Source organism: Dipteris shenzhenensis, chromosome 24, assembly GCF_047967505.1.
Source record: "Dipteris shenzhenensis isolate YYH24624 ecotype China chromosome 24, Dip_SZ_1.0, whole genome shotgun sequence".
NCBI classification, from domain to species: Eukaryota; Viridiplantae; Streptophyta; class Polypodiopsida; order Gleicheniales; family Dipteridaceae; genus Dipteris; species Dipteris shenzhenensis.
This window is the reverse complement of record NC_141619.1, coordinates 15,602,943-15,675,031: the sequence shown is the minus strand read 5'-3', so window position 1 is coordinate 15,675,031 and position 72,089 is coordinate 15,602,943. Positions and strand designations below refer to the sequence as shown.

The following is a 72,089-nucleotide window of genomic DNA, read 5'->3' as shown; positions in this document are numbered from 1 at the left end:
TTCCATTTTTGCCTTAGTGTCATGCTCATCCGTAAAAAAACACTCTACTAGGTGTGTTATCCGATCAAGTACTTATGCAATGGGAATACCACTTTGCATGTAAGTCGATTCCACGTAGTTGAAGATGTGTGCAAAGTATTGTGCCCATCAGATATGCTTTGCATTGTCAATCAAGCATAAAACACCGCTTTTGCCTTAGTGTCATGCACAACCATATAAAAGCACGGCCCTAGGTGTGTTATTCAAACAAGTACTTATCGGATGGGGGCTCCACTTTGCACACAAGTCCGTTTCAACTACGATGAGGTGCATGCAAAGTATTGTCACCATTGAATATGCTTTGCATGGTCGATCATGCATTATACAATGTTTTTTCCCTAGTGATATGCACATCCGCAAAAAAACACGCCCTTAGGTGTGTTATCTAACCAAGTACTTATCGGATGGGTGTGCCTCTTTGAGAACATTTCAATACCACCTAGGTTGAGGCATAGGAGAAGTGTTGTGCCCATCGGATATCCTTTGCATGGCCGATCGAGCATTAAATACTATTTTTGCTCTAGTGTCATGCACATCCATAAAAAAACACACTGCTAGGTATGTTATCCAATCAAGCACTTATGGGATGGGAGTGCCACTTTGCATGTAAGTCAAATCCACCTAGTTGAAGGTGTGTGAAAAGTATTGTGCCATCGGATATGCTTTGCATTGTTGATCAAGCATAAAACACCGTTTTTGCCTTAGTGTCATGCACAACCATGAAAAAACACGGTCCTAGGTGTGTTAATCAAACAAGTACTTATCGGATGGGGGCTCCACTTTGCACGCAAGTCCGTTTCAACTAGGTTGAGATGGGTGCAAAGTATTGTCACCAGTGGATATGCTCTGCATGGTCAATTACACATTATACAACGTTTTTCCGGTAGTGATATGCACATCGGCAAAAAAACACGCCCTTAGGTATGTTATCTGACCAAGTACTTATCGGATGGGTGTGCCTCTTTGAGAACATTTCAATACCACCTAGGTTAAGGCATAGGAAAAGTATTATGCCCATGGGATATGCTTTGCATGGTTGATCGAGCATTAAATACCATTTTTGCCTTAGTGTCATGCACATCCGTAAAAAAACATGCTGCTAGGTGTGTTATCCGATCAAGTACTTATGCGATGGGAATGCCACTTTGCATGTAATTCAATTCCACCTAGTTGAATGTGTGTGCAAAGTATTGTGCCCATCGGATATGTTTTACATTGTGGATCAAGCATGGATATGCTTTGCATCATGGATCAAGCATAAAACACTGTTTTTGCCTTAGTGTAATGCACAACCATAAAAAAACACGGTCCTAGGTGTGTTATTCAAACAAGTACTTATCAGATGGGGGCTCCACTTTCCACGCAAGTATCTTTCAACTAGATTGAGGTGCGTGCAAAGTATTGTGACCATCGGATATGCTTTGCATGGCCGATCATGCATTATACATCGTTTTTCCCCTAGTGATATTCACATCTGAAAAAAACCCGCCCTTAGGTGTGTTATCTAACCAAGTACTTATCGAATGGGTGTGCCTCTTTGAGAACATTTCAATACCACCTAGGTTGAGGCATAGGAAAAACATCCATAAAAAAACATGCTGCTAGGTGTGTTATCCGATCAAGTACTTATGCGATGGGAATGCCACTTTGCATGTAAGTCAATTCCACATAGTTAAAGGTGTGTGCAAAGTATTGTGCCCATCGGATATGCTTTGCATTGTGGATCAAGCATAAAACACCGTTTTTGCCTTAGTGTCATGCACACTCATATAAAAACACAGCCCTAGGTGTGTTATTCAAACAAGTACTTATCGGATGGGGACTCCACTTTGCATGCAAGTTTGTTTCAACTACCTTGAGGTGCGTGCAAAGTATTGTCACCATCAGATATGCTTAGCATGGTCGATCACGCATTATACACCGTTTTTCCCCTAGTGATATGCACATCCGCAAAAAAACATGCCCTTAGGTGTGTTATCTGACCAAGTACTTATCGGATGGGTGTGCCTCTTTGAGAACATTTCAATACCACCTAGGTTGCAACATAGGAAAAGTGTTGTGCCCATCAAATATCCTTTGCATGGTCGATCGAGCATTAAATACTATTTTTGCTCTAGTGTCATGCACATTCGTAAAAAAACACGCTGCTAGGTATGTTATCCAATCAAGCACTTATGGGATGGGCATGCCACTTTGCTTGTAAGTCAATTACACCTATTTGAAGGTGTGTGAAAATTATTGTGCCCATCGGATATGCTTTGCATTGTCGATCAAGCATAAAACACCGTTTTTGCCTTAGTGTCATGCACAACCATGAAAAAACACGGTCCTAGGTGTCTTAATTAAACAAGTACTTATCGGATGGGGGATCCACTTTGTATGCAAGTCCTTTTCAACTACTTTGAGGTGCGTGCAAAGTATTGTCACCATCAGATATGCTTTGCATGGCCGATCACGCATTATACATTGTTTTTCCCCTAGTCATATGCACATCCGTAAAAAAACATGCCCTTAAGTGTGTTATCTGACCAAGTACTTATCGGATGGGTGTGCCTCTTTTAGAACATTTCAATACCACCTAGGTTGAGGTGCAAGAAAAGTGTTGTGCCCATCGGATATCCTTTGCATGGTCAATCGAGCATTAAATACTATTTTTGCTCTAGCGTCATGCACATCCGAAAAAAACACACTGCTAGGTATGTTATCTGATCAAGCACTTATGGGATGGGCATGCCAATTTGCATGTAAGTCAATTCCACCTAGTTGAAGGTGTGTGCAAAGTATTGTGCCCATCGAATATGCTTTACATTGTCAATCAAGCATAAAACACCGTTTTTTCCTTAGTATCAAGCACAACCATAAAAAAACACGGTCCTAGGTGTGTTAATCAAACAAGTACTTATCGGATGGGGGCTCCAGTTTGCATGCAAGTCCGTTTCAACTAGGTTGAGATGCGTGCAAAGTATTGTCACCATCGGATATGCTCTGCATGGTCGATTACACATTATACAATGTTTTTCTGGTAGTGATGCACTTCCGCAAAAAAACACACCCTTAGTATGTTATCTGACCAAGTACTTATCGGATGGGCGTGTCTCTTTGAGAACATTTCAATACCACCTAGGTTAAGGCATAGGAAAAGTATTATGACCATCGGATATGCTTTGCATGGTCGATCGAGGATTAAATACCATTTTTGCCTTAGTGTCATGCACATCCATAAAAAAACATGCTGCTAGGTGTGTTATCCGATCAAGTACTTGTGCGATGGGAATGCCACTTTGCATGTAATTAAATTCCACCTAGTTGAAGGAGTGTGCAAAGTATTGTGCCCATTGAATATGCTTTGCATTGTGGATCAAGCATAAAACACCGTTTTTGCCTTAGTGTCATGCACAACCATATAAAAACACGGTCCTAGGTGTGTTATTCAAACAAGTACTTTGCATGTAAGTCAATTCCACCTAGTTGAAGGTGTGTGCAAAGTGGCTGGAATAGGCTTCAAGGGCCCAGGAATCGGATGGGCGTGCCACTTTGCATGTAAGTCAATTCCACCTAGTTGAAGGTGTGTGCAAAGTATTGTGCCATCAGCAGATATGCTTTGCATTGTTGATCAAGCATAAAACACCGTTTTTGCCTTAGTGTCATGCACAACCATGAAAAAACACGATCCTAGGTGTGTTAATCAAACAAACTTGTACTTATCGGATCGGGGCTCCAGTTTCCACACAAGTCCATTTCAACTAGTTTGAGATGTATGCAAAGTATTGTCACCATCGGATATGCTCTGCATGGTCGATTATGCATTATACAACGTTTTTCCCATAGTGATATGCACATCCGCAAAAAAACACGCCCTTAGGTATGTTATCTGACCAAGTACTTATCGGATGGGTGTGCCTCTTTGAGAACATTTCAATACCACCTAGGTTAAGGCGTAGGAAAAGTATTGTGCCCATCGGATATGCTTTGCATGGTCGATCAAGCATTAAATACCATTTTTGCCTTAGGTCATGCACATCCGTAAAAAAACATGTTGCTTGGTGTATTATCTAATCAAGTACTTATGCGATGGGAATGCCACTTTGCATGTAAGTGAATTCCACCTAGTTGAAGGTGTGTGCAAAGTATTATGCCCATTGGATATGCTTTGCATTGTCAATCAAGCATAAAACTCCGTTTTTGCCTTAGTGTCATGCACAACCATATAAAACCATGGCCCTAGGTGTGTTATTCAAAAGAGTACTTATCGGATGGGGGTTCCACTTTGCACGCAAGCACCTTTCAACTACTTTGAGGTGCGTGTAAAGTATTGTCACCATCGGATATGCTTTGCATGGTCGATCACGCATTATACAGCATTTTTCTCCTAGTGATATGCACATCCGCAAAAAAACATGCCCTTAGGTCTGTTATCTAACCAAGTACTTATCGGATGGGTGTGCCTCTTTGGATATCCTTTGCATGGTCGATCAAGCATTAAATACTATTTTTGCTCTAGTATCATGCACATCTGTAAAAAAACACACTGTCACGTGGCACATACCAAATCAGTTGGAGACCAAATCTTGCATGGATGTACGTCTAGGGTAGCCTAAGAGCCGTGTGAAGTTTCATCCCCAACAGGTTTAGGGTTTAGGGTTTAGGGTTTCTAAGGATTTTTTAGGGTTTAAGGTTTAGGGTTTTTAAGGGTTTAGGGTTTAGGGTTTAGTCATGCTAGTAGGGATTGTAAAAATGTACGCATTATACCTTCCACATGGCGCATACCAAATCAGTTGGAGACCAAATCTTGCATGGATGTACATGTAGGGTAGCCTAAGAACCGTGTGAAGTTTCATCCCCAATAGGGTTTAGGGTTTTTTAGGGTTTACAGTTTAGGGTTTAGGGTTTTTTAGGATTTAGGGTTTAGGGTTTGGTCGTGCTAGTAGGGATTTGTAAAAATCTACACATTATACCTTCCACGTGGCGCATACCAAATCAGTTGGAGACCAAATCTTACATGGATGTACGTCTAGGGTAGCCTAAGAGCCGTGCAAAGTTTAATCCCCAACAGATAATTCCACATGCGTATTTGGTTAGTACGTGCGCCATTTTTCATACGCAATCACTAGTAGGGAGTGCTTGAAAAAATGTACACATTATACCTTCCACGTGGCACATACCAAATCAGTTGGAGACCAAATCTTGCATGGATGTACGTCTAGGGTAGCCTAAGAGAAATGCGAAGTTTCATCCCCAACAAGGTTCAGGGTTTAGGGTTTAGGGTTTAGTCGTGCTAGTAGGGATTGTAAAAATGTACGCATTATACCTTCCACATGGTGCATACCAAATTAGTTGGAGACCAAATCTTGCATGGATGTACGTCTACGGTAGCCTAAGAACCGTGCGAAGTTTCATCCCCAACAGGGTTTAGGGTTTAGGGTTTTTAGGGTTTAGGGTTTAGGGTTTCTTAGGGTTTAGGGTTTAGGGTTTAATCATGCTAGTAGGGATTTGTAAAAATCTACGCATTACACCTTCCACGTGGCGCATAACAAATCAGTTGAAGACCAAATCTTGCGTGGATGTAAGTTTAGGGTAGCCTAAGAGCCGTGCAAAGTTTAATTCCCAACAAATAAGTCCACACGCATATTTCGTTAGTACGTGCGCCATTTTTCATACATAGTCATGCTAGTAGGGATTGTAAAAATGTACGCATTATATCTTCCATGTGGCACATACCAAATCGGTTGGAGACCAAATCTTGCGTGGATGTATGTCTAGGGTAGCCTAAGAGTCGTGCAAAGTTTAATCCCCAACAGATAAGTCCACATGCGTATTTTGTTAGTACATGCGCCATTTTTCATACGTAGTGGTGCTAGTAGGGATTGTAAAAATGTACGCATTATATGTTCCATGTGGTGCATACCAAATCAGTTGGAGACCAAATCTTGCGTGGATGTACATCTAGCATAGCCTAAGAGCCGTGCAAAGTTTAATCCCCAACAGATAAGTCCACATGCATATTTCATTAGTACGTGCACCATTTTTCATACGTAGTCGTGCTAGTAGGGATTGTAAAAATGTACGCATTATACCTTCCACGTGGTGCATACCAAATCAATTGGAGACCAAATCTTGCGTGGATGTACGTCTAGGATAGTCTAAGAGCCGTGCAAAGTCTAATCCCCAACAGATAAGTCCACATGCGTATTTCATTAGTACGTGCGCCATTTTTCATACGTAGTCGTGCTAGTAGGGATTGAAAAAATGTACGGATTATACCTTCCACGTGGCACATACCAAATCAGTTGGAGACCAAATCTTGCGTGGATGTATGTCTAGGGTGGCCTAAGAGCCATGCGAAGTTTCATCCCCAATAGATAAGTCCATCTACATATTTTGTTAGTACGTGCACCATTTTTCATACGTAGTCGTGCTAGTAGGGATTGTAAAAATGTATGCATTATACCTTCCACATGGCACATACCAAATCAGTTGGAGACCAAATCTTGTGTGGATGTACGTCTAGGGTAGCCTAAGAGCCGTGCAAAGTTTAATCCCAAACAGATAAGTCCACATGCATATTTCGTTAGTACGTGCACCATTTTTCATATGTAGTCGTGCTAGTAGGGATTGTAAAAATGTACGCATTATACCTTCCACATGGCGCATACAAATCAATTGGAGACCAAATCTTGCGTGGATGTACGTCTAGGGAGCCTAAGAGCCGTGCAAAGTTTAATCCCCAATAGATAAGTCCACATGCGTATTTTGTTAGTACGTGTGCCATTTTTCATACGTAGTCGTGCTAGTAGGAATTGTAAAAATGTACGCATTATACCTTCCATGTGGCACATACCAAATCGGTTGGAGACCAAATCTTGCATGGATGTACGTCTAGGGTAGCCTAAGAGCCGTGCAAAGTTTAATCCCCAACAGATAAGTCCACATGCATATTTTGTTAGTACGTGCGCCATTTTTCATACGTAGTCATGCTAGTAGGGATTGTAAAAATGTACACATTATACCTTCCACGTGGCGCATACCAAATCAGTTGGAGACCAAATCTTGCGTGGATGTATGTTTAGGGTGGCCTAAGAGTCGTACGAAGTTTCATCCCCAACAGATAAGTCCACACGCGTATTTCCTTAGTACGTGCGCCATTTTTCATACGTAGTCATGCTAGTAGGGATTGTAAAAATGTACACATTATACCTTCCACGTGGCTCATACCAAATCAGTTGGAGACCAAATCTTGCGTGGATGTATGTCTAGGGTGGCCTAAGAGCCATGCGAAGTTTCATCCCCAATAGATAAGTCCATCTACATATTTCGTTAGTACGTGCACCATTTTTCATACGTAGTCGTGCTAGTAGAGATTGTAAAAATGTATGCATTATACCTTCCACATGGCACATACCAAATCAGTTGGAGACCAAATCTTGCGTGGATGTACGTCTAGGGTAGCCTAAGAGCCGTGCAAAGTTTAATCCCAAACAGATAAGTCCACATGCATATTTCGTTAGTACGTGCACCATTTTTCATATGTAGTCGTGCTAGTAGGGATTGTAAAAATGTACGCATTATACCTTCCACATGGCGCATACAAATCAATTGGAGACCAAATCTTGCGTGGATGTACGTCTAGGGAGCCTAAGAGCCGTGCAAAGTTTAATCCCCAATAGATAAGTCCACATGCGTATTTTGTTAGTACGTGTGCCATTTTTCATACGTAGTCGTGCTAGTAGGAATTGTAAAAATGTACACATTATACCTTCCATGTGGCACATACCAAATCGGTTGGAGACCAAATCTTGCGTGGATGTACGTATAGGGTAGCCTAAGAGCCGTGCAAAGTTTAATCCCCAATACATAAGTCTACACGCATATTTTGTTAGTATGTGCGCCATTTTTCATACGTAGTGCTAGTAGGGATTGTAAAAATGTATGCATTATATCTTCCATGTGGCACATACCAAATCAGTTGGAGACTAAATCTTGTGTGGATGTACATCTAGGGTAGCCTAAGAGCCATGCAAAGTTTAATCCCCAACAGATAAGTCCACATGCGTATTTCGTAAGTACATGCGCCATTTTTCATACGTAGTCATGCTAGTAGGGATTGTAAAAATGTATGCATTATACCTTCCACTTGGTGCATACCAAATCAGTTGGAGACCAAATCTTGTGTGGATGTATGTATAGGGTGGCCTAAGAGTCGTGTGAAGTTTCATCCCCAATAGATAAGTCCACACGCGTATTTCGTTAGTACGTGCGCCATAGCGTTGCCACAGTTGTGCTAGTAGGGATTGTAAAAATGTATGCATTATACCTTCCACGTGGCGCATACCAAATCAGTTGGAGACCAAATCTTGTGTAGATGTATGTCTAGGGTGGCCTAAGAGTCGTGCGAAGTTTCATCCCCAACAGATAAGTCCACATGCATATTTCGTTAGTACTTGTACCATTTTTCATATGTAGTCATGCTAGTAGGGAGCAGCAGATAAGTCCACATGCGTATTTCGTTAGTACGTGCACGAATTTTCTTAGTCACGTTTTTAAAATGTCCTAAAGCACAAAACACAATTACAACATTACTACTAATAAACAATTTTTTGTTTTACAAACACAACAATTCCCATTGAGAAGACAATGGACATAGTGTATAAAATAGAATCTAATACAATGATGTGTGAACGTGTATACAACCATCATAGTGAAATACAAAATATGAGTCCATGAAAATTACAATGGTATGGTCACACAGTGAGCCTATACATATCGAATACAAAAATGTGTAATCAACTAGTGATACCCAATAAAAATCAATCTGATCAACTGATGATCCCAAAAAATATGATATGTAATGTGCTACTCCTCAGGATCAGCTCTCATGCCAACAGTTCTCCAATAGTTGCAAGTATGCTCTCATGATCCGCCACTGCAAGGCGCCATCGTGGAGTGGACGTCGCCTTACGAGTGCTAACACGACTCAAAGTAATCTTGATCGCAACAACAAGATGAGAATACATGTATGCCTTCTGATCTGCCATGTACTCTTGGAGCTCAAAATAGCGACCATGCCTCTGTATCAAAAGAATGTATGATTGGAAGAGCTTCATTCTACCTTTCATACAAACGGGTGGTGATGCATTGATAGGTCATACCAATCCACACTATTGTTTTTTTTTAAAAGATGAAAAACCCGTAATGCAATGGCAACAGTATTCTCATGATACAAAATGGGAACCTGAAGAACCTTATAGTCTCTTAACTTCAATTCCCAGTAAGGAAAGGTATCCAACATGGGCTCCTATACAAGAATTCAATGAGAGGTCTAACTGTGAAATAGAAGGACTAAAAGCATTTATTACATATGAAGAGGAAATGCTCCATAGATATCCTGATTCGAAGCCTACTTGGAGAGAACACACTACCACTATAATTAACAAGATACGAAAATTAATAAAGGACCTTCAGAGAATGCGAGGCTCAAAGGATGTCAAGGAAGAATGCAATATATTTTGGCCAAATGTTCATAACGATTTGCGCCCTACTCCAGTCTTTGAAAATGAATTTGTATCATTACTCCCATGTCCATATTGTGGACTGAAGAAGAGAGAGTTTATGCTACAAGTAGATATAGAGGTTGATTGTTTTGTTGTGGTTCGGCCATCGGATGATGAATATGAGAATGTGAAGTTTTGGGTTGCAAAAGTAGTTGACGTGCAAAGAGATGATCAAGGGAGAGCTACAATATTTACAGCGGTATGGTATGAGCCAAAGGGCAGGAAGGAGAATATGGATAACAACACATTGTATACTAATTGTATTATGAAGGAGTGCATCCCAAATGATGAAGCGGTCTCACAAGTTTCGACAGAGACAATCATAGTGTCTTGGCATTCAAGGGTAAAGAAATCAAAGAAGCGCATGGGATATGAGGTAGATGGAAAAATAAAAATACCACAGCAAAGTATTTTGCATATACATGAATTTTTAAGGATGCTCGCCATGGAGGAAGTAGAAGGAGACAGCGCAAATGAAGAATGTCCATGATTAAAGCTTTGTATTGAAGTCCATTGAAGGATTTTATTTGGGTACTAGGCAAGAAGCCAATTGACAATTATAATCAGAGTCATCACCTCCTATGTCAAATGAGAGTCAAAATATGCACTAGATGTCACCCAAGGGTCAAGGCTTGGCAAGACAATAGGGAGTTAATGCAGATGGCACCTGGCAAGGGACTGTCACATTGAGCAATAAGACAATGGGGAGTCAATGCACCCAAGGGGCAAGGCTTGGCAAGACAAGTGGGAGTTAATGTAGATGGCACCTGGCAAGGGACTGTCACATTGAGCAATAAGACAATGGGGAGTCAAATTATGCAGATGGCATGAATTGAGGCTCTTTAAGAGCAACAATTTAAATTGTAAACATATGTTCAATCTATATCATTTTATACGAAGACTCCAGCTGAGAGCAACATCTCTCAATGTAAACATATAATGATAGCTATAATTGCTATTATAATTCTTTAGTTCAATACAAAACTTGGGTCTTATGGCATCATGTCTTTTTTCTATTTATTAAAAGTTTTAAAAATTTTGTGCATATTGCGAGTGACAATGTTATTTACATGAAATATATAAGTCTCCTTTCATGGATTTAGAAATTTATCACGTCAAGGAAAAATATTAAAAATAATTAAATTAACAAATAACTTAGGTATAGCTAGAATTTCTAAAATAGGATTATTTCAAATTCTCGCATGTTAGTGCAAAAGTATAGATTGAAAAAACAAGATTTTTATGTGAATATAATAGTGCCACAAAGTGAACTTTTGATTTGAGAAGAATATTTTTAGAAAGTAAAATTTTGATTTGGGAAGGATATTTTCACAAAGTAAACTTTTCATTTGGGAAGGATTTTTGGGCTTCGTCCAAAAACAACAGAAAAAGTCCAAAATTAATGAAATAGGTGTTAGCTTGATGGGTTGAGCTAGAGATGTAGTTGGTCTGGGTGGTGGAGCTGGAGCTGTATTGGGTCAGTGTGATAGATTTGGTGAGGTTGGATAGCACTAGCCTATAGGGAGGAAGATGAAACTCGAAATGGAGATGACAATTTTGATGGATTAAGTCTAGTGGCTTGGTCTAAAAATAGGTGCAATCAATCACTACATAACTCACTAGTACCTTGAAGACCATTTTTGGCATGTGTGGCTAACAAGTGTGACTTGCATAGATATATATGCCATCTCCTCTTATCTTAAATTTTCTCCATCCATTCAATAGTTTTGATCTTCATCTTCTCCTACACCATAGCCTCATCTTCATTAGGACAACACTTTAGCCTTGGCTTGTCTCCCACCATCATCCTCGCCTACATACTTTTGTGAAAAATCCATGGAGAGAAAGGATATAGGTACTTAAATACACTACAATCTTGATCTACCTCTCCGAGTGTTCTCTTTATCTATCCAATTCCACTGCATCAGATCTTAGGCATTTGATTCATCCGATTGCCTGACTTAAGACCATTTTCTTTAAGATTTACTTGAATTTGTATGGACCTGAAGTTTTATATGGAACTTGGAGATTAATACTTTATGGCTAAGGGGTTTTTTTGAAAATGTGATTTGAGTATATATAACTGAGGAACACCCGATATCATGTTTATGGGCAAAATATGTTGCACCTACTCCCATGCATTTGATTGATCCAATGTTTGGGTACATAGTAGTATTTACATAAACAAAATTACTTGCTAGAAAACACGATTTTAGTGTATCTAGTTAGAAAAACCCTCGAATCACATTTATGTGCAAACTTTGAAAGAGGAGGATCTTACCATTCAAGTGATGTAGGTGATGTAGCAAGACCATTGACCTGTCAGCTTATGCTATTAGGGAGGAGGAATCTCCTGGTGAGAATTGCTTTTTAAGTGCTTCTCTTTCATTTAGCTACATATGTAGGACTCAAATTTAATTTTGTATGATGCAATCAAGAGAAGAAATCCCAATGAGAAGGGTTCAGACAAAGGTGGATAGGCAATTGCTAATGGAAACGAGAAGGAGGAAAATAAAGTCATCCCAACTATAGCTCTTCGAATTTTTATAAAATCGTGAATGTCAAATGCAGTGCCACAAATACCATGAGATGTTCAATAAGGAGATGGATTTGCAGTGTCTTTTGGCATAGATGCAATCCTTCGGAAGAATTTTCCATCTGTTTTGAGCAAGCCAAAATGTATGAAGATGTGGATGAGACAATCTTCCAGGAAACACAAGCACGAATGAACCTCACACCAAGCTTGGGTATCAGTCAGAGCTCCAAGGAAAAGGAGGAGATGGGTATCTCCTCGTTTAATGATGATGTGCTCGAGAAAGATGAGAATATTAAGGTAAAGCACCTACCTCTCTTGAATTTGGAGTTTAGATATGCAATTTAATGGTCCGTTTTAATCTGAGTGTGTTTCACGTATGGCAATTGCTTGTTGAAGATGACACATTCGTCCTAAGGGCAGCTGGAAGTAGAATTCCTGGGCTGGGTAAACTATCAAGCTTTCTCATTATATTAAAGACCTATCTACTGCAAAGATATTGATTTTTAGCAAATTGCTTAGCAATGATGGAGTTGCTATTACTTATTTTTTCAAGTGTTTGTCAAAAGTTTTGGGTGGTCATCCTATACCTAGCAAACAAATAAGATCATTCTAATAGAGAAGCGGTCTACTTTAAATATTTTTGGGTGTTATGCTGCAAAGCAAGGCTCAAGATCTGGTTACTTTTTGACATATACTGCCTGGGCACTAACTTGTGGTGTAAAGGATCTCCTCTCCTTGGAGGGTTATGGAATGAGAGTGCTCTCAACGGAAGCAAGAACGAAAGAGGGAGAGAGAGCGAGAGAGAGAGACAGAGAGCCACACAAGTTTTTGGTGGGTGCAGAACCACCCTAATCTTCTTTTTCATTCATTTATATATGTGTTTGAGTATTGTACATAACTAGGGTTAAGGCACAGTGACCTTTAACCCCACAACCTCCCACTTAAAGGACAATGTGCCTTTAAGGGAGAACAACCTGGCACATGTGCATATGCCTCACACCCAAATATACGCAAATGAGAGTAAGAGGGTTTCTTGCCACTCCATGCCTCTTCAGGAATACCACCATCCAAACTCTTACTAGGTGATCTATTGATCACATGCACTGCAGTCTTCATTGCCTCAGCCCAAAAACCACCAGAAAGACTTGCATTGGAAAGCATGCATTGCAACCTTTCTTGAATGGTACGGTTCATCTTTTCTGCAACTGGATTTTGCTCTGGAGTACGAGGGGATGTGAGCTCCCTCTTCATCCCACGTGTATCACAGAAATGCTGAAAGTCATGAGAGAGATACTCTCCACCATTGTCAGTCCGTAGGCATTTAAGCATTCTACCTGACTGATTCTCAACCAAGGCCAGCCATTTCTGAAATACCTAGAACACATCACTCTTCCGAGCTATAGCATAAGCCCACACTTTCCTAGTTGCATCATCAATGAATGTCACATAGTATTCAGCCCCGCCTAATGACCGTGTAGGCATGGGACCACATACGTCTGAATGCACCAAATCAAGCATTTCAAACTCTTTCTTTCCCCTTCTTTTATGGGCTGATTTAGTCTGCTTCCCATAGAGACAATGCTCACAAAATTCAAAATCAGAGAAACTCAAATGCGGTACATAACCCAAACGGCATAAGAGTTTCATTCCATTCTGGCTCATGTGCCCCAACCTGCAATGCCACAAAGAAGTGCTTGGCTGCTCGGTTATTGCAACAACATGATCAAATACCCCTGATACATGTAAGGGATACAAAGTCCCACACTTGGCACCCCTGGCCAAAAGCATAGAGCCCTTTTGAATTTTCCAACTTTGAAAGCCAAAAGTGGTGTGAAAACCAGCATCATCTAGCTGACCCACTGAAATAAGACTCTTGGTCAGCTTAGGCACATGTCTCACATGTTTCAAAACAAATGCAGACCCATTTGCAAAAGAAAACTTTATGTCACCTGCTCCCACTATGTCACATGCATAGTCATTTCCAAGATGCACACAACCTGTCTTTCCACTGCCATAAGTGGAGAACCATTCCCTATGGGGAGTAACATGGAATGAAGCACCAGAATCCAAAATCCAATCCTGGGAATATGCATCATCTGAAGTGGTAAGCAACTCTGCAGATAAACTAGACATGAAGAGAACATCATTGTCACTATCACGTGTGACTGCATTGATCTCCTCGATCTTCACTTTTCCTTTGTCCTCCCTTGGACTCTCTTCCTTTTGATTTGCACCCCAATTTGCATTCTTTTTCTTATCCTTTTGCTCTCTTTTCAGCTTGTAGCAATCCTTTTTCATATGGCCCTTCTTGCCACAATGATAACACTCAATGTTCCGTGCCGTGGATTTGCTACGAGACTTCCCTCTTTCTTGGGACTTCCCCCTGAACTGTGATCTGCCCCTTTGCACATTTAAGGCTGCATCCTGCTTGTTGCCATCCATAGACTTCCGTCTAATCTCCTCGGCCAACAAGCTACCCACAACATCATCAAACTTCAGTACTCCACCAGGTGCAGAGTTACTGACAGCTGTACGGAAGGTATCCCATGAGGATGGCAATGAACATAAGAGAAATATTGCCTTAGTCTCCGCATCAAAATTCATTTTCTGAGCCTGAAGCTGGCTGAAAATAATATTGAATTCATTCAAGTGAGAAGCAATGGAGACCCCTTCCTTCATCTGCAGCTCAAACAACCTCTTCATGAGGTAAACTTTATTAGAGGCAGTTTCCTTCTCATAAGTGGCACACAGTTTCTTCCACAAATCTTCCGTAGTCTGCTCATTTTACTACTGTGAAATAAACTGACTCTGCAAGATGAAGTCTAATAGTAGACTTTGCTAATGCATCCAACTCATTCCAATCATCCTCAGACATATTTGCAGGCTTAGCTTCAATCCCTGCCAAGGGTTTAATCTGCTTCTTTTGAATAAGCACATCCCTTATCTATTCTTTCCACAAAGAAAAGTTTGTCCCATCAAACTTTTTAATGCTGAAAAACTCCTTTTCAGGCATGGAAGAGGATGCCATGATGCAAATAAAGCAAAATCCCAAATGCTAGTGCCTGCAAGAGAGAATCACACCAAATCTCGATCGAGGTATTGCAGACCGAAGCAAAACCTCTGTATTTTCACTCGAGCGGGTGTCACACTCACCCGAAAGTGGTTTGGAAGTGAACACCCTTAGCTTGATACCTCCCCAGTTGGGTATCAGTACATAGATATCAATGGATGGACAGATTACATGTCATCACGAAGATTGAAGCTTTATCATTAGAGGGCATTTTCTTTCATTGTAAAGCTTTATTGGGGCTAATCGCAATCTGTGTCTTAATGAAGCAGTAACAGATGATGATGTGGGATATATCTAGGGTCAAAGGACGTGGTTTGTGAATGCCAAAGATGTGGAAGCTGCAACTATATTTACTAATAGCTGAAACCTTGATATATCCTATGCACTGCAAATATACGAGGCTTTGAGAGATGGAAAGAAACCTATGGCAAGCAACGTGGTCCTGTGTCCAATAATGTTTTGTCTAATCAAAAATAGCTTTTTGGTTCAAATTACATTTACAGGTCCTACACATTTTGAGGAAACCTTCAATCGATTCTTTAAAGACACTCTTAAAAATATTCCACATGAACAAGGCCAAGAGGCACAAGGTGAGAATATGTTAAAGGAAGCAAAGAAGGAATTCCTCCTTAATTGCAGATTCCAGCCCATTGATGGTCAACATTGGGATTATGCTTGTCATCAGATTGCCAAAGAAGCAAAGGAGGTCAAAAGACTCACTTCAGAACAATTTGAAAAGATAACTTCATTCCATTGTTATGATGTAACCATCTGTATATTCAAGCATGAGATCAAGTATTTGATTGAGTCTGAAAGACTTAATCATTATGTCCATGGAAAGCGTAAGATATCCTCAACATCAGAGGTCTTACAGAAGGCAAGGGTTGTATGGATAACATTTGGTTCTCCAAATCCTGATTTGAAGAGAAAGGTCACAAAAGCAAATGCGGACACACTCACAAACTTCTATACTTCTTTGAGTGCAATTGTGCCTAGGGGAACTCAAGAGCGAGAAGAAAATATGACAAGCCTCAAGGTGGTGAGAGACAGATATGCTGACTACACTTCCATCATTTTTCGTCCTGTTAAAGTGTTCAATGAGATGCTTGAAGCATGCATTGCATGTTAGTGTGGAGAGTTGACTTATGAAGCTGCTTTGTTTGTCTCCAGAAAGTCAAAGGTAATGGATAAGAAGGAGTTGACGGCAAGGATGTGGAGGCCTATAAAGTACTTACCTGACAAGTATGCATCCATGGCAGCACAGAAACTTTTAAAGAATGAATGGTTTTTTGGAAAGAAAGACAAAGACCACTGCTTGGAAGAATGCATCAATGTACAGGTGAGGCATGATGTAGTGCATAGTGCCATTAAGTATTTGCTGTCAGAGAAACAAATCCCACTTAGTCATTTTAACATTGACTATAATGTGGTCAAGCATATAGCTTCTTTGTCAACACCCAAGGTAAAGCTATGGGCAAACAGGTGGATTAAAAAGGATGAAGATGGGTCAGAAATAGTAACCTCTTACATGAGAAAAGAAATCCCACAACAGGTAGTTGCATATATCGAAAGATTAATCAGCGAGATAAGGATACCGACAGATATGCACCAAAGCTTTCAATTCAATGTAGAGGTTATGTTAGAGTCTGGAAAGCTTGTGAATTTCAGGGGAGTTTTAGAAGATGACTTCATCAAGAATGAGTCAGCATGGGATAAGCCATAACTATTCTTCATCAATGAAGTTTCTAGCGATGATATCCATAACTTCATTGATAGAATAGTATATACCACCATTAGCAAAGTGGCAATTTGTAACATTGTCATTTTTGTTGATAAACAAGGCAAAGAAGCCATGCAGGTTACTCTAGAGCGAGCATATTCATCAGATTTGAAGATCTATAGTGGTGTTTATACAGCAAAGAGAGGCAAGAGAGAATGTGGCATAGCGATTTAATCTCTTGAATCATTCTTCTTGTGTATGTGGAGTCCCAACCCTGATCACTCCTTACAAAAGAACATAAGAGGGAATTCAAATAATTTGAGATTGATGCTAGAAGAGCAAGATATTCCCAGGTCCATACATTATCAAAAAAACAACTATGGAAGTCTGGCAAAAAGTGGGAGTCTCTTGCTTACCATGGTGGAGAATTTGCTACCGGTAGGTTGGGAGGTCACCTTGTGTAGGATGGGATATTTATTTGAGGATCTCCTCAGAAAAGGAAACTCCACAAATATTATTAAAAACAAGCATTTCATGGCCTATTTTCAGCTTCAAGCAGATCTAACCATAGGCTATGAGAAAGAGGTAGAGCACAAGGAGGCTGATGACATGGATGATGACCTTGAAGATCATAATGTCCCAGTTGATGATGATGAAAAGATGGACTTACATGACCCATTCAGAGAGAGGTTGGTGGATGAAGAGAAAGATGATGATGCCTTCTTTGATAATTATGGCTCGCAGGGTTATGTAAAAAGGCTACTATGACAATACTTAGCGGTATGAACTCTCAACTAAATATAATTTTTTAAATAAGATTGAAATTTAAAGATAATGAATCTAATCTCTCATATTTGTTTACATGCAATAGAGGGAGAAGAAATGGATGAAGTCAATATGGAGGCACTCCCTTCTACTTTAGCAATGCAACCACCTCTAAATTTGGTTGAAGAATCCCATGAGCACAAGAGCTTTAAAGATACCATGGAAAAGCAGAATGACCGCAAACATAGAATACAAGCTATGACAGAGACCCATTTTGCAAATTTAGCTGCATTGGATAAAATTGAAAGCTCATTTGAAGTTAGGATCGTTTTGAAACGAGAACCTCAGTATTTGAGCTTTGGTAGAGAGGAGGTTTCAATCCTCTCCAATTCTTTAAAAGAGGTTAATGACAATGTTATCCTGGCCATTCTCAAGTAACGTTTGTTTATTTGTTGCTACTTCAATGAGCTAACATTTGTTTATTTGTTTATAGTGTAGTTATATCTCAGTTTCCTAGTGCAAAATGCAGAATCAATTCTATGAGCTAACGTTTGTTTATTTCTTGGTGCAGTGTAGCTATTTCTCAGCTTCCTAGTGCAGTGCAAAATCATGTCTACATGCTCGATGCTCTCCTTTCTGCTATTCTTAGCTCTCCTCAAAAGACTATAGAAGATGTTTGTACCTGGTTAAGCCCTGTGAATTTAGATGGGGTGCGAGTCATCTTTATGCCTTATCATGAGGAGTAAGTATCAACTCCAACCTTATTTTTACTATTTCTTTGGCAAGTTTGTGTAAAACAATAATCATTTTTGATATGGTCGTGTAGCTCACATTGGAGTCTGATCGCTTGGGACCTTGAAGTCAATCGTTTGTGGTTTGTGAATTCAATGGAAGGCTATTATGCCAATTCCCCAAGGTAATTATTCTCTTAATATTTTTGTTACTTTCTTATTTTGTATCTTATGATCATGACATATTAATATATTTCATATGTCATGATGGACAGTGCTGCATATCAGCTAGTATCTAATGTCAGAACAACCAAGGAGCAACAAGACCAAGTAGAATTCAAACGACATCTACCAGTGGAGCAAAAAGATGGGCACAGCTGTGGGTGGAGAGTTGCCTACAACTGCATGTTGTTTCTTAAAGAGATTTTTGATTTAGAGTTACCAGTAAAAATGGAATCATATATAGAAGCCGATCTACTAGTGTTTCAAGCTAAGAGTATTCAGCGTCTAATTGTACCATTGGGAAACAACCTGAAAATATGACTACATTGCAGCATGTATAAAACCTTATCTTTATACTTGTATGCTTGTTCAAGCCTTTAATTGGGATGTGTAAATCTCATAACTTTTTTATATTTTCCTCCAAGAGGAGAATTCACTGAGTCTAATGAAAGCATGCTATCTTTATACTTCTATGATTATTTAAACCTTTATTTTTATTTGGGATGTGTAAATCTCATAACTTCTTAAAATTTTCCTCCAAGAGGAGGAGAGACTCATTCTAATGAAAGCATGTATGAAACCTTACTTTTTAAAATTTTCCTCCAAGAGGAGGAGAGACTCACTCTAATGAAAGCATGTATGAAACCTTATATGTATACTTCTATGCAGTCTAATGAAAAAACCATTATTAATGTTGGGGAACAACCTAAAAATATGACTACATTGTAGCATGTATGAAATCTTATCTTTATATTTATATGCTTGTTTAAGCCTCTATTTGGGATGTGTACATCTCATAACTTTTTTATATTTTTATAGCAGAAGGAGGATGTAGAAGACATAGCAAGTGAAGAAGAATATGACGTAGACTACTCTCTCCATAAGATGAGTCATGAAAATATGACTCTATTGCAACAGATTGGAAGTTCATTCACCGCTATGTTGTTAATTCGACAACAACCTCATTTTTTTGAATTTGGTAAAGAAGAGATTTTAATCCTCTTGAATCCTAAGAAAGAGATTAATGTCAAACTCATTACAACCATCCTCAGGTTTGATGCAGCCTTTTCCTTGGCTTTATACTTGCGTATTTTGATTAAACCCAAGAAGCTAATACTTTTTTTAAAAAATATAGTAATGTTATAGCAGATTTTCCTCAAAATATACAAAGAGTTTCATATATGCTTGATCCTCTTATTTCTGAAGTGCTTAGCAACAAAAAAGAAACCATAGAGGATGTTTGCAAGTGGTTGAAGCATGTTCTTATGAATGAGGCACGAGTTATCTTTACCGCAAATTATGCGAAGTAAGCATCAAACCCTACTTGTTTTTTCTATTGCGTTGCTAGAATTGTCTTAAACACAATAATTATTCTTTATTGATAATGCAGCTCACATTGGAGTTTGGTGGTCGTGGACATCTTTGCTAAGAAGTGCTTCTTTGCCAACTCAATGACATCCATCCATGGCACTGTGTTAGAGTAAGTATAGACTTCACTTGTTGTCACTTCTTGACATGTAGATTGATATGCAATGCACATATTCACTATTGTTATATGTTTTGATGTGTAGATCGACTCAAAAGTTGGTAGGTGCTATCGACACAGTAATGCAGCAACGTGACTTGGCACAACAAATAGAGTATATAACATGTCAGGTATCACAACAAGAGGATAGCCACCTCTACAATTGTGGATGGAGGGTGGGCTACAATTGCTTTTTGGTACTTGGTCAAATTTTTGAGATACAAAACGACACCACACTGTCAACATATACAGACTTGCATCTCTATGCATTTATAACATGTACCATTCGAGCAATCATTAAGGGCAACATTATGGACCCTCCCACAAGTCAAATAGACAATGGCTCAGAGGAGTGCGAAATGAATGCCGTCAAAGAGTCAAAGGGGATAGAAGACCTCAACTCTACAAACATGGCTTCATTGGAAGAATTGGGAAGCTCTTTTAATGTTAGGGTTATGATTCAATATAGACCTCAGTATCTTGAATTCGATGGAGAGGAGATTTCAATCCTCTCTAGAGCTTCAAATGAGTTCAATAACAACGTTATGATGGCCATTCTAAGGTTTGATACAAACTTTTCTCTTCTTGATAATTCAATATTTTGATTAAATCTAATAAGCTAATATTCATTTATTTATTGGTGCAGTATAGTTATCTCACGATTTTGTAGAGCCGTACAAAACCGTGTGTATATGTTGGATTCCCTCCTTTCCCCTATACTTAGCGATAGCAGAAAGACGATAGCCGATGTTTGTAAATGGTTACAACCTTTACATTTACATGGCATGGGAGTCCTATTTATGGCATATCACGAGATGTAAGTATCATGGCAACCTTTATTTTCATCTTATACTAGAAACATTGTGTTAAATAATAATGGTTCTTAATTATTTGTGTAGGGAACATTGGAGTCCAGTGGTTTGGGCCTTGAAGACAACTATTGTTGGTTTGTAAACTCGATTGCAGGCTTTCATGGCTCAGTGCAAACGTAAGTATTCTATTAATCTATTGTTACTTCTATATTATGTACCTTATGTAATAGACACACTAAGTTTTTTTAATATGTCATGATGAGCAGGTTGGTTGAGAAGTTGGTATCTGCTATTAGAGAAATAGGACAGTACAAAGACTCGGTAGACTTCCAAAAGCATTTAGTAGTAGAGCAGGAAGATGGACATAGTTGTGGGTGGAGAGTTGCCTATAATTGCATGTTGATTTTCAAAGAAATTTTCTCACTTAAGCCACAAGTCTCATCGGAAGACTCCTTGGAGCTCAAATATTCAGAAGAGGATATACAATTGTTTAGGGCTAAAATCATTCGAGACCTAATTGCTACCATTAGAATACAACATGCAACTGAAGCAATATCAGAGCTTGCATTTAAGGAAGAGGATACTGAGTCTACTGTGAAAGCACTACACACTACAGAAGAAGTAGAGACTCAGTGTACACCTATAGCACCACAGCCTCCATTGGAAGCATCAGAAGAGTTGCCACAGCCTCCGCTTGCATTTAAGGAAGAGGATACTGAGTCTACTCTGAAAGCACTACATACTACAGAAGAAGTAGAGATTGAGTGTACATCTAGAGCACCACAGCCTCCATTGGAAGCATCAAAAGAGTTGCCACAGTCTCCACTAGAAGCATCAGAAGAGTTTGATGCATGTATGATGTTGTGTTTGTATATATGCATGAGGAGCATATTCTCATGATGTTGTTTATTCGATGAATATTATGGTTGACATTTATATGTTGCAATGTATGAATCATGATGTTGTTTTTGTTGATTATACACCAATTTGTGACTTATTACTTAAGTGGCATTTAGTCATGATATTTATATATTTATTTCATGCACAAAATTTTATGATATGAATGTGTGATGATGTGATTACTTGGAAATATAACCTTGTGTGATGAGAATTTTGATATGAATATGTGATGATGTAATATTTGTAATATATTTCACTCCAAAGTATCAATTCCCAATGCTCCACTCACTTAAAGTATAGCATTCCCAATGCTCCGCAAAATTTTATTCAGTTGGACAGTCTCCACTCACTTAAAGTACAGCATTCCCAATGCTTCACTCACTTTATTCCAAACCTTATCCTTATCATAGCGAACACATCGTGCCTTAGTGCACTTGTATTCTTCCATCCTAGTCCTTCCACAAACACTCTCTTATTTCTTACATCCTAGTCCTTCTGATTAACTTGTATTCGTCTTTCACTTTACGTCTTCCCTCACTTTCTATCACTCTTGAAGGAGGGGCGGCTCACTGTGCATCCCTCGCTATCGCTCCCTCACTCTCCTTCTCCCACTTTCCCTCTAAGACAATGACTAGTTACTATGCAACTTCATTTACTGAACTCAAATTCTATCTTAGATCCCTTTTGTATGGACCAATGAAGGGAAAATCATTTGAGGAGGATATATTACGCACATGGCTGCTTGATTTGAACTCAGCAGAAGAGGTGAATATCCCTAGCTTTCTTTTTCGCTTCTTTTAATCACGTACTTCTTATGCTAACGAGTTGAATTTTTGTACAGGATATGGCAGTGGCTAGAAGGCATATTGAAAAAAATGGTGAAGATAAGGAAAGCCAAGAGAGAAAAGAAGAGTTGTTGAATGCTTACAAGTCAGTGGAAGATTCGAAACAGGTTGTGAGGAGAGTCTATGAGGAGATTTGCGATGCCAGCCCTGGTTATGCATGGCCTGCAGGTTTAAAGTCTGCTTGTTTTCATGAAGCCAATGCCATAGTAGGCACTTTCGAGGACATATGCTCTCTCTAATGACTTAATAGTCAAGTGATGGAAATTTAATTCCATAGAGACTTATGTGTTTTCTAAAGTAACTGTAATAGACAAGAAATGAAACTTTAGTTCCACAAAGACTTTTTAGTTCTCTAATGTAAAGTTGTAATAGACAAGAGAGACAAAGATGAGATCTTCTAGGCTTTGAGTTATATGATCTGCTTCTTGTACAAATGTGTCATGCTTTTTTTTAAATGTACTCTAGTTTTAATAACATGTCACGCCATTTTTTCTAATTTGATTTTTTAAAATTTTACTTTTTGTCTCTTTTAACAATGTGATGTCCTCTTTTTTTAATGCACTCTAGTTTTAATAACATGTCACGTCATTTTTTCTAATTTGATTTTTTAAAATCTTACTTTTTGACTCAAAGTTTTGTTTTATAAGAGCCTCTTTTTTTAAAATGCTTTATCCAAAATTATCTCACAAAACGAATTTGGACAGTGCACCAGTCCAAAATTAATGAAATAGGTGTTTGTCACCCACAACCTCACCAGCTCTATTACCCAGACCCACTACAGCTCAAGCTCCATCACCCAAACCTACTATAGCTCTAGCTCAACCCATCAAGCTGACACCCATTAAATTGCCACCTGCAACCTCACTAGCTCTATCACACTGACCCACTATAGCTCATGCTCCATCAACTAGACCCACTACAACTCTAGCTCAACCCATCAAGCTGACACTCACCCATCAAGCTCATATTATTTACATACTAATAAGGTTAATACTTTATGTAAACTGGACTTTCTCTATGCATTCTGCACACTCTTGCACACCAATTTGCTCCAAAATACAATTTTCCACTGTTTTCAAGACTATTGCTCCAAATCGCATTTTTTAGCAAATCATGGCACACATAGCATGTTTTGACCATAAACGGATTATGGGGTGTTTTTTTGCTAAAAGGGTCTCAAATTGCATTTTCTAGGAAACATTCTTGTCCTCTATGGAACAAGGACTGGGATCTAAGAAAAAGTGAGGTCTAGACAATCACAGATCAAGAAAACACTACTGCCCACAAATATAGCAGATTTTAAAGTGGGATATATGAATACTTGGATTTTCTCTCTCCATGGCTAGCCTTGGTGACTTGTCTATGGCTCTTGCATAGGTGCAAGAAGGGGGGGGATGGTGGCCGTGATGATGTTGTCCAGATGCAGATAAGGATGTGGTGTTAGAGAAAAGAAAAGAAGATCAAAACTGTTGGAGGGATGAAAAAAATTGTAGATAAGAGGAGATGGCACAGTTATCAATGCAACTCACATCAGTCATGTCAACCATACTTGCAAAAAATGGTCTTCTAGGTACGTGTGCATTTAAGTGCTAATAATTGCTTGTGCATTTTTCGAGACCAAATTGCCACTAAGTACAGTTACCTCTTTTCATCTCTATCTCTAGTTTCAATTGCCTCCAACCTCACCAGCTCACCATCTCCATCACAGATAGACCCACTGCAGCTCCTGCTCCAACCTCACCAGCTCCAGCTCCAACCTCACTAGCTCACCATCTCCATCACAGAGAGACCCACTACAGCTCCTGCTCCAACCTCACTAGCTCTAGCTCCAACCTCACTAGCTCCAACTCTATCCTGAACCATCACCTAGACCTATCTGTCATCAGGAGACACAAGCCCAGGTAAGCAATCTGGCATCCATCATTGTTTTTTGCCTGTTGTTAAGGTGAAATGGCCATTCTCTAGCTTTCTCTCAAAGACACTTTATGAGTTGTTTCTATTAAGCACATCTCATCTACATTCTAGAGTTTGCTATATCAAATTTAGCAAGATGCTATATCAAATTGATTGATTAGAGTATGCTGCAAAGAAATTTTCTCAAAAATACGATTTCAGCACTTTCTTCATATTAAAATGAGCTCCCTTTTTTTCCAAATGTAATGACAAAAAAGCCATTACACTATTGTACACTCTTATTTTTTTCTTGAATGATCTGCTTGTAGTGTCATTCCCATGCAATAAAACTTTCAAAATCTCAAGTGGTTCTTGTAAAGGCAACAATGACACATGCCCAACATCACAACAATCTTTTCCTACTATTTGTTGCATATCTGCTCTTATTTCTTGCTTCCATAACTGGGCATGACAAAAGCTACATAAGTGGTTCATAGGTCCAAGTGAGTGAATAGTAGGAGCACAAAATACCAATGGAAACATAGATGAGCGGCCTATATCATCTTGTATGGGAAATCGATGTAGAATAGAGAGGCAACCCACTGCACCATGGGAAACTATACCAATGTTGGCAAAAGTGCATTGTCTTGTGTGGCAACGTCTTTGAGCCCTAGTTGCATCCAATTGCATCCTTCCACTTAAATTTTGAATCCCATTCACTTGTCTTTTGTGCATGGTTCTTTGTCTTACAAAATCACAGCATGCCCGACGTGGTGTTAAGTGCAATCTTCTTGCCCTCTCACAATGGACCGAACTTGAAGCATGTCCCACCATCTCCTGTAATGGACACAACTATATAAATCTCATTCTTACTCTTTCTATCTCTCTCTCTCCCTCTCTAAATAAATAAAAATGTATATATATATATGGAGAGAGAGAGAGAGAGATCTATCTATCTATCTATCTAAGTATATGTGTTTACACGTTCACGTTAATCTATCTATAGCTAGTTGCATAGTGGAAGAATATACATCCAAATAGTATCACATATGCATAGTTGAGACAGTTGAAAATTTTATTCTTATTTTCGAGAAGAAAAAACAAAACTTTGGATATGATGTGGAGAAGGTGTATTCCACAAAGTAATTTAAAGAAAATTATTCATGAAAATAGTACGAAAATATATCAGGTCCATCAAAAGTGTAAATGCATAATTTATAAGAGCAATTTAGCTACGAGGGGTCACAATGTGGTCAAGCTTGCGAACCATCCTCGTCATTATAGCTATCAACCTTTTTAAGTTGACTCTGAATGTTGCCACTTCAGTGTGCAAGATTTCCACTTCTTCCTTCAAGACATCCATTTGCACCCTACATGCTTTGTCATAACAACTGGTCCATCTCTGCCAAGAAGATTTTGTGTGTACTCATTCATGGCCTTCATGCTATTCTCAATCCGAGCAATCCTTGTAGTGAGTGTATCGGTGGATGTTGCCACATCTTCTCTAGTTAATCTGCCTCGCCAGTTTAGTGAATCTCACTCCGTAAGGCGACCAAGTATCAGTTATTCAGTTCATTAACAGCTCTATTGTGTGCTCTTACACCTTCTTCCTCTCTCACTCCTATGCTCCCCCTAAACCCTTAGTCCCTCAACCCTTGACCTCCATGATCTATGAGGGAGACTAGTTCTCTAGCATGTACTCTACCCTGAACCTAGGATCATCCTTGTAACCCTTAAACCCCTTCTGAACCCTGGAACCTCTTCTAAACTCTAGAACCTCTTTCTGAACCTTGGAACCTCTTTCTAAACCTGAACCTCCCTCTAACCCTATTAAACTCCTCCTAAAACCTTCAACCCCCGATGAAGGCTGAGAGTGCTCTCAACGGAAGCAAGAATGGAAGAAGGAGGGAGAGAGACAGAGAGCCACACAAGTTTGGTGGGTGCAGAACCACCCTAATCTTCTTTTTCAGTTCATCTTTTCTGCAACTGGATTTTGCTCTGGAGTACGAGGGGATGTGAGCTCCCTCTTAATCCCACGTGTATCACAGAAATGCTGAAAGTCATGAGAGAGATACTCTCCACCATTGTCAGTCCGTAGGCATTTAAGCGTTCTACCTGACTGATTCTCAACCAAGGCCAGCCATTTCTGAAATACCTGGAACACATCACTCTTCCGAGCTATAGCATAAGCCCACATTTTCCTAGTTGCATCATCAATGAATGTCACATAGTATTCAGCCCCGCCTAATGACCGTGTAGGCATGGGACCACATACGTCTGAATGCACCAAATCAAGCATTTCAAACTCTTTCTTTCCCCTTCTTTTATGGGCTAATTTAGTCTGCTTCCCATAGAGACAATGCTCACAAAATTCAAAATCAGAGAAACTCAAATGCGGTACATAACCTAAACGGCATAAGAGTTTCATTCCATTCTAGCTCATGTGCCCCAACCTGCAATGCCACAAAGAAGTGCTTTGCTACTCGGTTATTGCAACAACATGATCAAATACCCCTGATACATGTAAGGGATACAAAGTCCCACACTTGGCACCCCTGGCCAAAAGCATAGAGCCCTTCTGAATTTTCCAACTCTGAAAGCCAAAAGTGGTGTGAAAACCAGCATCATCTAGCTGACCCACTGAAATAAGACTCTTGGTCAGCTTAGGCACATGTCTCACATGTTTCAAAACAAATGCAGACCCATTTGCAAAAGAAAACTTTATGTCACCTGCTCCCAATATGTCACATGCATAGTCATTTCCAAGATGCACACAACCTGTCTTTCCACTGTCATAAGTGGAGAACCATTCCCTATGGGGAGTAACATGAAATGAAGCACCAGAATCCAAAATCCAATCCTGGGAATATGCATCATCTAAAGTGGTAAGCAACTCTACAGATAAAGTAGACATGAAGAGAACATCATTGTCACTATTATGTGTGACTGCATTGATCTCCTCGATCTTCACTTTTCCTTTATCCTCCCTTGGACTCTCTTCCTTTTGATTTGCACCCCAATTTGCATTCTTTTTCTTATCCTTTTTCTCTCTTTTCAGCTTGTAGCAATCCTTTTTCATATGGCCCTTCTTGCCACAGTGGTAACACTCAATGTTTCATGCCCTGGATTTGCTACGAGACTTCCCTCTTTCTTGGGACTTCCCCCTGAACTGTGATCTACCCCTTTGCACATTTAAGGCTGCATCCTACTTGTTGCCATCCATAGACTTCCGTCTAATCTCCTCGGCCAACAAGCTACCCACAACATCATCAAATTTTAGTACTCCACCAGGTGCAGAGTTACTGACAGCTGTACGCAAGGTATCCCATGAGGATGGCAATGAATATAAGAGAAATATTGCCTTAGTCTCTGCATCAAAATTCATTTTCTGAGCCTGAAGCTGGCTGAAAATAATATTGAATTCATTCAAGTGAGAAGCAATGGAGACCCCTTCCTTCATCTGCAGCTCAAACAACCTCTTCATGAGGTAAAATTTATTAGAGGCAGTTTCCTTCTCATAAGTGGCACACAGTTTCTTCCACAAATCTTCCGTAGTCTGCTCATTTATACTATTGTGAAATAAACTGACTCTACAAGATGAAGTCGAAAAGTAGACTTTGCTAATGCATCCAACTCATTCCAATCATCCTCAGACATATTTGCAGGCTTAGCTTCAATCCCTGCCAAGGGTTTAATCTGCTTCTTTTGAATAAGCACATCCCTTATCTGTTATTTCCACAAAGAAAATTTTGTCCCATCAAACTTTTTAATGTTGAAAAACTCCTTTTCAGACATGGAAGAGGATGCCATGATGCAAATAAAGCAAAATCCCAAATGCTAGTGCCTCAAGAGAGAATCATACCAAATACCAGGTGCACCCAAATGTGTATGCCACAATAGAGTGAAATATCACCAAAATTCAAAGCTCAAAGCATCAAAAGATGCATCTGACTCATGTGCATATACTATGCATCCATATGAGCAAATCTGGCCCAAAAGAAAATGCCAATAAGTGCCAAATGACTCAAGCATAAACACTGTCCACTGGCATATGCATCAATAATATCTCATCCAAGAGAGCATAGCACTATCAGTGCATCACCTACAATGTGTCAAAGCTGTCCCTCAGCATAAAATAGCATCCATGTGCAAAGCGTCCATAAAAATAGCATCCCACAAGGCAATTTGGGCCTATCAGTGCATCCAATAAGGACCGCAATGCATCCAAATGGCCTATAAATCATCCACTGCAACCCAATGCATACCACGAACGAGCGCACACTGCTCAAACTACAACCAGAGTGATCTGCATAAGGTATGCTCAAGAAATCATAGTCCCACGGTAATGACCGCTACTGAAAATAGAACCTGAGATGCCTCAAAACATGGGCACCATTGCATAATCGGACTCAGCAAGAAAATCTGCAAATATCTCTCTTCTGCCAAAACTCCAAAATCCAAACCAATGAATGAGAAATGGGAGTCAACACTTATCCACTGCCATGTGGCATAAATCTAAGGTTTCAAAACCTTAGAATGAAAAATGTATAACAGAGAGACGAAATCGAATACACAGAGATCTATAACTCTGAAAATCCTCCATCGAATTGCGCAAGAACTAACAGGTAGGGGTTTTTGGGCGTCTGGAACGCAATGGGACAGACGGTTTTGGAAACCGTGGTCTCAATCACTGGGTCCAACACACGGACTGAAAAACGTTTTTGGAAACAGAGCTATTTGTAAACTCCACCGGAGTGCGAATGATGAGCAACATAGAAGTTTTAGGACCTCCTGAGTCCACTGGAACTGACAGATCTGCAAATGGTTGCTCCAAACTTGAGTTCCAACACCCGGGCAAAAAACGTAGGAACTGGCACAGTGAGTCAGAAATTCAATGAAATGATCCCAGATTCAATAATGAAGGTGTTTCCAAGCTCCTGAAGTGAAGTGGACACCAAAAGCAAGCAATAGTTTCCTCTACAAGTCAATATGCAGTCTCTGTCATCGAACGGAACATGGAAAAGCTCAAAAAACGACTTTTTCTTTGAAACCACTTAACAGGCTCTCAAAACCACTTCGCAAAGCCAAAGTGTCTTTTCCAAAGGTTCCTCCAAGGTCTCTGCACACTCGGATGCAAGTAAAGTGACCCACAAAGCTTCCCACAAAGCTTCTCCTTCCTCCCACAGAGCTACTGAGCTTCCAAGCATTCACGCACACTCAGCTAGATCACCCGGGCTCTGATACCAGTTGAGAGTGCTCTCAACGGAAGCAAGAATGGAAGAAGGAGGGAGAGAGACAGAGAGCCACACAAGTTTGGTGGGTGCAGAACCACCCTAATCTTCTTTTTCATTCATTTATATATGTGTTTGAGTATTGTACATAACTGGGGTAAAGGCACAATGACCTTTAACCCCCACAAAGGCGAAAGCCTTCATTACCCCAACCATGATGATGCACGTTCCTTTCACACATGCATGTGCTATGTTTGCTTACCACATTTAAGCCTATGTCTCTCACCGAAATACAACCTGAGGTCCTAAGCTACACTTATACTACAAACGACAATACCGAAACATTTGTAGGTGACAAAAAACCTCGGAACCCTATATATTGAGAATACCCTACTCTTCTTGTGGAAGCCATGGGAAAGAGCCAGCATGCACACATATCGTGAATGGACTTTAACTAATTTACAATGATTGCAGAAGACTAGCACGTAGTTGCATGTCTAGTTGTTGGGCCGAGAGCCCTACGCTTGCGAGTCTTCTCAACGTACGAAGGCTTTGTCACCCACGTAAGAACTTCAGATGCCTTGAAATAGCAGTAGTCAAAGTAGAAAGGTGTGTAGCTGCTTGCCTCACTGAGCAAGTGGAAGGCCCTGCCCTTGCTAGTTGTTTTATTGTATGTAGATCACATCGTTGAAGGATTGATGATACCACAATATCAAGATCTACCTCCTCAATATTTTCTATGTTTGGAACGTCGTTCAAGGCCATTTCTACCACTGCATACAAAACAAAGTGAATTATTACTTACTTGTGTGCACATATTTGAATGTAGCTCTCCCCTTGGTTTTCTAGTAACTTGAGTTTGAGGGAAGCACCGTTCTTTGAACTATAAAGTTTTTTGAACAACCCTGCACTATAGGTATGTGAGTACGTGACTTTATTTATTTATATGTGTGTGTCTATACACATATACACATACACACATACAAATTAGCATGTGGATTCCTCTCCATATAGACATGCATATATATGTATGCACATACGCACGTACATGTGTGTGTGCGCACGTATGCATGCACGTGTGTGTGTGTGAGTGAGAGAGAGAGAGAGAGAGAGAGAGAGAGAGAGAGAGAGAGAGAGAGAGAGAGGTTAACATCTATATACATAGAATCTAATGAATACATATGTTATTATGCCATGCTCACATTTTGGACTACATGCAATTCAGTGCGCCAATATCACGCTTACTAAATGAACCATCTGGCGAATGGTTCAGAAGAATCAAAAGCTTTGTTTTGGGGTTGCATTTGTGTATTGATGTTCTCTTTCACTGTAATGTGTATGTGCATAAGTATATGTGCACATCACGCGCACATGTGTGCATCTAAAATTCAAACATATGATCTTGTTTCCATGTATATCCTATTTTATCTTTCAAATTCCATGTGTGCATTTAAAATCACATGTCATTTATCACTTACACATCGAGCTTTTTAAAGTAAAGACACCATATACGCTTGAATACTCTCTCTCTCTCTCTCTCTCTCTCACTCACACACACACACACACACACACACCCCCCAAAACAAAAAGGAGGACCAACCTCGAGTAATGGAGGGCAAGAGGGAGGTACTGGTTGTTGAGAGTTCACGCTCAACATCATGTGATCATGTGTGCATAACACCATCATGTGATCATATGTGCATAGCACTTGCCCAATAGAGTGCTATTAAAAAAAGGGTTAGATGCCCTAACCATAACCCTTAATGTGTTTGTATATATTCTACATTTTCAACTAAATCTAGTGTATAGTTAGTCATTTGTGGTGTGCTCTCTAGCTGTGCCCTCTCTCCTCATCTCCACTCTTCTCCTCTCCCCTCTTCATATTTTGTCATGGTATCAGAGCATCCTTGCCTTTTGTGGAGGCATTGCAATCCGTATGTGAGAGTGAGATAGTGATTGAGAGATTGAGATCAAGTTTTCTCTTCTGTGAGAGAAAATTTTTGTTCATTTTAAAAGAAATTCCATCCACTTTCATTCATTGAGAGTCCATTCCTTGAAAGATTTTAGTTGCGAGAGAGAGAAAATCTTATTATCCATCCTTCAGTTCTAAGAGAGATTGAGAGTGTTTCTTGTGAGAAAGAGGAAGGTCTTGACTCTGTATTGAGAGAGAGAGAGCTTGAGAGAAGGGCAAGAACTCCATATTTGCAATCCGCTTCTCCAACTACGATGGTCAACTGCACCTAGCATCTACAAACAACAGTGGCTCAGTCAAGACGGCACAACGAGTTTCCATTTCCATCAACTTCTGCAGACTCGGCTTCAACGAGCTCCTTCAAAGGCGACCTTCCAATAGCATAAGCGACACCTACCTTAAGCCTCTACAACAAGCCCAATGACCACATCCTATGCCAAACAGTGGCTCAACACACAAACTGCAGCAAGGCAATGAACTGCCACGACCTCTACAATGAAAGATAAGCCCGCCCATAGCAGCAACTCCTACAACAAAGGCTACAGGCCTTCTACCGACTAGGGCTCAGTCGACTCCCTCTGTGGCTTCCTGCACTAGCACCGAGGGGCAGACCAATGACTCCTTGTAGCCTTCAATGAATGACTAGTCTAGCCTTCAATGACTAGCCTAGCCTAGCAACGGATTCTACAGCACCTAGTTCCCATTGTTGCTCTAACAACGGAGCATCCAACGACCCACTGTAGTCAGCTTCAACGCTTCCACCAAGCGGCTTCGGCAGTCGACTAGCTCCAAATGTCCACAACTCAGCACGAAAGAGGTAGCATCAACAAACTCAATGCTCCTTCAGCGAGCTCTTTAGCTACACTCACGTGGTGATTCGTAGGCCAAGCCTCCACAGAGAGCTCCTGCGCTCCAAGCCTCTAAGGCTCATAGCCACCACGAGACAACAGCCACCTTCAAACATTCCACAATGGCCACCTCTAAACAATTAGACTTAGAGGTAAGCCTCCTTCAAACAGTAAGCCTCCTTCCAGTGCCCATGCCTCATGAGCTCCTCTGTCTCCACAACTGACTTCAAAGGCTCTCCTCTATGACCAAAGTCATGCTACTCCAACATGCAGTATTGCAGCTCCAGTTGCACTGCCTCATAGAGGCCTCTACAACTACAACCGCTCCATAGCAGAGCCACTCTCCAATGCAGCCCATGTGTTGTAGACTCCTCAAGCGACAAAGATCTGTAGCCAAACGAAACATTTTGGGATTCCATCAGAATCTCATAAGATTTCGATGGCCAGTTCTCCAACATGTGGCATCCCTTTATCCTCAAGGTCACCACAACCTAAGACTTGGTCAGAAAGATGCCACATGGCACCCTATTTGCCACATCAGCAAGTGCCATGCCATCTTATCCACCTACCACATCACTAGGTCCATGTGGACTACCACGTCAGTAGTCCTGTCACACATGCCACATCAACAGTGACACATCACTTGCCATGTCACCCTTGCCAACTTAGCTACCACATCAGTAAATGCCACATCATTATTGCCAACTCAGCTGCCACATCAACATAGCCATGTCATCTATTGACATCATCATCTATGCCACCTCAGTAGTGCCACCTCAGTTGTCCAGTCAGCACTGACACTTGCAAGCACAGTTACCTCTTCACAGGCACTTTATGTGAACACAGTTGCCACCTCAGCATAGGGCTCCACATGCACACCCCTTAGGGTTCCCTAACCCTAACCCTAAATGGGTTTGTATATAGATATAGGATATATAGGGCACACCTCTTGCTAGGCAAAGTGACACATCATCATTGCATGTGACCCACAGTGACAAATGATCATTGAGCACCATTTGTACTCCTTTTGCCCCTCCACCTAGATCAAGTCGTATCTTTTGATCCAGGAAGAATTTGAGGGTGCTCAAAAAAGGAAAGTTGCTTGATTTTTCATGCTCTAAGCACATGTCACATCATGGACACATTTAGGCAAAAGTTACTCTCACATTTGAGCCTCATCTCATGACAAAACCACTTGCTACACGCACATTAGCCTCTACATCGATGCATCTAACCTAGCACTTAAAAAGAACAAAAGAAAAGGAATTATTTGCTGTTCTTTCATTGATCGATGGTTGGTATAGATCTAGATCAAAGTAGACTAGATCGCCATAGAGGGGATGCTTTGAATCTCCCCAAGTTGCCATCTAAGCCATGCCCAAAATTCCCGACTAGTACCTACTCGAAGTTAGTCCATACGCTCACATACGGTTTCACATCATTACATTACCTGAAACTTGACATTTATCAGTTCAATGAGTAGACTTCAGTGTTCTGAGGCATTGCTGATTGTTCAGTGGTGGGCAGATAGCACATGATTTGACTTCACACACACATGCCATCATTGTAAAGCCTATTCGACTATTTCATGGCATCATGCACATCATTTTAGCCTTGTAAATCCTCTTGGCTATTCCTGGCATCATTTGCCACAAGCCTTGTAATATAGATTGGATTTTCTCTATTGCAGTTCTATCTTCACCGATAGTTCAATTTCACTTGGAACAATCAGTATTTTGCAGTTGATTCATATAGTGATTTTCATGACACTTTGAGTACATTTCTTGCACCATGTCTACGACTAGCAACCTCAATCTGGAGGCATCTGCTAAGCTAGACAACTCCAATTACGACACATGGAAATACCAAATGGAGACCATTCTTGTACTTCACGACAAATGGGAGTATGTCGATGAATCTACACCTAGACCATTGGACGATCCAGCCACTAGTAGCTCTACTCCACCTGTTGTCACAGCACCAGCAGCGGGATCTACAGCTACACAAATAGTTTCCACACCTGTAGCAGATCCTGCAATTTCTCGAAGGCAGAATGGGATAACAAAGACAAGTACGCATATCATCTGATCAAGCAGAATGTGCAAGATGTCATGCTAGGATAGCTCAACACAATCAAGACATCGAAAGAAGCATGGGATATGTTCGCAGCTTGCTAGAGTCCAAGAACACATCCAGGATTCTCAAACTGAGAAACCAAATCAACCAGAGTTTCTACAACAATAGCAGCAAAATCGATCATGCATATGTACTCCAGATAAAAGACTACAACAATCAACTTGTAGCAGCAGGAGAGACTATGAACCCTGCAAAAATGGTTCAAATCATCCTGAATGGTGGTGAAGAACTTAGGACTAAAGACATTCAAGCATGAAAAGGTCATTCTAATGATTAGGCATTCACAGTTTCAAATAGAAGCAGAGGCAAAGGCAGATCATTCCAAAAAAGTGGTCATCATCAGCAACAAAATAATCAGCAAATTTAGCATCAACATCAGCATCATCCTCACAACATCAGAATCAGCAAAGAGGAAATCATTCCAATCGAGGAAGATTCCAAGGACGAGGGAATGCATCCACCAACATGTCAAATATTCAATGCAACTACTGTCATAAGTTTGGACACTATGAAAGAGATTGCCACAAGAAGCAGTACGACCAAAGCAATCAATCCAGTAGCAATCGAAGGAATTTCCATGGTAGAGGAAAATTTAATCATCATGGTGGACATTCTAGTCACAGTCATTTTGCAAATGAACATGGGAATATGTTTCTTGCAAGTGAGGAAATGCAATAGACTGATATAGTGTACCCAAACATTGATCACAATCCCAAAGAGGCTTTTAACTAATCAAGTTGACCAAGCAGAATAGGATCCTTGGTATATCAACATCGGTGCATCATCTCACATGACCAATCATCAGGAATGGTTCATAGAGATGAAACCATTAGAAGATCAAAAAAATGTCATTTACACAACATACAATACACCAAATCCAGTTCAAGGAACATGTGTTATCCCTATGAACAATTTCACTGGTACAAAAGGATTGGTAAAGGATGTACTCTATGTTTCAAAGGTCAGCAAGTACCTCTTATCTAGTAGGTCAAATAATGGAGCACAACTACCAGAGACAAATCAGAAGATGTCAACTAATAGCAAAAGGTGTCAAGGAAGGACGCTTGTACAGAATGTTGGCTACAGTACCAAAAAAGCATGTCATGTCAGCTCAACTACAACAAATGCCACTATCTGCAAAATGGCACAAGAGATATGGTCATGTCAATTTCAAGTACTTGTTAGATCTTAGGAATTAGAATATGGCAATTGGGATTCCAAAGCTACAGTTTCTTGGAAAAGTTTGCAAAGCATGCTGCTTCGGCAAACAAAAGCGAACCAACTTTGGCAGAAGTACCTCTCGTGCATGAGGTATTCTTCATTTGATTCATACAAATATATGGGGTTATGCCCAGACCTACAGCATCAATGGTTCACTTTACTACTTGACTTTCATCGATGACTACATCAAATATTGTTGGGTCTACTTTCTAAAAGAGAAATTTGAAGTGTTTTGCATATTTCAAGAATTCAAAGCCATGGTAGAAAACCAGACAGGCAAAAAGATCAAAGTCATAAGATCAAATAGAGGAGGTGAATACATGTCTTCAACATTCATGAACTTTTGCAAAAATCATGGCATTTAAAGACAATTCACTTATGCAGATACTCCTCAACAGAATGCAAGAGATGAAAGGAAGAATGGGACTTTAGTAGACAGTGCTAGAGCAATGCTTAGTGAGAAGCATCTTCCGAATCAGTATTGGGTAGAAGCAATAGTCACTGCAAACTATTTGCTTAATCAGTCGAACTGATACAGGGTATGACCCCTTATGAAGCATTCACTGGGCATAAGCCACACATTGGGCATCTTCGCATATTTGGTTGCATAGCATATGCCCACATACATGATGATCATCACAGGAAATTGGATGCGAAGTCATGGGAATGCATCATGGTTGGCTACAATGAAGAAAGCAAAGCATACAAATTGTATGATCCCATCAACCGCAAGGTCATTATCTCTAGAGATGTAATATTTGATGAGGAATCAGAATGGAAAACCTCAAATACACAGGAGATAGAAGCATTGAATTCATAGTCATCTATAGAATAGGTTGATGAAGAAGAGCAAGAATTGCTAGAAACACCCCAAGCAGAGCCACAGTAGCTTAGACGATCTACTAGGGAAAACAGACCACTAGCTAGATTGACATATGCTCAGAAAGGCAAAGCAATTCAGGTGGAAACCATCAACTATGCTCTTATGACTACCATCATGGCTACAGAAGAGCTAGTGTACTTTGAAGATGCAATAGACAAGCCAGAATGGCAAATTGCTATGAATGAAGAAATGGATGCTTTGTATAAGAATAACACTTGGGAATTATGTGACCTTCCACCATGAAAGAAGGCCATAGCAAAAAAATGGGTATACAAAGTGAAGTACAATCCAGATGGAAGTATTCAGAGATACAAAGCCAGAGTAGTTGCAAAAGGATTGGCACAGCAATATGGTCAGGACTATGATGAGACTTATGCTCTAGTAGCAAAGATGGATTCCATACAGTTCTTGATATCACTAGTGACACTCAATAGATGGAATGTGTACCAACTCGATGTCAAGAATGCATTTCTCAATGGTTATCTAGACGAGCAAGTCTACATGCAACAACCAGCATGTTATGTAGAACCAGAAAAAGAGAATAAGGTTTGCCATCTCAAGAAAAGTCTCCACGGCTTAAAGCAAGCACCCAAAAGTTGGTATAGCAGAATTGACAAGTATTTTGCTGATCTGGGATACATGAAATCCAATGCAGATCATGCTCTCTACTACAAATTTCAAGGGGAAGACATTACTATTGCACTTTTGTAGGTAGATGATCTGATTGTGACAGGAAGCAAGGATAGCTTCTCATCAAAAAATTAAAACAAGACCTATCTGCAGAGTTGGACATGAAAGATCTTGGACTTATGTACTATTGTCTTGGAATTGAGTTCTGGAGAGATTTAGATAGCACATTCATGAGTCAGCTCAAGTATGTTGACAGTCTTTTGAAGAAGTTTCATATGGTAGATTGCAAGATTGCAACCACTCCCATGGAGCAGAGTTTGAAACCTACAAAAGATTCAGAAAAGCCTACAGTCAATGACAGGAACTACAGGCAACTCATCGGATCTCTTATATATATGACTATCACATGGCCAAATATTTGTTATGCAGTAAGCTCACTAGCACAGTTTATGGCAAATCCAAAATAGTCTCACTGGAATGCAGCCAAAAGAGTCTTGAGATACATTAGAGATACAAGATAGTTGGGGATAGAATATAGAGGAAGTCATCCACGGCTACATGGGATACTGTGACAGTGACTATGCTGAAGATCATGATACCACGAGATCGACACAGGGATATGCATCTTTCCTTGGTCAAGGTGCTATATCATGGTTGTCAAAAAAACAACCAATTGTTTCTTTGTCTTTAATTGAAGCAGAATATAGAGCACTCACTCTACAAGTGCATGTCAAGCTATATGGCTCAGAAGACTATTGTCAAAAACATATTACTTTGATGAGTCAAAGGCAACAACAATATACTGTGATAATCAATCGGCTCAAGCATTGGCCAAGAATCCAATATATCACTCCAGGACAAAGCACATTGATGTCAAAGAGCACCTCATCAAAGAAAGAGTGTTACTTGGTGACATCACACTGCAGCATTGTGATAACAAAGAGAATGTTGCAAATATCTTTACCAAACCACTTAGTAAAGAGCTTTTCGAGAAACACCCACTAGCTCTTGGTTTGACGCAGAGGAAGGACATTCCCATTAAAGGGATGTGATGGAATGTAATGCTCACTCCTTCTTCAATTCCCCAGAATCATCATCTTGAGGCAAGGCCTACTTCATGATGTTGATCTTGAGGAAAGGTGTTGAGAGTTCTGTGAAGATAGTGGGAGAGAAGGAAGGAGTCTCACTTGCGGCTTTCTCACATACACAATGGGGGAATACACACAAAGGTGGAGGCTGAAAATAGTTTTCCTCTTCTTAGTTGTGAAAGCCAAAAGAACTCTAGTACAAAGGAATAGAAGAACCCTACATGTGGGTCTCAAACCAAACTCAACTAACTAAGGTGGCATACTAATTGAGCCACGAACTAGAGTACATAAGGATAGCTGTCATCTAGCTATTATTCATGGGCGGTGTACCAACCGCATCTGCAGCTAATAAGTCGGTGACATAAATGCACAATGGTCACCCTGGCATATCACGAGTGGAGCTTAATATCTCAACACTCCCCCTCGAGCTCAATCCCAATTCCTGCACACCAAGTAGGTCTCTGAACTTGCACAGCTTCTCTGTGCCCAATGCCTTCATGAATATGTCAGCTACTTGATCCTCTGTGCTGACATAAACTAGATCAATAAGACCTAGTAAAACCTTCTCCCACACATAGTGATAATTCACCTCAATGTGCTTTGTTCTAGCATGATAGACTGGGTTATTTGCCAAGTGTATACTTCTCATGTTGTCATAATAAATGACAACTGGCCCATCTGTAGACTGATGCATATCATAAAGTAGCTTATGCAACCAAGCTACCTCACATGCAGCCATTGCTGCACCCCTGTACTCAACCTCTATGCTCGACAAGGCAACTGTCCAAGCGACTGCAGCACTCCCAAAAGAGAACACATATCCATTGGTAGATTGTTTATCAGAAATACTACCAGCCCAATCAACATTAGTGCATCCATGCAACTGTATCTGAACCCCAGCCTCATAAAATAGTCCATACTGCAATGTGGACTTCACATACGTGAGTATGCATCTAGCCGCATCCAACTGCAGTTTCCTTGGAGCCTGCATAAGCTGACTTACCAATCCAACAGCATAGCTGGTAATAGTCATATAAATCAAACTTCCTACTATGCGTCTGTACATAGTAGGGTCTTCCACAAGCTCACCTGCATCTGTGCTCAGCTTCACGTTCTACTCCAAAGGAAATGAAATAGGCTTATAGCCTGTCATCCCATATTTAGACAGCATGTCCAATCCATACTGCCTCTGCAAGAGCCGTATCCCACTTGGTGATCTAATCACCTCAATGCCCAAGAAATAATGTAGCTCTCCCAAATCCTTCATCGCAAACTTCTGCTTCAATAGCATTTTCACATGAAGGATATCTTCATCACTATCGCCTGTCATGATCAAATCATCAACATAAATGACAAGTAGCATAATACCTTTCTCTGTTTTTCTCACATAAAGTGAGAAATCTACCTTCGAAATTTGAAAGCCAATAGTGACAAGATACTATCCTATCTTGTCAGACCATGCTCTAGGTGCTTGCTTCAAGCCATACAAGGCTTTCTTCAACCTGCAAACAAACTCAGGATGAACAGCATGAACATAACTTGGTGGCTACTCCATAAAGACCTCTTCTTGCAAATCACCATGCAAGAAGGCATTCTTTACATCCATCTGATGTAAATACCATCCCTTTGATGCAGCCATAGCAATGACTGCTCTTACGATTGCCATCCTTGCAACCGGACTGAATGTTTCTTCATAATCAATGCCATATGTCTGTGCATACCCCTTGACAACTAACCTTGCCTTGTATCTGTTCACAGAACCATCTGCATTGTGCTTCACCTTATAAGCCCACTTACAGCCAATTGCATTCTTATCTTTAGGCAAAGGCACCAATTCCCATGTAGCATTTGCTTCCAAGGCATCCATTTCTTCATCCATGGCTTTCTCCCATTTTTCTTTTCCCATGGCTTGCTCAAAAGAAGTGGGTTCTGGTTCTTGTATCACTTTGACCATATAGGCATAGTGAATGGCTATAAATCCATCATATTTCAGCCTATCCACAAGATACCTAGCTCTGGTAGACTTGCGCAAAATAGGCTCACTTCCAGGTGCTCTCAAAACATCCCTGATCTTCCTTACTCCAGGTGTAACAACAGAAGGAATACCCAACTCATCATCAATACTCTGTTCTGAGCCACTGGATTCACCATCCACATAAGAGTGACCTCAAACATGGGCTGATCTACTTTCTCTTTTCCTTTTCGTGATACCTGCATACCACTATCTACATTGCTTTGAGGAGATTCTCTTGATCTCAATTTGCCTATCCATGGCGAAGTATGTGAACCACTGCTAGAGGACACTGTAGGTCCACTAATATTTTGTGATTGCTGCTGTGAATTTTGTATCATTACCATTTTGTGCATCTACATCATCAATCACATTTACTGGTTTATACGAGCTGCTCATCTCATTAAAAACAACATCTCTACTCACTGTAAACTTATGAGTAGAAGGGTTATAGCATCTATACCCTTTCTACTGCAAAGAATAACCAATAAGGATGCACTTCTCAGCTTTTGGATCCAACTTGGGTCTCAACTCATCTGGCACATGAACATAGGCAATGCAACCAAAAATTTTCAAATGAGAAATATCTAGTTTCCTACCAGTATACATCTCCTCTGGCGTCATGCCATGTATTGCTGCAGTGGGAGTCCTGTTCATTATGTAAACTACTGTAGCAACTACTTCAGCCCAATAATAATTTGGTAGGCCTTTTTCATTTAGCATGGCCTGAGATACCTCTCTAATATGCCTGTTTTTCCTTTCTGCAAGTCCATTTTGTTGTGGGGTATGACTACATGAATATTGGTGCTTTATGCCATGCTCCTGCAGGAACCTTGTAAAGTCATTTGAGAGGTACTCTCGCCCTCCATCTGACCTTAGGCATTTTATTTGAAGGCCTATTTCTTTCTCAACCATAGCTTTAAAAGCTTTGAAATGCCCAAACACTTCACTTTTCTTTTTCATAAAATACACCCAAACTTTTATGATGTAGTCATCAATAAAAGTGACAAAATAATGATAGCCTCCAATAGATGCAGCTTTAGTAGTCCACACATCAGAGTGGATTGATTCCAATGGCTTCTTACTCTCTTGAACATGTCTACGAAATGGTTTCCTTGCCTATTTTCCAAATTGATAGGCTTCACATACCTTATGCATTTCTGTATCCTTGAATTTAGGCAATCCTACAACAATATTTTGGGCCTGCATTGATTTAAGTCATTGTACATTAACATGACCAATGCGTTTATGCCATATATCAATATCTGCAACTACACCGGTCCCATATGCAAACATTGTTGCACTCAATTCAGGCATATCCGCATCCAACATAAACATTCTGCCCTTCTTCTTTCCTTTTGCTATCAAGCGACTGTTATTTTTCACATCCTCAACAAAGCATCCATGAGGATTAAATCTGACATGCAAGCCGTGCTCAACCATTTGACTAACAGAAACCAGGCTCTTGGTGATATTCGGGACATGAAATACATCATACAAGTATTTCTTTTTCCCATCTTGCATGGACAAAGGAATTTTATCAATCTCCACAATAGGATGTGCAATATCATCACCAATCTCCACAAATCCTGGTTTTTCCATTTTCCTTGCATCCTGCATCCATTCTGCATGACCTGTCATGTGGTTTGATGCACCTGAGTCAACATATCACACATCATTGCTTTCTTCTGCACTTGTCACAGAATTGGTCATGTGCTGCACTGTAAACAAATGCTCATTTTTGTCATCACCCTATTGAGAGTGCTCTCAACGGAAGCGAGAACGGAAGAGGGAGCAAGAGAAACAGAGAGCCACACAAGTTTTGGTGGGTGCAGAACCACTCTAATCTTCTTTTTCATTCATTTATATATGTGTTTGAGTATAGAATATAACCGGGGTAAAGGCACAGTGATCGTTAACCCCCACAACCTCCCACTTAAAGGACAATGTGCCTTTAAGGGAGAACAACCAGTGAGCATACTATCCAATGCCCATCAATACACAACAATTCTCAAACTGTTGTTTAGGTAGACTCTTCATCAACATATCTGCAGGGTTATCATTTGTATGAATCTTGACAAGGTCTATGCGCTTGTCCTCAAGTACCTCCCTGATGAAATGGTACCTAACCTCAATGTGTTTTGTCTTTGCATGAAAGACCGGATTCCGTGCTAGCTGAATAGCATTCATGGAATGACCATGCAATGTCAATACACCTGTATGAATCCCCAAATCTCCCACTAGCCGATCAAGCCATATAGCCTCTTTGCAACCCTCTGTGGCTGCAACATACTCAGCCTCTGTGGTAGACAAGGCAATGCACTTTTGTGCGCGAGACATCCACGACACTGCACCACCTGCAAAGGTGAACACATAACTAGAACTAGATCTCCTACTATCCACATGCCCTGCATAGTCAAAATCTGTGTACCCAAGTACACGCATGTCTGCTCTACCAAAGCAGATGCACATCTCCTTGGTACAACTTGCACCAGAGTGACAATGACGTTCTCTTCATGTCTAGTTTATTGCAGAGTTGCTTACCACTTCAAATGATGCATATTCCCAAGATTGGATTTTGGATTCTGGTGCTTCATTCCATGTTACTCCCCATAGGGAATGGTTCTCCACTTATGATAGTGGAAAGATAGGTTGTGTGCATCTTGGAAATGACTATGCATGTGACATAGTCGGAGCAGGTGACATAAAATTTTCTTTTGCAAATGGGTCTGCATTTATTTTGAAACATGTGAGACATTTGCCTAAGTTGACCAAGAGTCTTATTTCAGTGGGTTAGCTAGATGATGCTGGTTTTCACACCACTTTTGGCTTTCAGAGTTGGAAAATTCAAAAAGGCTCTATGCTTTTGGCTAGGGGTGCTAAGTGTGGGACTTTGTATCCCTTACATGTATCAGGGGTATTTGATCATGTTGTTGCAATAACCGAGCAGCCAAGCACTTCTTTGTGGCATTGTAGGTTGGGGCACATGAGCCAGAATGGAATGAAACTCTTATGCCATTTGGGTTATGAACCGCATTTGAGTTTCTCTGATTTTGAATTTTCTGAGCATTGTCTCTATGGGAAGCAGACTAAATCAGCCCATAAAAGAAGGGGAAAGAAAGAATTTGAAAAGCTTGATTTGGTGCATTCAGACGTATGTGGTCCCATGCCTACACGACGGTCATTAGGCGGGGCTAAATACTATGTGACATTCATTGATGATGCAATTAGGAAAGTGTGGGCTTATGCTATAGCTCGGAAGAGTGATGTGTTCCAGGTATTTCAGAAATGGCTGGCCTTGGTTGAGAATCAGTCAGGTAGAACGCTTAAATGCCTATGGACTGACAATGGTGGAGAGTATCTCTCTCATGACTTTTTTCTGTGATACATGTGGGATTAAGAGGGAGCTCACATCCCCTCGTACTCCAGAGCAAAATCCAGTTGCAGAAAAGATGAACCATACCATTCAAGAAAGGTTGCAATGCATGCTTTCCATTGCAAGTCTTTCTGGTGGTTTTTGGGCTGAGGTAATGAAGACTGCAGTGCATGTGATCAATAGATCACCTAGTAAGAGTTTGGATGGTGGTATTCCTGAAGAGGCATGGAGTGGCAAGAAGCCCTCTTACTCCCATTTGCATATATTTGGGTGTGAGGCATATGCACATGTGCCAAAAGAGCTTCGAAAGAAGCTAGATCCTAAGTCTAGGAAATGCATCTTTCTGGGTTATGGTGAAAGTGGAGAGATGGACTATCATCTCTGGGATCCAGAAGCAAAGAAGATCATACGCAGCCATGATGTAGTCTTCAATGAAAAGAAGATTAGGGTGGTTCTGCACCAACCAAAACTTGTGTGGCTCTCTGTTTCTCTCGCTCCCTCTTCCATTCTTGCTTCCATTGAGAGCACTCTCAACTAGTATCAGACCTTGGGTGATCTAGTTGAGCGTGCATGAATGCTTGAAGCTCAGCAGCTCTGTGGGAGGAAGGAGAAGCTCTGTGGGAAGCTTTGTGGGTGACTTTACTTGCATCCGAGTGTATAGAGACCTGGAGGAACCTTTGGAAAAGTCACTTTGGTTTTGTGAAGTGGTTTTGAGAGCCTGTTAAGTATTTTCAAAGAAAAAGTCGTTTTTTGAGCTTTTCCCTATTCCGTTCGATGACAAAGACTCCGTATTGACTTGTAGAGGCAACTATTGCTTGCTTTTGGTGTCCAATTCACTTCAAGAGCTTGGAAACACCTTCATTCTTGAATCTGGGATCATTTCATTGGATTTCTGACTCACTGTGTCAGTTTCTGCATTTTTCTGCCCAGGTGTTGGAACTCAAGTTTGGAGCAACCATTTGCAGATCTCTAAGTTTAGGTGGACTCAGGAGGTCCTAAAACTTCTATGTTGCTCATCATTCGCACTCCAGTGGAGTTTACAAATAGCTCTGATACCAGTTGAGAGTGCTCTCAACGGAAGCAAGAATGGAAGAGGGAGCAAGAGAAACAGAGAGCCACACAAGTTTTGGTGGGTGCAGAACCACCCTAATCTTCTTTTTCATTCATTTATATATGTGTTTGAGTATAGTACATAACCGAGGTAAAGGCACAGTGACCTTTAACCCCCACCGCAACACATGCCAAAAGCAAATGTTTGCAAAGACAAATTCTATAGCTCATAAAACCCTACTCACCTTATCCCCAAATATTGAACTTTGATGTCCAAATAGATTTGAAAGGGGACTTATAGCATGAAGCGCTTTCTATCACATGAACAAAAAGTTTCTCAATAACAAAAGAATGTTATAAGAATCTCACCCCAGCAAAAAATTGATTAACCAATGCTCCACCACAATAGCTCTAACAATCTTGTGGCTTCTAGAATGATATAGAATTTTGAAAGGTTTTGTTGGAGAGAAATGTGGTTGGTGGGTTATGCTTTATGTCAATATCTAAGAACAATATGTACAAAAAGTCCATATGCTTGCAAGCCATGAAATTACCTTTCTCAAAACCTGTGGACAAAATCTCCACGTGCATTCTTTAAACTCAAATATAGTCACATTGTAAGTACTACTAGAAGGAGTTGGGGCATAGCTTTCAATCTAAAAGACAACAATCCTATTCTAATTAATGAGTGCACTTGTATGTTGCTTGAAAATGCAAATCTAGTTTTTATCATACTCAGTTATGATATTTGTTTCTATGTCGCTAGCTCCAAATGCCAATTACATGTCTGCATTCCAAGTCTTTGATCCAACTTCATATGGAATTAATGAAACTTTTTCCCTAGAATCGTGCACAAGCCAATAAGTTCAGCCATTTCATGAGCTAGGGGAGCTAAAATAGTGGGGGACGAGGCTCACCGGCAAGCTTTGCCAAGAAGGGGCCTTATTTTAATAGGTGAAAAATTAATTTCCCCCCTCCTAGCATAGCTCGCCGGCAAGCTATGCTTGAAGGAGGCTTGAAGGTGGTTAATTTTTTTCATGTGACCATTTATGTCGTGCTTCCTCCTGGTGAGTGCTTGAAGTGTTGAATGTTCAAAAGAGGATTTCCCAAGTTTGCGTGCAACATGAGCGTTACTCCAAGGTAACAAACTTCATGTAGTCTATATTTTGAAGCTCATTTCGTTACTTTAAATTGACAAGACTAGCAATAACTAATGACAATGCTTACTTTAAATTGATAAGACTAGCAATAACTAATGACAATGCATGAGAAAAGAACACCACTACTTCCATAAAACCGAGAACTACAATAGGTGGTGATAAAATCTAGATCCACTTGATCATGTAACCTAAGCCCTTTACAAGACAAGAGATCAATGTCATCCAAAATTTCTGGTTTTTGAATTTAGGCTTCCAAAAATGTTTTAAGCTTTACGTTTCAAGTGTTAAATATGCTCAATGCCCACCCTCTTGGTAACCACCAGTGGTCCAAGGTCCTCAAGTTGTAAGGCCCCCAGATGAGGAGAAGCCATGTGTGAGCCCGGGACACTGGATGGGATCCTGACTTGCATGTCAAATGAGGTCTATCAATGAGATTGTTGATGGTAGAAAGGTGATTGTGTGGGATCCCCTTATTCTTGTTGGGGCCTGGGGGCCAATTGCCCCTAGTTGGGGGGTCTCAGGGGCACCAGTGGCTCCCCTGGTGGGGGTTTGGGGGCGAGAGCCCCCGAGGCGATGGTATAGGGAATATTCCCTGGATGACTAGTCGGTTCCACCAACTAGGTTGACTGGTCAGCTCCACTGACTAGGTCAACTGGTCGACTCCATCGACTACATGGATCCAACTATCGCTCTCATAGCTATAAAGAGATGACCTTCCCAATCCATTGTATCAAATCAGATCTTCCAACTACTAGTAGCTCTTCACCTAGTATCTATCTAGATTGCCATCTAAGCTCCACTGTGGGAGCGCACGTGTGGGAGCGCACGGGTGGAGGAAGCCATCATCTGTACTACATCAATATTGAAGGAAAATTTTGTTCCTCTCCAGTTTGCTGTGTACTCTCTATTCTTTGTTCAGTTTCTGTTCCGTTGCCCTGTGTAATTTAACATCAAGATGTAATACCCGAGATCCAAACGGTGAGGAAAAAGACAACACCCCCACCTGGCATAGCTTGTCGATGAGCTATGCCAACAGGGGTTTAAAAATATTATCTTCTAAAAACCAAATACCCCCTCCTTGCATAGCTCGCCGGTGAGCTATGCCAGGTGCGGGGGAAAATATTTTCCATGCTGGGAGGGAGGGAAGAAAGAAGTGTTCAAACAATGTCAATTCTGATACTTGCAGCTTTTTCAAGCATTAGGGGGATGTTTTCTTTGGTATGTGGCCAATGACATGCACATGTCCCACCGCTACAATGGGATATGCTTTGAACTGAGTGCTATGGACGAGAAGGTGTCTATGTTGAAATAAGCAAACTCCTAGTAAATTAGGAAATCTCCTTACTAGGCAATTGGGTCTGTGGAGTACATTTGTAGACATCGCAAACACAAGTCACGAGGGGGTAGCTGAGCTTATAGGATCATCCTTCAAATGTTGTTGCCTGTTCCTCTCTCTTGAGAAGCTACGACAAAGCTAAGGTCCTATCATTTGGTAGACATCTGTGCCCGCATCATCAAGCATAACTATGATTGCAAAATAATTTTTAAAGAGCTATCTTATTTGAATATGGATTGTGTTTAGTTGCGTAGTCAAACATGGCTCAAGCATCATTTGCACTACCAGTGCTTCAATATTGAACATGAAATATTTTGATCAAAGTATATGGACAAAATGGGAGTTTGGACGATGCTAGCATTACTGTTAGTAGAATGCCTTGTCATGATGTTGTCTCTTGGACAACCATCATTGCAGCCTTTTCTCAGAATGTGCATGGCAAGGAAGCTCTAGATTGATGCATATTGAAGGAGTCACACAAAATGATGTTACCCTTGTCTCTACTTTTGATTCATGCACAAGCTTAGAGGCCCTTAATGAGGACCAAGAGACTCATTCTACGACATTGACGATGGCTATGAGAGACAAATTCAAAGTTCGGGCAGAGAGCTAGGGAGGCAAGAAGCTTGTCAGAAAGGTTGTGAGAATGGAAGACAAGGAATGGAGAGAGAGGCAGGTTCTAGGGAGAATAAATGATAGGAAGTGAGAAGAGGGAGAGGGGGAGAGAGAGGGAGAGAGTATAAAGGCCCACCAATCCAAGGTTTGGTGTGTGGTTTGAGAAGAGTTCTTCTTGGACAACAATCCCCATGCATACCTCACATGGTGATTTGGTAGTTGGTCCAATGCATGCATGGCTTCACACTTAGTGGCATTCCTTATAGCGATTGGTGGATTGATGTGTAGACACATAGCGTGTGATAATCTCGACCTAGCTCGTCCTGGATAAGGGTGGCACATGAGCTTGACCTTTACAAATATGATGAGATTTGTTAACCCTTTCTTCTCTTTTAGGCTACGAGCATGTACTAGATAGATGAGAGTCGATTGATGTACTTGGCTTGCATAGATAGTTAGTAGAGTCGATTCCTTGAATCTTTTTGTTGTTGTACGAGGCAAAAATATTTGGTAAGAGTGATCCATGTCGGAGTATTTTTGTTGGGATTTCATCCCTCTAGATTTTCAATAGAAGTCCTGTCTTGTGATGTGTCAATCTTCTCTACAATGATTCGATATTTTTCATCACAGGTTTCCTATAGTTTCATTGTTGCATGTGCTAGTTGAATCAACATCCGGTTCTGTAGATTCCAATATCCCATCAAGTGGACTCTAGAGTTTGTACCTAGCTTGGTAAGCCTACTTTGGAAGCACTCCTTCCATTCATTACAACAACTTTTGTTTATTGTAGATTTTATCACCACTGGTTGTAAGTTCTCGATTTTATGGAAGTAGTGGTGTTCTTTCCTCTAGCATTGCCATTAGTTATTGCTAGTCATATCAATTTAAAGTAAAGAAATGAACTTCATAATATAGACTACATAAAGTTTGTTATTTTTGTGTGTAATGTTCATGCTGCATGCAAACTTGGACACCCCTTTTTAATAGTTTTTTGAACTTCCAACACTTCAAGATCTCACCTTATTTATTTTCTTAATATTTCCATGAGCCCCCCTCAACATATGTAGGCTCCATACATATAATAACTTATGACATTAGCTTAGAGGGGGGATGAAAAGTTAAAGAGGTAAAGAAATTTTGAGCCCCCTATGGCATAGATCGTTGGTGAGCTATGCATTGCTTTAGGAGTTTTATCTGGATAATGTTAGAATTAGTAAAAATTACTTTAGAATGGTGATGATGAGGTCATTACATAAGCATGTTATGGAGATAACAACACATAAATTGCATCATGTAGAGACAATAGAATAATTCCTCCAATAGGAGACCAATGATGGAGACCAAGAGTTATAGCAAGAGAATGTTGCAATTGGATTGAGTACTTTCCTTCAATTACTCAATGATTATAGCAATGACAAAGGGTTATAAGATCTACTCAATATTTTGACTATATTTTTAGTCGAAATTGCTTTGATAAAATAAGAATTGCTACACCTAAATATTTCAAAGACTACGTTGTTTGGAGATGATGATGACTTTGTTGATGATGATTTCAAGATAAGAACCCTTCTCTGAAGAAGAGGTGAAGGGTATGAAGGAGAATGAGAGAAAGCCCAAGGAAATATGACTTTTTATTGAGATACCTACCCACTCTCAAGTGGAATTATTAGCACATATTATGGAGAGGCTTAGGATAGTAAGAGGTTCTTCAACTCCACTAATACCTTTGTGCCAAATTCATATTTGCAATGGTCATGGAACAAGGCTATCCACATTGAGATCCGCGTTCACTTGCGATGGCTATTTGGAGGCTACAGCATCATTTGTTTTATCTAGAAAGGGCCCTTTAGGGATTGAAATTCCAATCAGTAAAGATATCAAGGCCACATGGTCCCATTTGGCAAGATGTGAATAGAAAATTGGTGATACATAAAATGTTTCTTGGCTGGGATGGCATTCATAGCCTATAAAAGTCAAGCTTGGATGGAGGTTATGAAGGAGAACTATAGGTTTGGTGCATCCAAGAACATTGCAATGAGGGAAATCTTTATATCTATTGGTCTTGCACATGAATTGCCTTTGATTAGAGCATTGAATAGGCTTCATAGGTACTATAGATGGGACGTTTTGAATATGCATGCTAAGGTTAGTGGTGATGTTAGGATTTGATGCTTCATGTTTTTATGTTTCTTTGTGAAGATTAAATGAGGATGCATTTGTCAAAATGCAGTTGAAGAATGTTTTATAGTTAGCTAGAAAACTAGGTGAAGTAAATGACTCATTTTTTGCACCTATGTTTAATCTTGAGGAGATGGAGCGAGTAAATTTGAAGTTCTATGGTGTGCCTTTTGGTGTTAAGTTAAAGTTCTATGGCATAGTATTTGGTTTAAATTTGAAGCTTCAATTTTTTGTAGCTTGTTGGCTAAAGTAGTCCCTTAGCCTAAGTGCCTTGGTTTTGCATTTCATTCTCTAAGTTAGATTTGCCGAAGATGCACGCAGCAGAGCCAAAAAGGCATGGTGGATCGCATTATCCTCTCAGTCATTACATGTTGGCATGGATTCTATTTCCAATATGTCCTACTCCACATTCTTTTTGTTTCAAATGTAGGTATTGGGATTTCATTTATTTGAGCCAATAAATTGAATTATGAAGCACATAAGAAACTACTACCTTTTGTTGGAGTGAGAGATAAAAAGGATCTCATGGCTGAAAAAGAGAAGGCCATTGGGAAGGGAGACACAGGTGACAACAATTCATAGGGCATGATGCAAGAACATAGAAGGGGGTCTAAACCTCTTATATTGCATATATAATTCTTTTGGAGATACCCACTGGCATCAATATTAATTGATCTTATGGCACTATATTTTGGGATAAATTTTTGTGTCATGTAAGCTTGCTATGGATGCAAATGGATTTCTTGGGAGAAAACATTTTTCTCATAGCAATCCATTTGAAATTGGTCTTTTGAAGTTTGGTTGATAATTGCATTAGAAGTATAGTATTTGTTTTGGGATTGCATCTCAAAATAGCTAGCCACTAGCTATGTCCTTTGTGGTTGTACTTCATTGAAAAACTCGCAAAACTCGCAAAAAAGCAACTCGCAAAATGTCAAAATCCACTTAGCACTAGCAACCGATTTCCATAAATCATGCAAGTAATTCTTTCCATAGTCATGAATTTGTTGGAACTTGGGGAGAGAGGAGAGCTTCATCATGGAGGTGAGTGAGAACACATGAGATATAGCAATGGGTGTTCTATACATTGTGAGAGGGAAGTCCCTCTCTTATAGAAATGGAGAGAGGATGGCCTAAAGGAGGTAGCTCCTAAATCATAGGAACTCCACAATCATAGGCACCACCCCATGTGGGGGCCTTTGCATTACATCATCACCTGTGTCATGGCCTATGGCATTAAGTGTGCCTCTTCTACACACACACACACAACCATATGACTGCTAGTGGATGCACACATGCTCCTAGCAAGCCCTTGATCACACATATCCCAACACACCCCCCCTCAAGGGTTTGCCTCATGCTATGTCAAGGATACAGCTAGTCTCATAGTTTCTCATGCCATCTCATGGTGGTCAAGGATAAATCTATGTCTAGGATCTCATGCTAGCAAAGGTGCCCAAGGGTACAACATTGTGTACTTTTCTCCACAAGTTATACTTATCCTTGATACGTATGTTGTTTTACTGCCATTTATTTTTATTTTCTCTAGATGAAACAAAAATCTTCTAGCCTTTACTCCACCAATAGGTGGCTTGATAGGGACACCTTTTCCATTTGTAGATTTTATAAGATCCTTTGTAATATGTACATCTCCTCCATGGAGACCAATTTCCGATAGCACTGATTCTAATGATTGTAGTGCCGCTTTTCTTCTACTCTCAGGGAGAAGTTTCCATGCAAATCCAATATATAGGAAAACAAGTTTCTCAATGATCCTACATAATGCATGCAATGTATAAATGTGAACATTGCATAATGGGATCTCAAGAACTGCTTTGAAAATTTTATCTACTTTATCTCTATTGGGTACTCTTTTCCACCATTTAGAATCTAAGACATGCGCTGGTTTGTTGCAGCACAAGCAAGGAGACTTTGAGTTACCCCCTTTGCTTATATTGAACATACACTTTAGTGTCTTTAGGTCACCTGCCATATGCCATTCAATTTGAAAATCACCCTTCCCTGGAACATGAAGATGACATCCTTGGACTTGACTCTTTATAATTGATGGTATATCTGTTTGATGAAATACCCAATAAAGTATTGCATGGTCCTCAGTCTTCACCTATAATTCAAAACCATAGATTGGCAAGATACATTATATAAATTTATAACATTTTGAGCAAAGACTAAGTTGGAAGGTGATGGTTTACATACATCAAATGATCCCAACCACTATATGTGCTTTTCCTATTGGACACTAAAGTACTTTGAGCTAGACTTTGTGATTGATTGATCAAGTGCTCGATTCATCAAACTGATAGAAACTCTCTCTATCTTTTTTTCCTTGACAATTTCACACTCATCGAGCTTCACAACAAACTTCAAAACTACTTTACGTTTGTCAAATGTAATACTGTAGAACTCAACCATTAGTCTCTGCAACTGTTAAAGATCTACAAAAATATTATTCTAAGCATTATATGTAATGCTTCCCTTTTCACTTTCATATACACTTTCGATATGAAACCAATGAACTTATCAATTTCTTGGTTGAGATGACCTCGTTCCTTCCACACTTGTGTTGGTGTTGGTAACAACACACGTTTTATCTGTTGATCTTTTAATGTCGATGACATAACTTTAAATATTGAAGCATATCCCTTTCTACTCACTCCGCTCATATCAAGAGCCTCTTGAATTTTTGTAACATCAGCTTTACTTTCCGATACAAAGTCTTCAAGAACTTCACATTTTAACTTCTTAAACTTTTTTTCCTGCATTATGTTCTTTGCAAAATTTCTCTGCAACAAATACACTTTGCAATATCACATATTTTCTTGCAAGAAAGACACACATATACAAATACAATGGCTAAATAGGATGTGCTCTTACCATGCTTTCTGTACTCTGCACTTACATCCTCCAGTGCCAGCTTTCAACTCCATGATGTTTTGAATTCTCTTACTTCATTGTCTATCTCCAAGAATAGTTCTCTTCATTCTTACTCTTTGTAGCTCATTCTTTGTCTTTGAATGCTCTTCATTTTCCATTTGCAAGTGCTCTTTCAAGTCTGAATTTATCGACATTTCTTGTGCCTTCTTTATTCTTTCTCAAACATACAATGTCTTGTACATTTCCACAGTTGAATGTTGAGTCGAAAAGTATCCAGACATTCCATTGTTCCCGTCACCCACAAACCTCAATAGCATTGTCAGATTAGAAAATGGAGGGCTCGAATTTCTCAATGGACACTTTGAGTAAATCTGTCCGTCGCACCATAAGTCAACATGCTGGGAGCCTACTCTTCTCATGTTTTCCTTTCGCTCAACCTTTACAAGCGGAACCTTTCCTCTTTTCTGTAATGGCGTATATTCTTCTTCTAAATCAATGTGCAAATGGTGTAGTCCCTTCTTTTGAGGTTCTTCTTCAGCAGTATGGTTGCACGCAACCATTTCATGAGGGTTGGTTCTTCATCTCATCAGCTTTTTATAAAACTCATCGTTAATCTTTCACAGTAACCATTCAAATATTTGAAAAAAAACAGATTGGTGATGGGTTCTTTATGAGAGGCCATCGGAATGCCGTCAAAAGAAATGTGGAATCTATATGGAGAGTTTAATGCAGTGTCTTCTTAATTATTTGAAAGGAATTCTTTATTCCTCCCTGGACTGACACACCTGTAGTCTTGAACTGACTGATATCCATATTTTATTGCTTTCTACATTTTAGAAGAGAGATAAAAGAGAAAATAGTGAATTTCTTATAGGGCCCCAAAATGAGCTCCCTTTTTTCCTAATGGGTCCCAAATTAATGGGATATTTTTTGGGGATAGAGGTGTACATAACTTTTGAGTCCATGGTAGTGTGTATCATTGTGTGGGTAGTTTGCTTCTCGATGCTACTAGTCAGGAGATTCCATCTTTCACAAAGTTATATGTATATGACACAAAGCATGAGTTGCAAAACTGCTTGGCTGGGATGCCTGGTTTGGATCCAATGATTTTGGAATCCTTGCAAAGAATGATACATGCATGCAATCCTTATGCCAATGCATTGGTAGCTATGGGGGAGATGCTGAGAAGAAATCCACATGCAGACTTAAGGATGGTTATTTGTGAGAGACGTGCAACCTCCAGACAATATTTGGTTCCCACAGCTAGCGAGGTTGCCACAATCATGCCAGGAAAAGGGAATGATATTGAGGTTGGCAATAGGGACATCCAGATTTTAAGCCATAATGGCCGTATATGATGAATATCTAACTTGCACCAATCATACATGCCCCTCATGTATGTTCTTCTTTTTCCTCTAGAGAAGGATGGATGGCATGTATTTATCCCATATGCTGATGATCCTAGTCACCGTGGGATACAAAGATAGAAGTACGTGATGCAGAGGCAATACTACAGTTATCGTCTTCTGCAAGCAAGGTCTGATACAAATACATGCCTTCTACCCGGGGGAAGATTAGTACAACAGTACATGGTTGATGCATACAGTAGTATGGAGGAATCAAGATTGTTGTGGTTACATAATAATAAAGCATCTTTGCATGGAAAAGTTTACCAAGGATTTATGGACATGGTAAATGCAGTTGATGGGGCGAACACCTTATTTGGCAATGTGGCAAGGCCCAACGTTGTGTTGCCATCTTCTTTTATGAGAGGACCCCGATATATGTGTCTATTGTATCAGGATGCTTTGGCAATTGTACGGAAAAGGGGTAAACCAGGTTTGTTCATTACATTAACATGCAATCCGAAATGGCTTAAAATATCTTAAGCATTTCTACTTGTCCAGAGTCCACAAGACTGCCCTGATTTGACCGCCTGTGTGTTTCATGAAAAGCACAAGGATATGATGAAATCATTAACAAGGGATGACCTGTTTGGTAAGATAGTTGGGTACGCTTTTGTGATTGAGTTTTAGAAGAGAGGCTTGCCACACTCGCACATTTCAAACCAATAGAGACTACGCACTATGACATATTAGTATGCATAGAGCTATCCGATGTAGCATTGTTTCCTGAGTTGCATGACATCATTAGTCAGTGTAATGTTCATGGTCCATGTGGGGCATTGAATCCCTTTGCGTTTGCATGATTGATGGTAAATGTTGTCATTGTCACCCACGTGCCTTCTTTCATGTATTATGGTGGGGAATGATGGTTATCTTGTCTACATGCATCGGGATGATGGTACAAAGATACAAGTGAAACATGGTGTGGTAGACAACCGATGGATTGTGCCATTTAATCCTTTTCTTTCCATGAAATACAAGGCACATATAAATGTCAAGGTTTGTTCCACAATCATTGCAGTTAAGTATCTATATAAATATGTGTACGAGGGTCATGACAGAGCCACGGTAAGGATGCAGGTTGTAAATCATGTAGGAGGGAAAGGAGAGCTACACAATCGGCATGATGATATTATTGAGATGAGATCACACAATACTTGGATTCATGTTACGTGTCGGCTTCAGAAGCATGTTGGAGTATTTATGAATACTCCATGCACACTGAAAAATCCTGATGTGCAGCAGTTGCAAGTTCATCTCCCAGTGATGAATAGTGTGATATTTAGAGATGATGATAACTTACAAGATATAGTGGAAATGGAGCAAAATAGAAAAACCAATCTTACAGAGTGGCTCAAATGCAATGCATTGCATCCTGATGCAAACAGTATGCTTTATGGAGACTTTCCAAGCATGTGGGTTTGGAACAAAAATAGGAAGATGTGGACTCAAAGAAAATTGAGGAATACCATTGGCCGCATGTACAATGTTTCACCATCTATAGGTGAGAAAAACTTCATGCGCATGTTGCTTAACATTTGCAGGGGTTGTAAGTCATTTAATGACCTGTGCACATTCGGTGGGAAACTTTATCCCTCTTTCAAGGAAGCATGCATTGCTAGAGGATTACTAGAAAGTGATGAGGAGTGGTTCATGTGTATGCAAGAGGCTGCATTTGTTCAGAACAATGCAGAGTTGAGACAACTCTTTGCGACAATTTTGCTCTTCTATGAGCCAGCATCTCCTTGGCTTTTATGGGAAAATTTCTGTTCGGAGCTTTCAGGTGATTTTTTTCATGCATTGGAAGTAAGTGTGGAGAATCTAGTTCATCATCGACAATGGTGATAGGGCAGTGCCTTGCACACTTGGAGCATATTCTTTGGCTGCATGGACGAGCATTTAGCAAATTTTGGTGGTTTGCCTATCGTGGAGAGGATGTTTGACATTTAGCAGTAGGCAAAAATACATGTACGATGGAAGCAAGCTTGAATCCCTGTCAGCTAGTTGCATTGTACTTTAAAGAGCATGCGATTCTTGCACCTCGGAACCTTGTTGATGCAATCAATAATGCAGCACTAAATGCAATGGCAAGGGAGAGAAAAGTGCAGATTCAGTGAATAGAACAGATGCTGATTCATTGCTGTATGCAACAGAGTACCCTAATAGCCTCGACCTTGGCGGTGGTTATCCACCTCACTGATTGGTTCTGAAGATAAATGCTCCAATAATTTTGCTATGCAACCTGGATCCGCAGAAGGGACTGGGTCATCGATGCCTTCATCAAATGGGAGGCTTGCAAAGAGTTCCACACCAAGGAGTTGGAGGCCGAGATCATCTCATCGGTATGCATATCGGTGACAAGGTGTTCATTCCGTGGATAACCTTCATTCCAAGCAATTTGCAACTACCGTTTGATATGAGAAGGAGTCAATTCCCCATTCGATTAGCATTTGGCATGACAATTAATAATGCCCAAGGTCAAACAATGTCTGTTCTTGCCTTATACTTGTTGGCAACACCGGTGTTCAGCCAACGGACAATTATATATGACTTTTTGACATGTACAATCATCAAATGTTGTCAAAGTACTTGTTCAAGACAAGGCCAATGAGGCCAATGTTGAGGATTCAAGGGTACCATATACTACAAACGTTAACGTTGTGTATAAGGAAGTCTTGGAAGTGCAGTAACAAAAGCAAGTATATATGGTTGTTGCCTTCCTACATTGAACCGTTCTTCATTGAAAAGTAAAAGCATATGTTTCGTTGTTTGTACAATAGTTTCAATATAGTTCATGTATTGATGAAGAGTTTTTTTTAAACCCATAGACATGCTCTTGCATGTAGCTATATACGATGGAGAGAAGCTTCACATCCGTATCTAGCTGCATGCTCTTGCATGCAGCTAGATACGATGGATAGGAGCTTCAGATTCATCACTCACTCTGTTGGTAGTGCCAGGTGCATGATTGCTTTAAGCCACGTTTGAGTCATTAGGAAAAAAGGGAGCTCATTTTGGCACCTTTTAGGGTTTAGAAAAATAGGCTCTCGACCAATCTAAAGAGGGCCAACATAATGTTGGAAAAATACCAAAAACCATGTAAAAATATGAAATAAGTCATATTCAAAAAAAATTCTTTTATTATGTCTGACATACATGATCTTCAAAAGATGATTTTTTGCACAGAATTTGGTGATTCTGACATCGCCAGCATGTCCGAAGTAGGCCAAAACCCCCCAATCAACCCTAGAGACACCGAAAATCAATGCCTGGATGCTCGAAAAAGGGCAAAAATGCCCAGAATGGGGGATTTGCACAAAAATGCGATTTGGCCGACGAAGTAGGCCAAAACCCCCCAATCAACCCTAGAGACACCGAAAATCAATGCCTGGATGCTCGAAAAAGGGCAAAAATGCCCAGAATGGGGGATTTGCACAAAAATGCGATTTGGCCTGGTTCCGAGCATTTTTGCACTTTTTTGGGCCTCTGAGCATCAGTTTTCGGTGTCTCCATGGTCTATTTCAGAGTTTTGGCCCACTCCGGACGCGTTGGAAGTGTCAGAATCACCAAATTTTGTGCAAAAAAATCAAGGATCTTATATATGCATTTAATGTGAAGCCTGTGTACTAGACTGACATTTTTGCAATAAGTATTCGTATTTTAAGGCATTTTCCATATTTTGAGTGCAACAAAAATAGGTAAATAGTGAATTTCTTAGAGGGCCCCAAAATGAGTTCCCTTCTTTCCTAATGATTATATATTAATAAACAAACAACATTATGATTATTGACTTTCTTTGCTGTATAATAGATCCCCCTCGATGGGGGTGCCATGTGTCTACACAGCTGCTGGTTGACATTATTGAGATGAACAGCTTCTACAGGTGGGTGGTCCTCCCTAACATTTCATTCCGTTCTTAAAATAAGATATATGAATGTTGTTTTTTTTGCGACTATGAGTATGTAAAGAGACTATTCTTTTCATTATAGATACCTCCCAATTGGCACGTGGTTTATGAGGCTCCACATTTGGTACGAATTGCTTGGCTTCTTTAAACTGAAGAGCTGCAGACTTCATGTTTCGTATGGATGTCCTAGAATCACTGTATCCTTTATAGGATACAGAGCGTGTCGGCTGATGATTGCTTTTGGTCAACTACACGTAACTTACTTCAGATACCTACTCACCACTCCATGTGCACTCTCATGGAGCATCATAGGGTTCATTTGTAAACATGCGCTAAAGTGCCTTTCCATTTAATTTTTAAAATTCTTACATTCGTCCTTTTCTACTTGCGTAGGTGTCATTGGCATGCTAGGATACGTGCGTCATCGATGTCTACTTATTCCAGCACATTCAGGACGTCTTGCACGATGTCTATTTCATTAGCGAACCTCTATGTGCACCTGCACTTATTTGACTATTGGAACTTTATGGACTTTTGGATATGCATGTACTTTCAATTTTCATGTTTTGTTTGACGATTTCAACAATGAAATTTCTATCGTTGTGTTATTATATGTCCATATGGAGGGGGAGAGAGAGAGAGAGAGAGAGAGAGAGAGAGAGAGAGAGAGAGGTGCATTGGTATAAAAGTATTTTTCAAAGTCATTCAAAGTTTATTAATTGTGTTCTTATACATATACAATGGAGAGGGAGACATGCACATGCACACACACACACGTGTGCGCGCATGCATATAGGCACAGAGAGAGAGAGATGGTGTAAAAGTGTTTTCTCAGTAAAGGCACTAGATTAAAATTGTAATAATCATGTTTATATATATATATATAACTCCAGGCAACCATGTGCCCCTAATTTCGTTCGCAAAACGAATAGGCAACATGAATATCGGATTGCAATCTTCGGCACACATGTGCGCAATCTATCTCTCATTCTCTCAATTCACATGTTCTTTATCTATGTTTGAAAGTAACAACAAATCCATTGGAGTGTCTCTCTCTGTGCCTCTTTATAAAGTTTGCGAATGGAATTAGGGGCACATGGTTGCCTGGAGTTGGCAGGATCCTATCAAAAATCCGAGCACATGGCTCGATAGCAAGGAAATTTGGGTTCGCACAAATCTAGCAGCTCCTAATTGCTTACCAGTTGGCTGCTTGCCCCTACCTGCCTGTGCACTTCGATATGCACACTCAGGCAACAAACAATCTTTCGATTGCATTCTGGTGAGCAAATGGGCGCCACCGCAGCTCCAACTTGACGGATGGAGCATAAGAGCAGATCATGTGCCTAGGGTGAGAGAGAGCAAGAGAGGGTTGGAGTTTAGGGTCGGAGTTTACTAGCCCGTCATAGACAAGTCAAGGTACTCGTAATTATCTCTCTATTCTCTACGGAGAGGTTTTGAGGTGGAGCAATTCTAGAGGCTCGGGTAGAGCAAGATGGAGCTTCATGGGAGGTTCGGGTGAGGTAGGGGCAAAGGTTTAGAGCAGAAGCGATGTGATTGTGACACATGGCGACAATCAGTGCAGCTTTGAACAGTCACAGATGGCGCAGTGGTGGCTAACAGCAATGTAAATGTGCAGTGGCTCCCACGCCTCCTGCATGCTGATATGGCATTACGTGATATGGCAACCTTGGCGTCATTGCCATTGGAGGATGATGTGGTAGCCTCGGACTGTGTAGTCAAAGTAGCACAATCATAGGAGTAAATGTTGCACTGTGTACTACAGACTGTGGACATGCTGATGTGGCACGTCGTTAAATCAAGATGGGAAGAGGGGATCGCAGAGGCGTGGTGAGGTTTGGCAGTTGGCAAAAGCATGTGGTGGTGACACGTGGTGAAGGTCAGAGGCATGGCGTAGGTCAAAGGCAAGGGCACTATGGCATGGGTCTCGAAACGATGACATGTACACGTCCCCTCCTGACACGTGTGGCAGATTACCACATGGCACAAATAGCCATGTGGGCAACGAGTGGCAGCGATTGGTAGAGCTTAACTGGTGTGTGTGCCACGCGCGATCTGATGCCATGTGTAATGCCGCACCCCCAAGATGACAGTGCAAGGAGAGAGAGCATGCAAGAGGAGAGAGGAGAGGCAAGACAGAGAGCGCGAGAGGGGAGAGGAGAGAGAAGAGGCTGAAAGTGGAGAGAGAAAGTGAGAGGAGAGAGGAGAAAGGGCACGATAGGAGAGAGGAGAGAGAAGAGATAGAAAGAGGAGAGAGAACTTGAGAGAGGAGAGAGGAGAGAGTGAGAGAGGGCCCCAGAGGAGAGAGAGAGAGAGAGAGAGAGAGAGAGGGGGGGGGCCCCAGAGGAGAGAGAGAGAGAGAGAGAGAGAGAGAGAGAGGGGTAGGGGGGGAGAAGGGAGGGAGAGAGAAAGAGAGGGAGGGAGGGAGATAGAGAGCACGAGAGAGAGAGAGAGAGAGAGAGAGAGAGAGAGAGAGAGAGAGAGAGAGAGAGAGAACTGAGAGAGAGCCCAAGAGGAGAGAGAGAGAGAGAGAGAGAGCGGGGGGGAGGGGAAGGGGGAGAGAGAGAGAGAGAGAGAGAGTGTGTGTGTGTGTGTGTGTGCAAGAGCATGAGAAAGAGAGAGAGAGAGAGAAGAAAGAGAGGGGTGATGGTCATGAAGAGAGAAAGACTAGAGCGAGGGTGGGAGGATCATGAAACTGAGAGAGAGGTTGAGAGAAAAGGGTGGCAAGACATGTAGGAAGAGAGAAGAGAAAGTAGACGACAAAAACAAAAGAGGTGAGAGGTGGTGATGAGGTTTAAGGTCATAAGGGATACATATCAAGGCTACACTTACCTCAGCCCACAATGAGATAAATTCGGGTATTAGTTGAGGGGGAGAGGGCATGGGGGTAGTGTAAGGTTTACTTATTATAAAATGTTTGAGAAAATGTTAATAAAATGTTTGAACAGTGCAGACAGTGCCATTTCATGGACTGGACGATGTGGTAGTGACAGGCATGACACATGGCATCTCTACACGACGACACAAGAGATGCATGCCATGTGTCGCACGATACAAGGCCACGCTACAAGACATTGGACTATTGCTGAAAGGGAGAGAGAGAGCTTAGAGACAGAGAGGAAGGAGAGACAGCAAAGAGAGAGAGGACACACACACATACACAGCGAGAGAGAGAGAGAGAGAGAGAGAGGAAAGAGGGAGAGAACAAAGAGAGAGAGAGAGAGAGAGAGAGAGAGAGAGAGAGCGGGGAGGGGGGAGGGGGAGAGGAGAAGGAGAGAGAGAGGGTGGACAAAGAGAGAGAGAGCAGGGGGAGGAGAGAGAGAGAGAGAGAGAGAGAGAGAGAGAGAGAGAGAGAGAGAGAGAGAGAGAAAGAGAGAGAAGGGGCAGGAGAGAGAGGAGGAGAGAGACAAGGAGGGAGAGAGATATATAAATATATAAGACAATAACACACACACACACACATGCTTAGGTGGTTTAGATGCTAGCATAGGATATTCTGTGGAAAAATCTCTACTTTTGGGGTATAGATATATGAAGGATTTATGATGTGGTTCCTTAGCGAGCTGCTAGGATCGCTAGACTACTCTGCATATCTATGTCCTTCTTAGAATATGAGAGTGTGTGGACTTGGAGGTTTTTTTTCCGAGGGGAACATGAGGATTATACATTTAGCAATTTGCACCTTTTCCACACTTCTATGCTTGATAGTAAGTATTCTAACTAATGAGTTAGATATTGTTAACATATAATTATAATGTTGGGGTTAAGGCCCTGTGCCACCTCATGTACACTTTATGTTACAATTATAGTGTGAACACGGTTCACTCTGAACCGGTTCCACCCAAGTGTCTATCCTAATATATTCTTGAGGGTTGTGGTGTGCCCTCACTTCTTAATTCACACCCACCACTCTTGTAGTCTTGGTCTTGCTCTCTTCCACTCGCTTCTTGATCCTTCAACTGGTATCAGAGCTTTGGCTCATCATCTCCATCCCGTGTCCTCACCCTCAGCCCAGAAGTTTCCCGTTTGCTTCCCGTATCACAACTTCCTTGATCGTCGTGCACGCTATACGAATCTTGATGGGCGAACTTCCTCGATCATCGTGCACACTGTACAAACCTACAAACCTTGACGGTCGAACTTCCTCGATCATCATGCATGTTGTACGGACCTATATGGACGCGTTTTTTGGACTATCCTATGCTGTTCTATGCCCTTTGTGGGTCGTGACCTTGCTAATCTCGCATGAGGGAACATCCTTCTTCGAGGTATTTTAATCATGGTTCGCAGGTACACTTGACATTTGGTCAAGTGGGCAGTTGGATTGTGTGACATTTGGTCACATTGGGCAGAACTTTGAGGATTTGGTGCACATCATGGTGCATTCTTGGAAATTGCAGAAATTGCATGCAAGAAATTTGGGGCTTTTGATGCTAGAGTGCTTGTACGCACTTGTGGATGCCTATTCGATGAAATTTCTCTTCAATCGACGCTAAAACAAGGGGCTTTTGCTCAAATTGGTGTCATTGACTATTGTAGACAGTTTTGGAATGGGATTCACATGTCTATGTGTTAAATGCATTTACAAAAGAGGAGATTTTGCAAACAGGTCAGTTTTGGGTAAATGCTCCTTCTTGTGGACAGCGCATTTGTACACTCTTGGCGAGTGTGAAAACTCAATTCAGTTCTGAGTTTAGCCTTGTGACAGTGTTCATATGCCTGTTTGAGGTGGGAGAGTTTGCCCAAACACCTGCTAAACAATCTGGGATAGTTGTGTCACTTGATCATTCATTCTAGAGTGACATTTGGTCACTTGTCAAGGCTCGGGGACCTTTGTGATAGTTTTTTGTACAAGTGTAGGCACAATTTTGGAAGAGATTTGGGCACTTTTAGAGTTTTGTTTAACTATTTTTTTTATAGTTTTGGAGATTGGACAACATTGCATTTAGTCACAGCACGTGACTTTGAGGCTCTCTGTGCCTTAGGTGTATTTATTTGCTTCTATTTGGGCTTATCATCATGTCTTCAAGCAATGAAGGCAACTATTGGAACATCGAGAAGTTGGAGGGGAATGCAAATTTCTCTTATTGGAAGAAGCAAATATACAATGTGTTGGTCCAAAAAGATCAAAATACGCCTATCAAGTATAAAGGGATCAAGCCCAATGAAGTTAGTGCCTTTCAGTGGGAAACCATGAATGAGAAGGCCAAGAGTACCATTCTTTTGACCATCTCTAAGAAGATCTACTTCAATGTAGAGAATGAAGCCACCGCTTACACCATATGGCAAAAACTTGAGTCCCTTTTCGAGAGCCAGAGTGCAGCTAGTAAAGTGTTTTGGTTGAAGAGGCTCATGAAACTAAGCATGAAAGAGGGGAGAGCCCTCTCACTTCACCTCAATGAGTTTCACTCTATATTCAGCCAACTCACAAATCAGAAAATGAATGAGGTGAAGACCATTTTTCTCTTGAGTACCCTCCCTGACAATTGGGATATTTTTGCTACAGCCATAAGCAATTCAGCCCCTACCTTCACAGGATTGTCATGCCAAGATGTGGAGAGGTGATGAGGTGAAGGCCATTTTTCTCTTGAGTACCCTCCCTGACAGTTGGGATATTTTTGCTACAGCCATAAGCAATTCAGCCCCTACCTTCACAGGATTGTCATGCCAAGATGTGGAGAGTGCTCTTCTGTAGGAAGAGGTGAGGCGTAAGAATAGCAGTTAAAATAAGAATGCAAGTGCATTGGCTGTGGGCAGAGGTAGGCAGCAAAATAGAGGGGAAAATCAAAATAAAGGGAAATCTCGCAGTAAGTCCTATCCTAGGAAGGACCTTGAATGCCACTATTGCCATAAGGGGCATATCAAAAGGGACTGTTTTCAGCTGAAAAACAAAGGCAAGGATAAGGAAAGGAAAGAAGAGGACAAAGATGCTAAAAGAGATGCTAAAGACACCAAGGGCAAGGCTAAACTTGAGGAGCTCAATGCAGTGATTAGCAGTGATGAAAATAATGACGATGTCATACTTGTTGCCTCCCTGGTGATAGTTCTTTTCTTGTGGCCAATGATGGCTCGTATGCACAGGATTGTCTATTAGAGTCAAGTGCATCCTATCATGTTACTCCTCATGAGCAGTGGTTTGCTTCATATGATGCAGGGAATAAAGGATGCATGAAACTTGGGAATGATTATGCCTGTGACGTTGTTGGCATTGGGGATGTGCATCTAAAATTCCCAAATGGTTCTGAATTTGTATTGCACAATGTGAGACATGTGCCACAACTCAGGAAGAGCTTGATATCCACTGGGTAGCTTGATGATGCAGGGTATCTCACCCAATTTGGTCATTCTATGTGGAACGCGCTTAAGGGAAATATGGTTGTGGCCAAGGGCTGCAAATCAAGCACCTTGTATCCATTGTATGTTGAGGGTGTTGATGCTAATGTAATCCATGTGACCGAGCAGCCACAAACTTCATTGTGGCATAGCCGGTTGGGCCATATGAGCCAGAAAGGAATGAAAGTATTGTCTTCTTTAAGTTAAATGCTGAGACTTAATTTTTCTGATTTTTCAGCATGTGATCATTGTATTTATGGCAAACATAAGCAATCAGCCCATAAAAAGGCTCGAAATGTTAGGCAGGAAGTCCTAACTTTGGTACATATAGATGTATGTGAAATGCCCAACCTTTCTTTGGGTGGTGCCAAGTATTTTGTCACTTTTATTGATGATGCATCCAGGAAGATATGGGTCTATCCCATTAAGCATAAGAGTGATGTGTTCAAAGTCTTCAAGACTTGGTTGGCACTTGTTGAGAATCAGACAAGAAAGAAGCTTAAATGCCTCAGGTCTGATAATGGAGGGGAACACCTCTCAAGGGAATTTACTACATTTTGTGAGGAGAAGGGGATAAAGAGGGAGTTGCCCGCTCCCTACAATCCTCCACAAACTGGTGTGGCTAAAAGGGCAAATAGGACCATTCAAGAGAGGACTCTTAGCATGCTCTCACAAGTAGGATTGACCCATGGTTTTTGGGTAGAAGCTGTTAAGACACAGCAGTACATCTCATCAATAGGTCACCCAACAGGGCCTTTGATTTGAAGGTACCTGAGGAGGTGTGGTCAGGAAAGCCACCCTCTTACAAACATCTCAGGGTGTTTGGCTGCCAGGCCTTTATGCATGTCAGAAGGGAAATACGCAGCAAATTAGACCCAAAGTCACGCAAGTGTATCTTTCTTGGGTATGGTGACAATGGAGAGATGGGTTACAGGTTGTGGGACCCTGAATCTCACAAGATTGTGAGGAGCAATGATGTGATTTTTCGAGAAGATAGGATGCAAAAATAGCCTATCAATACCATTGGAGTGAGAAGAGTCATTTTTGAGAAGGTAGGACCTTCAGGACAACCACAAAATGCCAATCAAAATGCTGTCCAAAATGGTCAAAATTAGCAGCCACCTTCGGCTTTTAATGCTCCATATTATCCTCCATAGGAAGAGCCACAAATGCAGCCTGAAATTCAGCAAGATGTGCTTCCAGAGCAGGCTGTACCACCCCAAAATATGCAAGAACAGCAAGCAAATCAGCCACCTAATCAAGATGGTTGTATTAGGCGGAGCACCAGGGTGTCCCAGATGCCTGACAGGTTTGTTCCAGGGGTGAATGCACTTGATGATTACATCATGGTGACAGATTGTGGTGAACCCTCGTGCTTTAAAGAAGCCATGAAGAGGGAGGATGCAAAGAATTGGTAGAAAGCCATGGTTTCAGAGATGCAATCTCTTGAGAAGAATCAGACATGGAATCTAGTGCAGTTGCCTGCAGGCCAGAAAGTCTACCATGCAAGTGGGTTTATAGGTTGAAGATCACTCAGGGGATGCTAAGCCCAAGTACAAAGCAAGATTAGTTACTAAGGGGTTCAAGCAGGAAAAGGGAGTTGATTTTGATGAAATCTTTTTTCTTGTAGTCAAGATGACTACATTGAGGACTGTTTTAGCTTTGGTTGCTTGTCAGGACATGGATCTTGTCCAAATGGACGTGAAGACGGCTTTCCTTCATGGAGACCTTCACGAGGATATTTATATGCAGCAACCAAAGGGATATCAAGTCAAGGGGAAAGAAGGGCTTGTATGCAAATTGCAGAAGAGTCTTTATGGGCTCAAGCAGGCACCCAGAGAGTCATATCACAAGTTTGATGCTTTCATGAAAGCACAAGGATTCAGACGGTCTGATCATGATCATTGTCTCTACACTAAGAAGGCGAGAGATGGTAGTCTTCTTATACTCATTCTTTATGTGGATGATATGCTTATTGCTGGGAAGTCATCTATTGAAATGAATGCTTTGAAGGCAGGACTGCACAAAACCTTCGACATGAAGGATCTTGGTGATGCAAATCACATTCTTGGTATGCGGATTGTGAGGAATAGGTCAAAGGGTTTACTCTATCTTTCACAAAAAGAGTACATTGGCAAAGTCCTGGAGAGGTTCAATATGGAGAAGGGGAAGGCTTTGAGCACACCCTTGCCACCATATTTGAAACTCAGCCAAAAGGACAACCCTCAGTCAGATAATGAAAGGGCTCAGATGGCCAAGGTTCCTTATGCTTCTGCATGTGGCAGTCTGATGTATGCCATGGTTGCTACTAGATCAGATATTGCTTTTGCAGTGGGAGTGGTCAATAGGTATATGGCTAACCCCAGTAAGAGGCATTGGGAGGCAATTAAGGGTATATTGAGATACCTTAAGGGGTCTCAAGATGTGTGCATATGCTTTGGAAAGCAAGATGCAGAAGTGCATGGATACACAGATTCAGATTATGCAGGGCATGCAGACAACTGTAAGTCCACCATGGGCTACGTGTTTACTTTCACAAGTGGTGCTATTTCATGGATATCCAGGTTACAGAGATGCACAACATTGTCTACCACGGAGGCACAGTATATTGCAGCCACTGAGGCTTGCAAGGAGGCCATATGGCTTTCACGTCTGGTGGGAGACGGGTTTTTCAAGGGATATTCCTTCTTTGCATTGTGATAGCCAGAGTGCTAATATGTTGGCAAAGAATCCGGTCTTTCATTAGAAGACCAAGCACATTGATGTTAAGTACCACTTTATTCATAAGGTATTGGATGACAAGTTGTTAGAACTTGTCAAAATCTATATTGATGATAACCCTACGGATCTTTTCACCAAGATCTTGCCAACAGAGCAGTTTGCACATTGTAGGGCACTGATGGGTGTTGGATAGGCCATGTCTCATGTTTTGGCCTTGTACATTTTATATGTACTTGCTGTAATTTCTAATTTTTTTTTTTTGAGGCACATTGCCTTCAGGTGGGAGGTTGTTGGGGTTAAGGCCCTGTGCCACCTCATGTACACTTTATGTTACAGTTACAATGTGAACACGGTTCACTTTGAACACAGTTCCACCCAAGTGTCTATCCTAATATATTCTTGAGGGTTGTGGTGTGCCCTCACTTCTTGATTCACACCCACCACTCTTGTGGTCTTGGTCTTGCTCTCTTCCACTCGCTTCTTGATCCTTCATATAAAAGTCTTTTTTTTTCCGGTCCAAAAGAGAAAGTATATTAACATACAGAGAGAGATTACAAGGTAAAGTAAAGGAAAAAGTCTATCCTCTATACGAGGATAAAAACCCACTTAACCCACATAATTATAAAAGTCTTTGGATCAATAATTGTAATTCTTAGAATGATATTTTTGATTAGGAAGATTTATGTAACCACTTCATCGGCGGGATCATCTAGATATTGCATCTTGGCATATATGGCTCTATTGTCTGATGTAACATTTTGAAGTACACTCATTTGTAGAGTGGATTTTTTGTTCAAGTATGTTGCTTGCAGTTAAATGTCTTTTGTTACACACACACAATGTATATGTCACTACAAGGCATAGGCCATTTTCCGACGGAAATACCGACGCTTTTTACATTAAAATTTTTTTTTTTCACGGGCGCAAAGGTCGCTATAAAAGTCGTTATAATCGTCGGAAAAGGAGCGTCGCTATAAACCGTCGCTATATAGCGACGCTGTTAATCGTCGCTATATAGCGACGATGTAAACGTCGCTATATAGCGACGATATAAACGTCGCTATATAGCGACTCTGTTAATCGTCGCTATATAGCGACACTGGTAAACGTCGCTATATAGCGACGATTAACAGAAGGTAAAAAAAATGGTTAGTGGGGCTAAACAGGGCCAAAAGGAAGCCCTGTTTAGCCCCACTAACCTTTTTTTTTTTTTTGTAATTACAAAAGAAAGTTTTTTATAACAAAATTTCCCTTGCTTGCAGGGTGATACAAAATTGTTCTTGTGAACGATGAGGAAGAAATGCATATACATATACAACTGTGTTTGAAACAAAATTACCCTGTGAAAGGGCGATACAAAATGGCTCTAACGAGCGGATATGAAAAATGCTACTACCACTACTAATCCGAATCTGAATCCGAATCGTCTTGTTGGGCTGTTCCCTGGTCCTCGGCACCTGCATCTTCTCCCTCGTCCCCGACACCTGCGTCTTCTCCTTCGTCATCGGCACCTGCGTCCGATCCTTGCCCCTGTTGATCGCTCGTCTCTGATGATGGGACGCTTGAGCTTTGACCCTGAGACTGAACCAAATAAATCGAAAATTAGATTGGAACTTAAATTAAAAAGTGAGATTACAAGCAGGAGTAAACTTATACCGTGCGAGCAGCCACCTCAACCCAATCGACTGTCGCTCCCATTGCCTCTTGCTCAATGAACCACGGCTTGGTTCCTATCCGAAATGCGCGCCGCGTCTCTGCATCCGTAGGAAGACGACCCATCGCAGCTTGCTGTGGATCCAATTTACGAGAGTTAGAGTTAGCTAAAGTGCATGTAATATGTAAGTAAAACAAATAGAACAATACATTAAATGGAAAGAAGTAAACTTACCACGGTTGCCTCGAACGCATACCGTCCACCTGCACCAAAGTGCGAAGTACCTACGACATCCAGCCGTCTCTTCGCAGCCCTCCTCTGACCCTCGAACATTTCAGGATGGTCCCTATTCTGCTTCTTCAAGAACTTCCAATCAGCTTTGTCTGCCCAGCTGGGTTTAGACAACCCCTTTGTAATGGAAGTACGCATGGTTGATCTGCGATGCTTTAGGACCAAACCCATGCGCTCGAGCATATAACTGTTATTAAACTCCACATTTGGCGGATTAGGAAATCTGAGTTTTAACTCATCGATCACCGCCTGCTTCTTTTGGCCATCTTGATACCGCCAATCGATATTTATGCCGCTCTTGAAGTGATGACTCATCAACCGCCTCATGGCGGCCATCACTGCTTTGCCCTTTTTGTCTTCTATTATCTCTCCGCCAGATGTGATTTGATAGGAGAGATCCCCTGATGAGTAAGGGGGACTGACGGTAGCAGTCTGAAGGAGTGGAAGCTGCGCGACCGCTTCCGGATCGAGGAGTAGCTGTGGGAGTAGGAGAGGGAAAGGGACCCGACTGATACTGTGTCTCCGGACCAAGTGGAGACCTAAAGGAGCGTGAGTGTGCTGACTCGTCTACATCTCCTGAGTCAGCACAACATGAGCCGCCCATCCTACTCTTCCTTCCCTTGCGGGAGGCATGCGCAGGTGATGATCCCGCGGTCGAAGGGGCGCGAGGGGATGGCTGGGCTGTACGTCCACCCGTCGGTGTAGGGGAAGGAATTGCGGAGGTCCTCTGAGAGAGCGGAGAGAAGAATCTCGCTGCCTCCTCATCGCTCATCTGCGCTACAAACTCGTCGGGAGTCCCAACAAATCCATGCGCGGCTAGCAAAGGAGTCCCCTGAGGGGTAGTGGCAGTGCTACGTGGAAGAGGGGTCGGACCAGGGGTAGTCACAGTGCTAGGACCGAGAGGAGTCGGACCAGGGGTAGTCCTCGGGGTAGTCGCCTGAGAGGAATCAAAGTCCTCTGGAGCATATAGATCGTGAGCTCTCCTCCTGCGAGGCTGTCCGTACTCGTCGGATGAGCGACGTGATCCCATGTCTAACATAGACACAAACACGAAAACAGAAAACAAATAAACAAACATGAGCATTCTCATAGGCATAGGCATAGGCAAGAAGAAAGAAGAGGGAAAGGAAAGAAGAGGGAAAGGAAAGAGGGAAAGAAGAGGGAAAGATAAGAGGGAAAGAAGATGTAAAGGAAAGAAAAGAATGAGAACGAGGAAATAGAGAATGAGAGAAAGGGAAAGAGATGAGGGAAAATAGAGAATGAGAGAAGGGGGAAATGAGAGAAGGGGGAAATAGAGTGGGAAATAGAGAATGAGCTTATGCAAAAATAGAGAATGAGCTTATGCTTCTCTCATTCTCTATTTCCGCATAAGCTCACGCATGTGCATGAGCTTATGCGGAAACTTAAGCATAAGCTCATGCACATGCATGAGCATAAGCATGAGAAGGATGAGTTTCCGCATGCTTATGCTCATGCGGAAAAAGAGAAGGAGCTTATGCAGAAAAAGAGAAGGAGAGAAGCATCTCTCATTCTCTATTTCCGCATAAGCTCCTTCTCTTTTTCCGCATGAGCTTATGCTTATGCTCATGGGTGAGCATGAGCTTATGCTCATGTTTCCGCATATGCGAAAATAGAGGAGGAGAGAAGCATAAGCTTCTCTCATTCTCTATTTCCGCATATGCTCACGCAAAAGAGAAAGAGAAAGAGCTTATGCGGAAAGAGAGAAAGAGCTTATGCGGAAAAAGAGAATGAGATCCGCATATGCTTCTCTCATTCTCTATTTCCACATAAGCTCCTGCGGAAACTTCCGCATAAGCTCATGCTCATGAATAAGCATAAGCTCATGCTTATGCTCATGCGGAAATAGAGAAGGAGCTTATGCGGAATGAGAGAAGGAGCTTATGCGGAAAAAGAGAATGAGAGAAGCATATGCTTCTCTCATTCTCTATTTCCGCATAAGCTCTTGCGGAAACTTACGCATAAGCTCATGCGGAAGAATGAGCATAAGCATGAGCTTATGCTTATTCTTATGCATAAGCATAAGCATAAGCTCATGCTTATGCTCATGCGGAAAAAGAGAGGGAGCTTATGCGGAAAAAGAGAAGGAGCACTTGCGGAAACTTGCGGATAAGCTCTTGCGGAAACTTACGCATAAGCTCATGCTCATGAATGAGCATAAGCATGAGCTTATGCTTATGCTTATGCATAAGCATAAGCATAAGCTCATGCTTATGCTCATGCGGAAATAGAGAAGGAGCTTATGCGGAATGAGAGAAGGAGCTTATGCGGAAAAAGAGAATGACAGAAGCATATGCTTCTCTCATTCTCTATTTCCGCATAAGCTCTTGCGGAAACTTACGCATAAGCTCATGCGGAAGAATGAGCATAAGCATGAGCTTATGCTCATGCGGAAAAAGAGAGGGAGCTTATGCGGAAAAAGAGAAGGAGCACTTGCGGAAACTTGCGGATAAGCTCTTGCGGAAACTTACGCATAAGCTCATGCTCATGAATGAGCATAAGCAT

The 72,089-nt window shown here is 40.9% G+C and overlaps 1 protein-coding gene across 1 annotated transcript; it reads left to right on the top strand.

Moving 5' to 3' along the window:
* The first annotated feature begins 55,494 nt into the window (after positions 1-55,494).
* On the top strand, positions 55,495-56,487 carry LOC147886273 (uncharacterized). The gene has a single exon (XM_087395077.1). It carries the CDS (start codon positions 55,495-55,497, stop codon positions 56,485-56,487), a length of 993 nt encoding a protein of 330 aa, XP_087251203.1.
* The last annotated feature ends 15,602 nt before the right edge of the window (positions 56,488-72,089 follow it).

What these genes read in the sequence shown, in the direction of transcription:
- LOC147886273 (XM_087395077.1), top strand. Translation starts at nt 55,495, where the DNA reads ATGGTGGGGAATGATGGTTATCTTGTCTACATGCATCGGGATGATGGT.